The sequence below is a fragment of the Puma concolor genome, chromosome E4 (assembly GCF_028749965.1).
Source record: "Puma concolor isolate L17-30 chromosome E4, mPumCon1.1.hap2, whole genome shotgun sequence".
Taxonomy (NCBI): Eukaryota; Metazoa; Chordata; class Mammalia; order Carnivora; family Felidae; genus Puma; species Puma concolor.
In genome coordinates this window covers 3,389,213-3,458,407 of record NC_141683.1, presented here as the reverse complement: position 1 = coordinate 3,458,407, position 69,195 = coordinate 3,389,213, and the positions used below count along the sequence as shown (strand labels likewise).

The window sequence follows — 69,195 nt, the reverse complement described above, 5'->3', positions numbered from 1 at the left end:
AAAAACTGTAAAAGGAAATACACACTTGATGTTTGGTATGTGTTTGGTACAAGGTAACATGATGCCACAATCACTCTTGGTAACATGGCCACCACCTCACACCCAGATCCTCTCCTTTCTCTTTCTTTCTTTTCTGTTTCTTGTGGCGAGAACACTTTGGATCTACCCTCTCGGAAAACTTCGTGTATAGAATTTCTCTGCCTTCTTGTATGTAGGTGTCATCCTCAGGCTTGCTTCCCTGATGCTGAAAAATGGGTTGAAGTTGTTTCAGGCTTCATGGCCCGACCTTATCATCCAAGATGATAGAGACCATCTCTTTCCTTGCGATCAACCACAAGAATCGGAATGCCTGTGACCCGAGCCACCTGGAGCCAGTGTCTGGCCCCAAACCATGGCACTGGGGAAGGACAAGTGGCTTCTGTCTGGTGATTGGCTGGAACTGGATGGAACCTGTCCATGCTTCATCCCGTCGGATTGTCAAGGATGCTTTCTCCTGAGGGACTCAGGGTGATCAGAGCCCAGGGCTACACACGAGGCTGGAATCAACCAACCCAAACCCACAAGGTGGCCATGAGGTAGACTAGACCCTAGAGAAGTAGCCAATGGGTCTCATCTAGGGGAGAAATTTGGGGAAGTGCCATGATTTGCTCTCTCCCTCCCAATATTTTTCACCTTTGCCACCTCTCCAATCTCAACATTATCTCCCAGAAATATCCACATGTGCAGCAGTGGGAACCTGCATTTGTTCCCTCTGGATGTTCTCCTGCCCTGAGCCTCTCCTCTCTGACCCTGAACAGATTAGAACTAAGTCTCTTTCACCATTGAACACAAAGAGCTTCCTGTACTAAGAAACTATTTAGAAACAACAATTAAAACCTTAAAAAATTGGGGCGCCTGGGTGGCGCAGTCGGTTAAGCGTCCGACTTCAGCCAGGTCACGATCTTGCGGTCCGTGAGTTCGAGCCCCGCGTCAGGCTCTGGGCTGATGGCTCAGAGCCTGGAGCCTGTTTCCGATTCTGTGTCTCCCTCTCTCTCTGCCCCTCCCCCGTTCATGCTCTGTCTCTCTCTGTCCCAAAAATAAATGAACGTTGAAAAAAATAAATAAATAAATAAAACCTTAAAAAATCAAGAAAACAAAATTTTCAAACCCCAAAGGCTATAATAACCTTTTCCTCCCCACTACCTTCCACTCCAAATGTCCCTGCTGCATGGGCAGGGCTTGAGAAAGGTTTATTGAGTAAATTAATGAAATCTACAGTAACTGAAGTCTGTCCATGGATGTTTCCACTGCCTTTGGGGTCATAAGTCACAAAGAGTCCATGTTCATTATTCACGGAGTCTGTCTGTGCAGATTGGTCTTCCTACTGGCACTGATTGGTAACCCCAGACACATGTGCTCATTGATGTTCATGGACACACAGAGTGGCCGACATGTGTCACACACCCCACATGTTCCCCGGTGAGGATGAACCAGGTACCGCTCTGCCTTCCTGTGTGAATTCCCACACTGCAAACACGTGCCCTATTCATGATCCATTTGGTGCCACGCTTTCCTCACTTACATGCTCTTTCTTGGTGATTTTGTATTTAAAATGACCCTGAAGCCAAGGAGCATGGGTGGTCCTAAGCACAGAAGGCGGGATGTGCCTCACAGACAAAAACACCTGTGCGGGTAAGGCTCGCTCAGGCTCACAAGGCAGAGTTGTGGGCCATGAGGTCAGTGGCAATGAATCAACAATGCAATAAATTCAGGGAAAGGAACAGAAAATTTGTGATGGCCATGTGGAGCCACTCTAGAAAGTACTAAAGTCACATCTAGGATGCTATGATGACACCACAGAAAAGGGGAAAGGAAACAATATTCGTGGATTCATGAGATGATGACCATTTCTTGTTTGTTTCTAAAGCATCATGGGCAGCACAGCTTTGGGGCTGAAAGCCGAAGACCCTGGATATCACAGGACCCATGCAGGGGAATATTACAGACTTCTGAGCTGGTATTTCCGTATAGGGAAATAGAGCATGCAATCAATTATTTGGAAACACATATATATATACGAATAAGCTCTATTTAAACACAAACACACAGGAAACAAGGCTGTGTATTCATCAGTGGGCAAGTGTTGCAGGCAGAGGCTCCCATGATCCCAACCCCCTATTAACTCCAGGAGCAACGGCTCACTGTGGCTGATTCCGTGTCCTCAGGGACTGGGACACAGCAGCCACCAAGGTGAGGATGCTCTGTATGCCCTCTCCCTGCCGGACCCGCGTTCATTCCTGAGCACAACACTCTTACTGGCTTTTCTGGACCCACTCATTTCCCTCCAGGGACTTACTCTCACTGCTACCTCTCAGGCACCACATTTATGCACCTGTGAATCCCTGCTGGTTTTGCTAAAATGCAAATTGTGATGCAGTGAACCTCAGCTGAGGCCAAGCCCCTATATTGCCAACAAGCCCCAAGGTGATGTCTCTGCTGCTGTCCTGAGGGCCTCAAACAGCCAGGACCTGTATCTGCCCTCCTCCTTTCATCCACAACAGGTCCACTCCAACAGGTGTCTGTGTTTAAATAATAGAAATATCCACAGACAAAACTGTATTCTCCTCAGAGGCTCAGAGATGTTACCAAGGAACCATAACAGTATCAAGTCTCCAGGCAAAGTGAAAAGACTTTTGACAAGAAGAACATCAAACGTCTCAACTACTACAAACACCACAGGAGGCGAAAGAAGAAAAAACTATGAAATTGGCATCAATTCAACACAGACTTTTATTAGGGACATATTCCATGCAGGCGAGACTCCTTGCCAAGGATACAAATATTAGAAAGACATGGACTTTACTCTCAAGAGGCCTAAGAATTAGGATGGAAAAGGGACCCAACTGGGGACAATAAGGGATGGGAAGTGAGTCATACGTTTGCCAAAGAGAAACTATGGACGTTGGAAATTCTCAGCAGGCAGAGACTGCTTCCCCTTGAAAATCAGGGAGGGCTCCCTGGAGGAAGTGGCATCTGATGCCTGTGACCCAGGGAGGTACTCAGGCTTCATTTTACTTGGAGAAAATGTAGAATTTAACTCCAAGAATCAGGTGAGAACAACAAAGCCCGCTAAATTATTCTTGGCCGATATTGACAACTGATCATCAAGCACAAAGGAAAGACAAAAGTTGCACGCAGAGACTTGCAAATCCGTCATCACTGAGCTGGGTTTAGGTAAGTGCTGGAACCGGGGCTGCTGGGATTTCTCTCCGAAGGGAGGCCAGTGCACTGAGGTCTCCAGTGTGATTTCCTGGGAGGAACAGATTGGAAATGCTCTGCAGCAGGTGGAGGTGAGGACTCCAGGGGGAGGAGCATGGATTTGGAGGAGGGCTGAGGACAGACAGGAAGGTGGGGACACAGTTGGGAAAGAGCAGGAAGGTGGTTCCAGACTTACCAGCGCTTCCAGAGCCAGAACGCAAGACCTGCCAGAAGCACCAGGGGCACCAGCACCACCAGGAAGACCAAGCTCACAGGGCGGTGCTGCTCTGTTCCTTTGGTACACAGAGGGTGTCAATTCCCATCCATCCTGGGTTCAACTGCACCTTCCTGGTCCTTTTTCTCCCGTCACCCTCTGCCTCACCAACCACCCTTCCTCTTTCTCCTCTCCCATCCCTGCTCACAGATGGACCCTTCAACCAACCCTCTGCTTCCTGCTGTATCTACAGGACCCTCACACCCAGCTCTCCATTTCTTAGGTCACTAAATTTTAGTCCTTTATGATCTGGAGTCCCTAGAATCCCAACTTTGTATCTGTCTCTCCTGCACTGCTGGAGGACCACCCTTTCCCTGCCTGGCACCAGCCCTTTCTCACCCCAGTAGAGGACAATATCCTGGCCTCCTAGACTGCTGTGTCTCACTCGGCAAGACAGGCCAGCTGCCTCTCTGGCTTCCACGTCCAAGGACGTCTGAAGATACCATGTCCCGTCAGCATGGGGCAAGACCTCGCCTCGTCGGGTGCCCTGTTGCTCCTGGTCACCCCGCATCCACGTCACCCACACTGGCTTTGGGTAGAAGCCAGAGACGTGGCACATGAGGAGCAGACGGCCAGGCCCTGGACTGGGGCCAGTGGACAGCCAGGCCTCGGGCCTCACTGCAGAGACAGGACAGGAATTCTCAGACTGAGAGGGAAGATCTTCACGTCAGTTGAGATACCTACATCGCTCCACCTCTAGAAACCTGTCAGCATCATCCCCTCTCCCTCTTGGCCCCCTCTTACCCTGAAGCTGAGAAATGGTGCGAATTTATGAATGCACAGAGAGAATGCTTGGAGGTTGGGAGCAGGACTGACCTTGTCGCTTGAGATAAGCCTTTCCTGCATCAAGAAGACCCAAGAGGAACTGAGGGCAGGTATCAATGAAAAGTGTGTGTATAATTTCATTGACCACATAGAACCGATTGAAGAGTGTGCAGACTTCCTCGGTCCTTCCGCCTCCCTTTGGAGATGGCCACCATGACGTGTTCTGGAAGCTCATAAGATCTGATCCTTGATATGCAACCCTCACAAATCCTACTGATGCTTCTCCAAGGTGCAGCTCACAGCCTCCTTCCAGCTGGACCTGAAACGGATCTGGAAAGAGAGGTTGTGAGATACAGGAATAGAGAAGGGAAAGTGTTGACATGAGGTGAGTGGAAGCCATGGACGGAAGAAGGAGAAGTTGAGGGTATTGGAAGGAATCAAGCAAAGTGTGCTTTGAGTGAAGGCTCAGAGAGAGGGGAAGTGGTGGTCACTGGAGGCAGAGGAGGAGGTGAATGCGGAAGAAACAAATGTTGGAGAAGTGACTGGAAGGGTGTGGGCAGAGAACAGGGAAGGCCTCCACTGGAGAGCTTGGATAAAATCATCTAGGGTGAGAAGAGAGAAGTGGATACAAGGAACACATAGACAGAGGTCATTGAGGGGACTGAACAGGGAGAAAAGCACATTTCAAGGATCAGTCACAGAGTGAGGGAGAGGAGGATGTCTGGCTGCAGGCCAGGGAATGGGGTGGTCACTGCAGACATTACTAGAGGCCTCAGAGCACAGCCTGAGGTCAACGAGAGGAGGGGAAGGAGCAGAAGACATAAAGCTTTTCGAGAATCAGGGTCTGGCTTCTGCCCCGTGAACAGAGGGGTGTGATTCAGTTTTACGATGGGGAGTCGAGAGGTTCAGTAGCCAGTGGAGGGTCTACCCAGGAGGAAGAAGGAACTCAAGGTTACACACACACCGACCACCTCCATCCCACCTGCCCTGAGGGACCTGAACTCACATTCAAGCTGCCATTGACTGACATGGTCCTGAAATACCTGAAGAAATCTAATGGAGTATGAATGGAATAACTTTTCCAGTTCCACGAAATGCTCGTTGCTAAAGTTGCCCCTGGACCAAGGCCGCAGGAAAATGAAAGCTCCGGTCTTGCTGTCCCAGCCATGAGTCTGCAGCTGTCCCAGCCAAGCTGAACCCTGATTTTGTGCCCGGGCACGGTTGTAAAAAGATGCGGTCAGGATGATTCGAAAAGTGATTGGCTCCTGGAAGTCTGTGCCAGAAGAACAGACAGACTGAGGAAGAGGAGGGCAGAGGGAAGGAGAGAGAATCAGCAAAAGGGGCCAGGGAGGGGCACCGAAATCTGGAGGACAGGGAGCCATAGTTCCCTCTGGAGACGCGTGCTGCCCCAGAGCCCCGAGCTTGGCACCCATCATTCAGAGGAGCACAAGGCCCTGGGGTCGGGGATGCTCAGGGAGGAACCAGGTGGACATGCCTCACTCCCCAGGGATGTGCTGGGGAACCCACACCATGTGTGCACACGCGCACAGACACCGATGCACACATGTACACACACACTCAGAGTTACACGTGATATGCACGCACATAGACACAGACGCAAACACAGACATACAGACACCCACCCACACACGTGCACACACGGCAGAAACACACAGAGGTACACACACAGGCACCTATACACACATACTCATACACATATACACACACGCACACATGTACACAACAACATATGTGCACACATGACACACATCACACAAATGTAGACAAACACTCTTGCACCGACCAGGCAGGGCCACATCCTCACCATCGTCACTGTCACCACCTGGGAAGAGAACCGTGAGCAAGACCAGTTGCAACAACAGCATCTTTTTGCAGATGTTCTTTCTTTCTCTCGGAAAGTGGGTCTTTGGCTTCTGTTCTCACAAACCTCCCCACACGCAGCCCCTCTCTTCTGACTTCCTTCTCAACACACCCGCCTTCCCTGAGTCTCCGCGACAATGCAAATGGGCTCCGCCCTCAACCCTGGACACCTACTCAGACTCTCACTTCCCCTCTGGGTCTGACCCTCCTCTCTGGCTTCCAGCTTCCCCCTGTCACCAGCCTCCGTCGTGCTCCCTGAGGCCCAGATTCAGGCCCTGTTCAGGCTGGGGAACAAGTCTCGTGTGGCATGGAAAAGGGACCTTACCTCTCATGCCTTTTCTCCTCGTCCAGACAGTAACCCATGAAGACACACGGCTCCCCAGCACCCAGCCCTGGCCCCTGCTGTCACCTTCTCGTGACCTTGGGACACCCCACAAGGGCTTCCGTCCATGTCTCACCCCCACCCCAACCCATTCCCATCTATGCCTTCTCACTGTCTGCATTAAAATTCAAAATCAACCAGATAAATTTGAAGGTCACCTTCTTTTAATTGAGGAAAGGGGTTTAATCATGCAGATGACCTCCTCTCTTGGGGGATGGAGAGGGTCCATGTGAGAGAGGACCTCACTTGTGATGAACAGAGAATTCCTCAATGACGGGGGAAGACTTACATTTCTGGGGGAGGTTGGAATGCACTTAGGTTAGGTTAAACAAGGTTTGGGGAGTTGGCCTGCCCAAGGCCCCATTTTGAGTCCATGGGTTTCTTTTAACACTTACTCTATTTCCAAATTTCGCCATGATTGCCTGTGTAACAGTATCAACAACCACCAGTTCACCATTATTTTTAGGGGAGAATCAGTTGCCATCAGAGAGACCACAGGGTATTGAAACATCTGAAGAATACCCCCTCAGTCGGACTTGCATTAATGTATATTCACTCACCAAACCGTCGCTTAACAGCTTCCTGGATCCAAGCACCTCGCTACACGCATGACAATACAGTGTTCACAATGCAACCAGTATTCAAGGAGCTTTTAGTCTACTTGGGAAGAAAATCACGTCAACCAAGAACTAACCATTTTGGTGTGCTGAGTTTTCTTTTAATGTGCAGACCATAGACTCTAACAAACCTGCCTGAAACAATATTTACTAAAGTGGTGACCTTTACAGGTGTTTGCCCTCTCAGAATCTTGACTCAGTGGTTGGCTCAGGTGTTTCGAATCCCCTGGAACCGGATCCCAAATCCAACAGGGCCTGGCAAGTGGTAGGCGCTCGATGATTAACTCTAAGTGATTGAATAATTCAGTTCAGGCATCAAATTATTCTTAAAGGTTATGGATTTCTTTGGCATAAAAATGTTTTTAGTATCCAAAAGTATTAGTTGTAATCCTACTTGATGAAATCTGAATCTACACAGGTATCTTTTGGAGTCAAGCATATGCTAATAACCATGAAGTTCACACCGAGGGTCCTACGGCAAATCTACAACAAGAAATCATGGGAATTTATAGTGTGTGGACTTAATAGAGTGTTCTGGAATCATGTATCCAGATTCCTTTCCTACTATTCCTGCTAGAATGTTCCATGCTTGTCTTATCATGAGTTGGCCGTGCTGGACATGCTGACCTTCTACTTCCGTGGTGTTCTTAAGTGTTTAAAAGCCCTTAAGTATTTGTGCTTTATGTCATCTGGATAATGTGTTTGGGCTATTTGTCTTGTTATTTCTTGGATGACCAGTAAACTGAAATAAACTCAGGCTGTTGAGAGAAAGATAATATTTTTGGCAAGTTCAGACTGGAACATAGAAAATTGGAAAGAGCTCACTCCCACACATAAGATTTTGAAAAGCTGGATCGCCCAAATCGCTTCTCTGGAATCCATCAAAGTTGAAGGGTGAGAGCAAGTTGTCAACCCAAAAATCTAGGGAAATACAGACTCCTCCAAGGAAATCAGGGATTCAGATGCCAGAGGCTTTATAAACCAGAATGAATAATTCAGCTACAATTGTTAACAAATGACTGAAGGCTCATTGAGGACTGGGAGGCCCTGAGAGTCACAGACTTAGCAAATTTGATATGTCTCTAGGCTTTTGCCCATTGGCTTCCCAGGGTCCTGACAAACTGAAGTCCAGGATTCAGACCAGAGAACTGCTTTCTGGTGGTACAAGCCTGGGGTCTGACAGCAGCTCCCTCCTGAGAAGGGCGGGAAGGCCACCATCCCCCACACAGAAAGGAGCCTTCACTGGGTGTGGGAAGGGCAGGGAGCCCCACTACCTCAGGGCACAGTGAGCCACTCTGCAGCTAGGGTGAGGGGCAGTGGGGGAAGGGACAGGAACACACCTTGTCCCAGACTAAGAGGCTCCATCTTCTGAGCAAAGGGGGAACTCTCGGAAGGCCCAGTCCCCAAACTGAAACACGAAGCACCTGGCTGAGGAGGGGACTGGACCAGAGCAGAGGTAGCGTCCCCCTCTCTATCTGAAGCAGACCAGCCAGCAGGGAACCAAGGGCAGCTCCTGCTGGTGGGGGTTCAAGACGATGAAGATACATGCCCTTGAGCCACATCCTGTTAGAAAAAGAAAATCGCAGACCCAAAATGATGTCATCAGCTGAGTTCCCTCCCTGGGACTTCATACCCAATTGAACAAACTACAACCACCCAGAAATGTAGCCTTACCCAGTCATCACCAGCAAATTTTTCTTTCCACTGAGCAATGAGTCTGTCACCTGGTTTCTCTCCAGCCCCCGAAGACAGATGAGGTCACATGCATGATAAGAGCCCTTTCTCTTCCCCCAAGAAAGAGGCCTGATTCCTGGAACAATCCTTCACATTTGCTGCTATCTCCCCGGCCCCACCCTCCCTCTGTACAAACCTTCCATTTGTACAACTTCTCCAAGTGCCTACCTGAGGGCCACATGGGGTGATGTGTGATTCATGGATCATTTAATAAAGCAATTATTGCTGAAATCTATGAGGTTAAATTTTCTTATTTACCAATTCTAAAGTTTGCTCTGAATGATTAAATGTACATATCAAAAAAAAAAAAAAAGCTTGGAGGACAAGATTATGTGTTATGTCTTAAACACCTGTACACACAGCTGCCTCTCATACATTTTAGAACCAGTCTTAGAGAACATGTTTACCATACAAATAGGAAAAGCTGACTAAGTCATGAATGAATGAATGAATGAATAACAGAATGTACGAATGAATGAATGAATGAATGAGTGAATGAATGAATACATGTGTTGGGAAGAAATCCATGGAAAATTTCTCGCATTTTGAGTATTTAATGCCATTGCCACGACAGCTCCTGGTTCATGAAGGCTGGTGCAGCTTACCCTTCCATCTCTAGGAAAACCCTGGAGAAAATTTTTACCACGTATCCAGCAGCTGAACCAGCACTCGATTCCTGATCAGCGGTTTGTTAGAAACCCACGAAAACACCCAGGATAGGGATTGATCCAGATGTCAGTGTCAATAAGACAGGGTAAGAGTGTGACAGGTGAGGACACGTGAAGAAAAAGGCAAGCAGGCAAGAAAAAGAATAGAGGAATATTTTCAAGAATTGAAGGCAAGGAAGAGAAGAGTGAGGAAGAACACTGCAAGGAAGAGAGATATTATCCCAGCATCCCCAGGGGCCACGTCCACATCCATCAGAGGGAGCACCCAATCACAAAGGACAGAAATCCACCTTTGTGGGCTGAAACCATACAGGAAATGAATGGGCTGATGGAACCGGGGATCCCAGGGTTATTGGGGCTCCAGTCCATTCTGCGGGTTTGTGCGTCTGCCTTCACTTTTGTGATGCTTTGGTTTTGTTGTTGCTACTGTTTTCTGCTTCACGGGAATATGATGACAAATGAAAATTGTACCTTTGTACAGAGTGCAGTTTTCTAGCCCCTGAGGAAGGACGGCTAGGAGGCCCCACGGGCCACATGGGCCTTCGCCAGCTCTGGCTGGTGCAGCAGAGCCTGTGATGTGACATGAACAAAGGTCCTCCTGATGAAAGTCTTCCAACAGCTTCTCCGAGAGGACGGCCTGAAGAACGTCGGGAGCCCAGTGCACACGGCATGCAGGGAGCTGCAGGTGACGCTCAGGTCCTGAGCTGCCGAGCCTCGAGTGGCATGCAGCATTTTGAAGGAAAATGAAGCATTGGTCAAGAAAACCTGAATTCAAGCAAAGCGTGAAAATTAACATTTTATGTAGCTTTCATCCCACATTTGAATACTTTTAATTGCTGGGCAATAAACTCTGTTTTCTCCAAAAAAAAACATAAAACGAAGTACACACTTGATGTACAGGGTGACGTGATGCCCACAACCACACTACCCCACCACCTCACATCTGGGTCCTCTCCTTTCTCTTTCTTTTCTCTTCTTCTCATTCTTGTGGTGAGAACACGTTGGATCCAACCTCTTGGAAAACTTCACATGTACAATTTCTCTGCCTTCTTGAATGCAGGTGTCATCCTCAGGCTTGCTGTTCTGCTGCTGAAAAATGGATTGCAGTTGTTTACGCTTCATACCCTGACCTTATCATCTGGGACAAGAAAGATCATCTCATTCTCTGCCATTGACCACGGGAATCAGAATGCCTGTGACCTGAGCCACCTGGAGCAGGTGCGTGGCCCTGAACCATCACTCTGGGCAAGGACAAGTGGCAGCTGTCTGATGATTGTCATGAACTGGAGGTTACCTGTCCATCCTTTGTCCTGTCACATTGTCAAAGATGCTTTCTCCTGAGGAAGTCAGGCTGATTAGAACCCAGGGCTACACACGAGGGTGGAGTCAACCAACCAAAAACCACAAGGTGGCCATGAGAGCATGACAGGTGGACTGGACCCAACAGAAGCAGGCAAATAGTCCAATGTAGGGGAGAAGTTTGGTGAAGTGCCATGATTTGCTCTCCCCCTCCCAATATTTTTCACCTTTTCCGTCCCTTCTATGTCAACGTTATTTTCCAGAAATGTCCACGTGTACAAACATCTGAACTACTACAAACCTGTCAGGAGGCAAAAGAAAAAGACAAACCTATGAAACTGACATAAATTCAACACAGGTATTTATTGAGGACATATTCCATGCAGTGGGGCTCCTTGCCAAGGATACAAATATTAAAAAGACATGGACCTCATCTCTAAAGTCCTAAGAATTAGAAGGGAAAGGACCCTAACTGTTGGCAACAAGGGCTGGGGGTCAGGAATAGATTTGCCAAGTGCAGGAAAATGTGGTGCTAATTCTCACGAAGCAAAGACTGCTTCCAGTTATGAATAAGGGACGGCTCACTGGAGGAAGTGATGTCTGATGCCTGTGACGCATGGACATTGCTGGGACTTCATTATACTCTGAGATAATTTTGAGATTTAAGTCCCAGAGTCAGGTCAGAACAACAAATCCCCCTAAACTACACTTAACTCATCTTGACAACTGATCACTGACCAGAAAGGAAAGACAACAGTCACACAGAGACTTGCTGGTCCATCACCACTGAGCTGGGTTTAGGGATGTCCTGGTCCTGGGCTGCCGGGATCTCACTCCAAAGGGAGGCCAGTACACTGAGGTGTCTTGTGTGATTTCCTGGGAGGAACAGACTGGAAATTGTTCTGCAGCAGGGGGAGGTGAGGAATGCAGGGGGAACGACACTGGGACGAGGAGGGCTGAGGACAGACAGGAAAGTGGGGAGACACTTCGGAAAGTGCAGAAAGGTGGCTCCAGAGACTTACCGACGCTTCCAGAGCCAGGAGGCAAGACCTGCCAGAAGCACCAGAGGCACGATCACCACCAGGAAGAGCAAGTCCACAGGGCGGTGTTGCTCTGTGGGTTTGGTGCACAGAGGGTGTCAATGCCCATCCACCCCGGGTTGACCTGCACCTACCTGGTCCTTTTTGCTCCCATCACCTTCTGCCTCACCAACCACCCTTCCTCCTTCTCATTTCTATCCCTGCTCAGAGATGGACCGTTCACCCAATCTCTGCTTCCTCCCACATCTACAGGACCCTCACATACAGCTCACCACTTCCTGGGTTACTAAATACATGTACTTTTTAGTCTGGAATCCTAGAATCCCAAGTTTCTCTTCAGGTTCTCTGGCTCTGAGGACCTGCCACCGTCTTTCCCAGAGGGGACCCCACCCTTTCTCACCCCAGTAGAAGACCATATCCTGGCCTTCTAGACTGCTGTGTCTCACTCGGCAAGACAGGCCGGCTGCCTCTCTGGCTTCCACGTCCAAGGACGTCTGAAGATACCATGTCCCATCAGCATGGGGCAAGATGTCACCTCGCCGGGTTCCCTGGTGCTCCTCCTCACCCCGCATCCACGTCACCCATACTGGCTTTGGGTAGAAACCAGAGACGTGGCACACGAGGAGCAGATGGCCAGGCCCCGGACTTGGGCCAGTGGACAGCCAGGCCTCTGGCCTCACTGCAGACACAGGACAGGTATTCTCAGACTGAGAAGGTAAATCTTCACATCGCTTTAGATACACACGTCTTTCCACCTCTAGAAACCGGTCAACATCACCCCTCTCCCTCTTGGCCCCTTTTCACTCTGAATTTGAGGAAATGTTGCAAATTTATGAGTGCAAAATAGAGAAGGCTTGGAGGGAGGGAGCAGGACTGACCTTGCCGCTGAAGATCTGCCTTCCCTGCGTCTAGAAGACCCAAGAGGAAACGGGGGCAGATGTCAATAATATGTGCTCGTATTCTTAAGTTGACCACATGGTACTGATTGAATAGTTTGGAGACCTGCTGAGCCCTCCTTCCTCCTTTCGGAGATGGCCACCATGACATGTTCTGGAAGCTCACGAGATCTGATCCTTCATATGCAATCTTCATGAAGCCTACTGATGGCTCCCCAACATGTAGTCCACAGCCTTTTGCCACCTGTACCTGAAAGGGATCTGGGAACAGAGGCTGTGTGTTATAGGAAAGGGAGAGAGAAAGAAATGAAATGAGGTGAATATAAGTGAAAGGCAAAGAAAGCAGAGGGAGATATTGAGTGTATTGGAAAGAATGGAGCAAAGTTTGGTTTCGGTGGAGGCTCAGAAAATGGGTAGTCCCTGGAGGCAGAGGAAGAGGTGAATGACTGAGGAAGGCACAAATGTGGGAGAAGATACTGGAAGGGTGTGGCAGAGAACAGGGAAGGTCTCCAATGGAGAGCTGGGATAAAATCATCTAGGGTGAGGGGAGAGCAGTGGGTACAGGAAACACATAGATTCACTGAGCGATCTGGATTGGGTGAAAAGCACATTTCAAGGATCAGTCACAGAGTGAGGGAGAGGTGGGTACCTGGCTGGAGGCCAGGAAGTGGGGTGGTCATGGGAGATACCAATAGAGACATGACAACACAGCCTGTGGTCAATGAGAGGATGGGAAGTAGCAGAAGACATGAAGGTTTTCAAGAATCGGGGTCTAGGTTCTGCCCCCTAAACACATGTGGAATTCAGTTTTACGATGGGGAGAGACATGAAGTTCAGAAGCCAGGGGACACTCCTTCCTAGAGGAAGAAGGAACTCAAGGAGATGCACACGCCTGCCACCTCCATCCCATCTGCCCTGATGGATCCAAACTCACATTCAAGTTGCCATTGACGAACATGGTTCTGAAATATCAAAGGAAAAATCATGGAGAATGTCTGTAATGTCCTTTCCTCTTCCCTCAGCTCCTTCTCGCTGAAGTTGCCCTTGGACCAAGGCCGCTTGTACATGAAAATGCCTTTCTCGCTGTCCCAGCCATGAGTCTGCAGCCCATCCAGCCAAGCAGAGCCCAGATTTTGTGTCCAGGAATGGTTGTAAAAGGATGCTGTCATGATGCTTCGAAAAGTGATTGGCTCCTGGAAGTCTGTACGAGAAGAACAGATAGACTGAGGAAGAGGAGGGCATTGGGAAGGAGAGAGAATGAAGAAAAAGGTCTCAGGGAGGGGCATCAAAATCTGGAGGAAAGGGAGCCATAGTTCCCTCTGGAGACATGTGCTGCCCCAGAGCCCAGAGCTTCATACCCATGGTCCAGAAGAGTACAAGGCCCTGGGGTCAAGGATGCTCAGGAAGGAACTAGGCTGACATCCCACACTCCCCAGGTATGTGCTGGGGAACCCACACCCTGCATGCCCATATGCACAGACACAAATGCACGTATGTACACACACAAATACTCAGAATTACGCACACACGCATACAAAAAGACAGATGTACAGACACACACATGTGCACACATGCAAACAGAGAGACGCACACAGGCACTATCCACACATAGTCACATATATTTACACATACAGAACACAAGCACATGCACACCAATGCACACATGTGTGTGCGCACACATACAAGCACACACACAGACACACGCACACACACGTGCCCCCACAGGGCAGGCCCAGAGCCCTCACCGTCGTCACTGTCACCACCTGGGACAAGAACCGTGAGCAAGACCAGTTGCAACAACAGCATCTTATGTGCAGATGTTCTTTCTTTCTCTCAGAAAGTGGGTCTTTGACGTCTGTTCTCACAAACCTCCCCACACGCAGCCCCTCTCTTCTGACTTCCTTCTCAACACACACACCTTCCCTGAGTCTCCGCCCTCAACCCTGGACACCTACTCAGACTTTCACTTCTCCTCCGGGTCTGACCCTCCTCTCGGCTTCCAGCTTCTCCCTGTCACCTGCCTCCATCCTGCTCCCTGAGGCCCTAATTCAAGTGCTGGGGAGCAAGTCTTGCATGGCATGGAAAAGGGACCCTACCACTCGTGCCTTTTCTCGTCATCCAGACAGTAACCCATGAAAACACACAGTTCCCCAGCACCCAGCCCTGGAGTCTGCTGTCACCCTGTCTCTCCAGTCCTTGGGACACTGCCCAAGAACTTCCTTCGTGTCTCACCTCCAACCCAGCTGATTAGTGTTAGTGGTCTTCTGTTTGGTTGGGTTTTTTTTTTTAATTCCAGTATAGTTAACATACAGTGTTATATTAGTTTTAGGTGTACAATAGAGTGATTCAGCACCTCTACACCTTACTCAGTGCTCATCAATATAAGGGTAATCCTAATCTGCTTCACCTACTTCACCCACATGCCACCACATCCTCCTTGGTAACCAGCAGTGTGTTCTCTATAGTTCAGGGTCCAGTTCTTTTTGTTCTTATCTCTTTTTTTGTTGTTTGTTTCTCTTGTTTCTTAAATTCCACGTATAAGTGGAATCATATGCTATTTGTCTTTCTCTTACTGACTTATTTCACTTACAATCATATTTTCTAGATCTATCCATGCGGTTGCAAATGGAAGGATTTCGCTCCTTGTTGCAGCTAGTGATATTCCACTGTATGTGTATACCACATCATATTTGTCCATTCATCTATCCACAGACACTAGGGCTGCTTCCATATCTTGGCTATTGTACGTAATGCTGCAATAAACATAAGGGTGCGTGTATGTTTTCAAATTGCTGTTTTTGTATTACTTGGGTACGTATACAGTAGTAGAATTAATGGATCATATGGTAATTCTGCTTTTAGTTTTTTGAGGAAGCTCAATACTGTTTTCCTTAGTGGCTGTACCAATTTGCACTCCCACCAGCAGGGTGCAACTTCCTTTTTCTCCACATCTTCCCCAACACTTGTTTCTTCTGTGTTTAAATTTAGCCACTCTGTATCAGTAGACTATAGATGCTGGAGAGGATGTGGAGAAAAGGGAACCCTCTTGCACTGTTGGTGGGAATGCAAATTGGTGCAGCCACTCTGGAAAACAGTGTGGAGGTTCCTCAGAAAATTAAAAATAGACCTACCCTATGACCCAGCAATAGCACTGCTAGGAATTTACCCAAAGGATACAGGAGTACTGATGCACAGGGGCACTTGTACCCCAATGTTTATAGCAGCACTCTCAACAATAGCCAAATTATGGAAAGAGCCCAAATGTCCATCAACTGATGAATGGATAAAGAAATTGTGGCTTATATACACAATGGAGTACTACGTGGCAATGAGAAAGAATGAAATACGGCCCTTTTGTAGCAACGTGGATGGAACTGGAGAGTGTGATGCTAAGTGAAATAAGCCATACAGAGAAAGACAGATACCATATGGTTTCACTCTTATGTGGATCCTGAGAAACTTAACAGAAACCCATGGGGGAGGGGAAGGAAAAAAAAAAAAAAGAGGTTAGAGTGGAAGAGAGCCAAAGCATAAGAGACTCTTAAAAACTGAGAACAGGGGCGCCTGGGTGGCGCAGTCGGTTAAGCGTCCGACTTCAGCCAGGTCACGATCTCGCGGTCCGGGAGTTCGAGCCCCGTGTCAGGCTCTGGGCTGATGGCTCAGAGCCTGGAGCCTGTTTCCGATTCTGTGTCTCCCTCTCTCTCTGCCCCTCCCCCGTTCATGCTCTGTCTCTCTCTGTCCCAAAAATAAATAAACGCTGAAAAAAACTGAGAACAAACTGAGGGTTGATGGGGGTTGGGAGGGAGGGAAGGGTGGGTGATGGGTATTGAGGAGGGCACCTTTTGGGATGAGCACTGTGTGTTGTATGGAAACCAATATGACAATAAACTTCATATATTGAAAAAATAAAAATTTTAATAAATAAATAAATAAATAAATAAATAAATAAATTTAGCCACTCTGGTGTGAGGTGATTTCTTGTTGTGGTTTTGCTTTGCATTTCCCTGACGATTAGTGATGTTGAGCATCTTTTCAGGGGTCTGTTGGCCATCTGGATGTCCTCTTGGGAGAAATGTCTATTCATGTCTTCTGCCCATTTTTTAATTGGATGATTTGTCTTTTTGGTGTTTTGTTGTACAAGTTCTTTACATATTTTGGATACTAATCCTTTATCAGATATGTTATTTGGTAATATCTTCTCCCATTCCATAGGCTGCCTTTTAGTTTTGTTAATTGTTTCCTTCACTGTGCAGAAGCTTTTTATCTTGATGCAGTCTCAACAGCTTATCTTTTCCTTTTGTTTCCCTTGCCTCAGGAGACATATCTAGAAAAACGTTGCTGTGGCTGATGTCAGAGACATTACTGGGCATGCTCTTTTCTACGATGTATATGATTTCAGGTCTCACATTTAGGTCCTTAAGCTAGTTTAAGTTCATTTTCATGTATGGTGTAAGAAAGTGGTCTAGTTTCTTTTACATGTAGCTGTCCAGTTTTCCCAACACCGTTTGTTGAAGAGACTTTCTTTTTCCTATTGCAAATTCTTGCCTCCTTTGTCAAAGATTAATTGACCATAAGATCATTGATTTATTTCTGGGCTCCCTACTCTCTTCCATTCATCTATGTGTCTACTTTTGTGCCAATACCATACTGTTTTGATTACCATAGCTTTGTTGTATAACTTGAAATATGGAATTGTGATACCTCCAGCTTTGTTTTTCTTTTTCCAGATTTCTTCGGCCATTTGGAGTCTTTTGTGGTTGCATACAAATTTTACATTGTTGGCTTTAGTTCTGTGAAAAATTCTATTGGGATTTAGAGCGGTATTGCACTAAATCTATAGATTGCTTTGAGTAGTATACACATGTTCACATATTTGTTCTTCCAGTCCATGTGCATGGAATGCCTTTCCATTTCTTTGTGTCTCATTCAAATGTTTTCATCAGTGTGTTATGGTTTTCAGAGCACAGGTCTTTTGCCTCTTTGGTCAAGTGTATGCCTAGATATGTTATTATTTTTGGTGCAACTATAAATGGATGGTTTTCTTAATTTCTCTTTCTGCTGCCTCATTATTAGTGTATATAAATGCAAGGGATTTTTCTAAATTGAATCTGTATACTGTGACCATACTGAATTCATTTATTTTCTCTGGTAGTTTTGGAGGGATCTTCAGGATTTTTATATATAGTATTGTGTCATCTGCAAATACTGAATGTTTTTCTTCTTCTTGGTAAATCTGGATGTACTTTTTCTTGTCTGATTTCTGTGGCTGAGACTTCCAGTACTGTGTTGAATAAAAATGGTGATAGAGGATATCCTTGCCTTCTTCCTGAAATGAAGGGAAATGGTCTCAATTTTCCACTATTAAGTATGATGTTTGCTGTGGGTTTTTTATATATGACCTTTATTGTGTCGAGCTGTGTTATATCTAACTCTATTTTGTTGAGGGACTTTATCATCAATGGATGTTGTACTGTGTCAAACAAGTTTTCTGCACCTATTGAAATGATCATACAGTTTTTATCCTGTCTCTTGTTATGTCATATATAATACTGATTGATTTGTAAATATTGAATGATACTGAATCTTAGGAATAAATTCCACATGATCATTACAAATGAAATTTTTAATGTATTGTTGGATTCAATATGTTACTATGATGTGGATTTTTGTATCTTTATTCATCTGAAGTATTGGACTGCAGTTCTCTCTTTTATAGTGTTTTTATCTGCTTTTGGTATCAGGATAATTCTGGCTTCATAAAATGATTTTGAAGCTCTGCTTTCCACCCAATATTGTGGAATAGTTTGAGAAGAATAGGTATTATTTCTTCTTTAAATATCTGGTAGAATTCTCCTGTGAAGGTTTCTGGTCCTGGACTTTTGTTTGTTAGGAATTTTTTCCTCACTGATTCAATTTCATTGCTGATAAATGGTCTGCTCCAAGTTTCTATTTCACCTGACTTCATTTATGGGAGATTAGGTGTTGTTAGGAATCTATCCATTTCTTGTAGGCTGTCCAATTTGATGGTGTATAATTTTTCATAATAGTCTCTCAAAACCCTTTTTATTTCTGTTGTGTCAGTTGTTATTTTCCTCTTTCATTTCTGATTTTGTTTGAGTTCACTCTATTACTCGCTCCTTTTTTATGTACCTGGCAAAATGTTTATCAATTGTGTTGTTCTATTGAAAGAACCACCTCCTAGTTTCATTGATCTGTTCTTTTGTGTCCTTCTAAAAATTTTTCTATATAATTTAAATTGTTCTAATCTTTATTCTTTCCTTTCTTCTGCTGCTTAAGGGTTTTATTTCTTCTTCTTTTTCGAGCTCCTTTAGTTGTAAGGTTAGGTTGTTTCTAGAGATTTTTCTTGCTACTTTAGGTAGGCCTGTATTGCTATAAACCTTCCTCTTAAAACAGCCTTTGCTATATCCCAGAAATTTTGGACTATTGTGTTTTCATTTTCATTTGTCTCCATGAAATTTTATTTCCTCTTTGATTTCTTGGGCTGATCCATTAATTGCTTAGTGCCATGTTATTTACACTTCATGTATTTTATGCTTTTTCCAGATTTTTTTTTCTTGTGGTTAATTTCTAATTTCATAGTGTTGCTGTCAGAACAAGATGCTTGGTATGATTTTCATCTTCTTGAATTTATTGAGACTTGTTTCATTGTGTAATATATGGTCTGTTCTGGAGGATGTTTCATGTGCACTTGAAGAGAATATGTATTCTGCTGTTTTAGGATGGAATGTTCTGAATATATCATTTAGATCTATCAGATTTGATGTATCATTCAAAGCCATTGTTCCTAGTTCATATTCTCTTTGTGTTTGCTATTAACTGCTTTATGTATTTGGGTGCTTTCATGTAGGGTGCAGAAATATTCACAACTGCTGTATTTCTTGTTCCATTATTTGATTTATTAGTACATAGTGTTCATCTTTGTCTCTTGGTACAGTTTTTCCTTTAAACACTATTTTGGCTTCCATTTCACATTCATTTGCTGGATAAGTGTTTCTCCATCCCTTCCTTTTCAATCTACATGTGTATTTAGGTCTGAAATGAGTCTTTTGTAGCCAGTATAGAGATATGACTTGTTTTTTCATCCATCTCATCACACTATGTCTTTTGATTACAGCATTTAATCTACTTATATTCAATGTATTTATTGTTAGGCATATGCTTACTCCCATTTTGTTACTTGTTTCATTGTTGTTTAGGTATTTTCTGGTCCTTTCTCCTCTTGGTCTCTTTTTTTTGTGATTAGTTGTGTTCTTTAGTAATATACTTGGATTGTTTTCTCTTTATTTTTTGAGTACCTACTATTAATTTTTGATTTGTAGTTATCATTTAGGTTATATATATCATCTTCTGTATATAGCAGTCAATATTAACTTATTGGTCACTTAACTTTGAAATCATTCTTTATTCTCTCTCCCCACATTTTAGGGATATGGTGTCATATTTTACTTCCTTTATTTTGTGAGTCCTTTGACTCATTTTTATGTATATCCTTATTTTTACTACTTTTGTGCTTCCTTTCCTTTTGATCTTTCCTTTCCTTACTACTCACAGTTCCTTTCAGTATTTCTTGTATTGTGGGTTAGTGGTCATGAATTCCCATAACTTTTGTTTGTCTGGGAAACTCATTAATTCTCCTTCAATTCAATTGCTGGGTACAGCATTCTTGTTTAGAGGTCTTTTTCTTTCTGCACTTTGAAGATATCATGGCACTCCCTTCTGGTCTGCAAAGTTTCTGATGAAAAATCAGCTGATAGCTTTATGGATTTCCTTTGTATGCAACTGTCTTCTTTTCTCTTGCTGGTTTTAAAATTCTCCCTTATCATGATTCTTTGTCATTTTCATTACTATGTCTTTTGGTGTGGACATAGTAATTTTGTAAGGTTCTGTCTGTGCTGTCTGATTCTTGATTTCTGTTTCCGTCAACAGATTTGGGAATTCTCCAGCTATTCGTTCTTCAAATACATGTTTTGACCCTTTGCTCTCTTTTCTCCTTCTGTGATCCTGATAATGCAAATGTTACTATGCTTGCCTGGGCCTCTGAGTTCCATAAATCTATTTTCATTCTGTATTATTTTTTCTCTCCCCTGCTCAACTTGATTGCTTTCCATTTACCTTATCCTCATCCATTCTTCTGCTTCGGATGGTCTACTCTTCATTCCATCCATGTATTTTTAATTTCATCTCTTGAGTTTTTTCTCTCTGATTCTTTCTTTTTTTTATCTTCTCTCCCTTTATTGAGGGTCTCACTGATGCCCTCCATTATTTACTCAAATCAGATGGTTTCCTTATGGTTTCCTTACTTTAAATTCCCTATCAGGTGGGAGTTAAGTTGGCAGAGTACTAGAGGAAACTTTGCCTCATTGCTCAAACATAGGTAGATGAATATCAAAACATTTTGAGTACACAGGAAATGATCTGGGTACTGAGAGAGCAAAACTGAACAACAATAGCTCAAAAACAGCCACAATGTGGCAGGTAGGAGCTTTGGGGGAGAAAAGAACTGTGGACACTGCAAAGGGGAGGGAACCCTGATCACAGAGCAAAGAGGAGAGGGAGGGAGAGAGAGAGAGAGAGTTGGAGGGAGAGAAAGGGTGGATGCACACAAAGGGTATTTTACATTAAGAAATTTTCACCAAAACCACTGTGTGGAAAAAGAAGACTGACTACCACATTATTTATAAGCAATGAAACACAAAGACTGAAGTTTTGGAGGTCAGAACAATCACCAGTGTCCTGTTTGGTGGGCTTAAATGTGCTCTGGTGGGGAATAAAGGTAGAGACCCAGAAGCTGGCAGCATGGTCTGAGGATCCCCTGGGTCACATGGGGAGAAACTGTTCCCCTGCTTGGAGTTCATTTGGGAGAGGTGGCATGGCCTGTAGGGGACAAAAGACCTGGAAGATGCCAATGTGCTGCTCTATTCACTGGCATAAAATAGAGATGGCAGCTTAGGGTAGCAAACCTTGGTGCCAGGTTTTGGCTGAGCATTACCATATACTCCAAAACCTTGCATTGTCAGGCAACTGATATCTGGGACGAACTGTCAAGCAGCAAAAAAGCAGCAAAACACTCTCCCAGAGGGTTAGAATGAATCTGAACCATGTGGATCTTTAAAATTTGGAGTTTTGAAACAGCTCTTCATCTGAGATAAAACCTAGGAGTATTGAGCCACCTGGCAGGCAGACAGCTTGGATGCAGGCAGAGTGAAGGCAGGGATCTGGAAGAAGCTCGTGACCCAAGATGGGTGATTATTTGCTCTTCTGTGCGGGCTTGCCGGGGAGCGGCAGGCTTGAGCTTCCCTTTCTGGGGACGAGAGAGCAGGGTAATGCCATTCCCACCCTCCCCCAGCATGATTGACCTCAGTGAGCAAAATAGCACCATCAAGTGGAGGTTGGAGCCTCTTACATCAAGCCCCCTCCACTGCACCCTGCAGGTACATCTCCACTAGGGCAAGTCCTCCAGAAAATCAGCAAAACCGGTCCAATCCCGGAAGACCAGCACAAACTTGTCTCACATACCAAATCTACTGATCATACAATGCTGCAAAGAACCAACTGGAGGAGGAGCCAAGATGGCAGAACAGCATGGAAGTTTTTTTGCATCTCACATCCATGAAATACAGCCAGATCAACACTAAACTATCCTGCACACCTAGAAAACTGATTTGAGGATCAATGCAACAATCTGCACCCTGCACCACAGAACTCATCAGGTTCACGGCGCGGAGAGGTGAACTGGGGGAGAGAGAAGCCGTGGAGGGCAGGGAGCTATTTTTGCTTGAGGAGAGAAGATGGAGATGGAGGGAGAGTTCGGGAAAAGCACCCCACCAAAAGCAGCTGTAGGGAAAGTGGAAAAGTGGAAACAGTCGCAGGGACTGAACTAAAAAGGGTGAAAGGAGAAAGGAGAGGGTTTAAATTCCATTAACACTCTATAAACAGGGAGATCTCAGAGTCTGAAACTCTTCAGCTCAATACGTGGCAGTGCTCTGGTGGGAAGGGCAAATCTCCAGGAGCAGAGTGGGGCCTGGAAGTTTCTTGGGCCACATGGGGAGAAGTGGTTCCACTGCTGAAAGGACATTTGGTAGAGGTTGTGTGGCCACCCAGTCCCAGCAGACCCCAGAGAACAACCACATTCACTGGTGCTGGAACAAGGTCATTAAGGGTGAAGCCTGGTGCCAGATGTGTGTTGTGATTTTCCATAATCTCTGACATGCTGCTGCTGTACGATCGCGTGAACTTTTTCTGGGGTGGGCTGGCGCCCAGCTGCAGTCTCTGGGCATCAACAGCAGCACCGTCCCACAAATGTTCCTGGGCATGGCCGGCACCCAGCCATTGCTTGGTGAGACCCTCCTGCAGACGATCTGAGTGGGTCAAAGCTGCAGTCCCTCAGAAGTGAGGGGTGGGGAAACAGCCACATCTGAGATAAAACTCAGGAGAGAAGTGCCACCTGGTAAACTAATGGCTTGGTCACAGACAGTGTAAAAGCGGGGAGTGGATGGAAACCAGAGACAAAGGACAGGAGCAAGATTGCTAGTAGGGGAGAGCACTGGGTAGCTGGGTGACTCCATTTTCACCCCTTCTGTGCATGCACATACACACCTACAAGCACCACAACAATCCACCCCAGTAAGCTAAGCAGTGCCATCTAGTGAAAAACACAGCTGATACACTAGGTCCCACCCAAGTGGGCCAATGTTGCTCTTCAGGAACACCAGAAACCTCTCTGCTTCCTTAGTGTATGGACTATAAAGTGCTTCATAGTTTGACTTCTAGGGGAAACCGATGTAATTTCAATCATATTTCAGTCTGTTCACTGGTCCATTTATTCAATTTTCTTTCTTTTGTATTCTTTTTCATTACTTTTCTTTTTCTTGAATACAGAAAGAGAAAAATCTATTTTATTTTCAATTTTTATTAAAAATATTTTTCTTTATTTTTTCTACTATATTTTTTACTTTTTTGTAAAATTTTTATATTCCATCTTACTTCCATCATTTCATGTTATTCTGTTTCATTGTATTCATTTTCTCAAATTTTCAAAGGTTTTCCTTTTTTTCCCCTTTTTTCTCTAATCTATCAAACTAGTTTCATTAACCAGACCAAAACACACCTAGAATCTAGCATCATTTATTTGATTTGTGTGTGTGTGTTGTTTTTAATTTTTTAATTTTAATTTTTTTTACTTTATCAATTCCTTTCCTCCCTTCAAAATGATGAAACAAAGGAATTCACTCCAAAAGAAAGAACAGGAAGAAGTGACAGCCAGGGACTTAATCAACACAGATACAAGCAAGATGTCTGAACCTGAATTTAGAATCACGATAATAAGAATACTAGCTGGGGCTAAAAATAAATTAGAATCCCTCACTGTGGAGATAAAAGAAGTAAAAACTAGTCAGAATGAAATAAAAATGCTATAACTGAGCTGCAATCTCAAATGGATGCCACAGATGCAAGGATGGATGAGGCAGAACAGAGAATCAGTGATATAGAGGACAAACTTGTGGAGAATAATGAAGACAAAAAAAGAGGGAGACTAAGACAAAGGAGCATGATTTAATAAAGAAATCAGTGACTCATTAAAAGGAGCAATAGAATCATAGGGGTCCCAGAAGATGAAGAGAGGGAAAAGGGGTTAGAAGGGTTATGTGAGCAAATAAGAGTGGAAAACTTTCCTAACATGGGGAAAGACACAGACATCAAAATCCAGGAAGCACAGAGGACCCCCATTAGATTCAACAAAAACCGACCATCAACAAAGAACATCATAGTCAAATTCACAAAATACTCAAGCAAGGAAAGAATCATGAAAGCAGCAAGGGAAAAAGGTCCTTAACCTACAAGGTAAGACAGATCAGGTTTGCAGCAGACCTATCCACAGAAACTTGGCAGGCCAGAAAGGAGTGGCAGGATATATTCAATGTGCCAAATCAGAAAAATATGCAGCCAAGAATTCTTTGTCCAGAAAGGCTGTCATTCAAAATAGAAGGAGAGATTAAAAGTTTCCCAAGCAAAAATTAAAGGAGTTTGTGACCACTAAACCAGCCCTACAAGATATTTTAAGGGGGACTCTCTGAGAGGAGAAAAGACAGGGGGGAATAAAAGACCAAAAGCAACAAAGACTAGAAAGGACAGAAAACACCACCAGAAACTCGAGCTCTACAAGAAGAAAAATAATGGCAATAAACTCATATCTTTCAGTACTCGCTCTAAACGTCATTGGACTAAATGCTCCAATAAAAAAACATAGAGTGGGGCGCCTGGGTGGCGCAGTCGGTTAAGCGTCCGACTTCAGCCAGGTCACGATCTCGCGGTCCGGGAGTTCGAGCCCCGCGTCAGGCTCTGGGCTGATGGCTCAGAGCCTGGAGCCTGTTTCCGATTCTGTGTCTCCCTCTCTCTCTGCCCCTCCCCTGTTCATGCTCTGTCTCTCTCTGTCCCAAAAATAAATAAATGTTGAAAAAAAAATTAAAAAAAAAAAAAACATAGAGTAACAGAATGGATAAGAAAACATGATCCATCTATATGCTGTTTACAAGAGACCCACTTTAGACCTAAAGACACCTTCAGATTGAAAGTAAGGGGATGGAGAACCATCTATCCTGCTAATGATTGTCAAAAGAAAGCCAGAGTAGCCATACTTATATCAGACAATCTAGACTTCAAAATAAAGACTGTAACAAGAGATGAAGAAGGGCATTATATCATAATTAAGGGGACTATCCTCCAGGAAGACCTAACAATTGTAAACATTTATGTACCAAATGAGTTAGCCCCAAAATATATAAATCAATTAATTATAAACATAAAGAAACTCATTGATAATAATACCATAAAAGTAGGGGACTTCAACACCCCACTTAAAGCAATGGACAGATCATCTAAACAGAAAATCAACAAGGAAACAGTGGCTTTGAATGACACACGGGACCAGATGGACATAACAGATATATTCAGAACATTTCATCCTAAAGCAACAGAATATGCATTCTTCTCCAGTGCACATGGAACATTCTCCAGAGTAGATCACATACTGGGACACAAATCAGCCCTCAACAAGTACAAAGAGATCAAGATTATACCATGCATATTTTCAGACCACAACACTATGAAACTCAAAATCAACCATAAGAAAACATTTGGAAAGATAGCAAATACTTGGAGACTAAAGAACATTCTACTGAAGAATGAATAGGCTAACCAAGAAGTTAAAGAGGAAATTAAAAAGTACATAGAAGCCAATGAAAATGATAACACCACAGCCCAAAACCTCTAGGACACAGCAAAGGCTGCCATAAGATGGAAGTATATAGCAATCCAGGCCTTCATAAAGAAGGAAGAAAGGTCTCAGATACACAATCTAACCTTACACCTTTAAGAGCTGGAAAAAGAACAGCAAATAAAACCCAAAACCAGCAGAAGACAGGAAATAATAAAGATTAGAGCAGAAATCAACACTATCAAAACCAAAAAACAAACAAAAAAACACAAAAAACAAAAACAAAACAACACAACAAGAACAACAACAAAACAGTAGAAGAGATCAATGAAACCAGAAGCTGGTTCTTTGAAAGAATTAACAGAATTGATAAACCACTGACCAGTTTGATCAAAAAGAAAAAGGAAAGGACCCAAATAAATAAAATCAAGAATGAAAGAGGAGAGATCACAACCAACACAGCAGAAATTAAAACAGTAACAAGAGAATATTTTGAGCAACTATATGCCAATAAAATGGGCAATCTGGAAGAAATAGACAAATTCCTAGAAATATATAAACTACCAAAACTGAAATAGGAAGAAATAGAAAATTTGAACAGACCCATAACCAGTAAGGAAATCAAATTAGTAATCCAAAATCTGCCAAAAAACAAGAGTCCAGGGCCAGATGGCTTTCCAGGGGAATTCTACCAAACATTTAAGGAAGAGTTAACACCTATTCTCTTGAAGCTGTTCCAAAAAATAGAAATGTAAGGAAAACTTCCAAACTCTTTCTATGAAGCCAGCATTACCTTACTTCCAAAACCAGACAGAGACCCCACGAAAAAGGAGAAATATACACCAATTTCCCCGATGAACATGGATACAAAAATCCTCAGCAAGATATTAGCCAACGGGATCCAACAATACATTAAAAAAAATTATTCACCACGACCAAGTGGGATTTATACCTGGGATGCAGGGCTGGTTCAATATCCACAAAACAATCAATGTGGTTTATCACATCAGTAAAAAGAAGAACAAGAACTACATAATCCTCTCAATAGATGCAGAGAAAGCATTGGACAAAATACAGCATCCTTTCTTGATAAAAACTCTTAAGAAAGTAGGGATAGAAGGATCATACCTCGAGATCGTAAAAGCCATATATGAAAGACCCATATATCATCCTCAATGGGGAAAAACTGAGAGCTTTCCCCCTAAGGTCAGGAACACGACAGGGATGTTCACTCTCGCCACTGTTATTCAACATAGTATTGGAAGTCTTAGCCTCAGCAATCAGACAATACAAGGAAATAAAAGGCATCAAAATCAGCCAGGAGGAAGTCAAACTTTCACTCTCCACAGATGACATAATACTATACTCTATATGGAAAACCCAAAAGATTCCACCAAAAAACTGCTAGAACTGATCCATGAATTTAGCAAAGTGGCAATATATCAAATCAATGCACAGAAATCGGTTGCATTCTTATACACCAATAATGAAGCAACAGAAAGAGAAATCAAGGAATTGATCCCATTTACAATTGCACCAGAAACCATAAAATACCTAGGAATGAATCTAACCAAAGAGGTGACAAATCTATGCACTGAAAACTATAGACAGCTTATGAAAGAAATTGAAGAAGACACAAAAAAAATGGGAAAAGATTCCATGCTCCTGGATAGGAAGAACAAATATTATAAAAATGTAAATACTATCCAAAACAATCTACATATTCAATGCAATACCTATCAAAATAACACCAGCACTCTTCGCAGCGCTAGAACAAACAATTCTAAAATTCGCATGGAACAAGAAAAGACCCCTAACAGCCAAAGCAATCTTGTAAAAGAAAACCAAAGCAGGAGGCATCACAATCCCAGACTTCAGGCTGTATTATAAAGCTGTAATATCAAGACAGTATGGTACTGACACAAGAACAGACACTCAGATCAATGGAACAGAACCCAGTACCCAGAAATGGACCCACCAACGTATGGCCAATTAATCTTTGACAAAGCAGGAAGGAATATTCAATGGAATAAAGACAGTCTCTTCAGCAAGAGGCTGAAGTGCTGGGAAGACTGTATAGTGACATGCAGAAAAATGAACCTGAACCACTTTCTTACTCCACACAAAAAAATAAACTCAAGATGGATGAAACACCTAAATGTAAAATAGGAAGGCCATCAAAATACTAGAGAAGAAAGCAGGCAAAAACCTCTCTGACCTCGGCTGCAGCAACTTCTTACTCAACACGTCTCCGGAGGCAAGGGAAACAAAAGCAAAAATGAACTACTGGGAGCTCATTTAATTTAATACATTTTACTTTTTTTTAATTAAAAAGTGCTAATGGACCCACCTAGTGACATTGATTTGTGACCCCCAGACCCACCAGCTCACTGCTGTTCATGATGGCAGGGAGAGTGCTCTGACATGTGTCACCCATCGCATGTGTCCTGTGAGGCTGAACAAGTTGCTGCTCTGCATTTCCATGGTAAGTCCCACACTGTAAACACGTGTCCTTTTGAGTGTCTATTTGGTGCCACATTTTCTGCATTTACATGCACTTTCCTGGTGATTTCAGTGTTTCAAAAGGCCCTGAAGCCCAGAGCTGCAGGGCTGCCTGGTGTTCCTAAGCACAAGAAGGTGAGATGAGCCTCACTGACAAAACTCCTGTGCAGGTAGGTCCTGCTGAGGCTCGCGATGCAGAGTCCTGTGCCTTTGAGTTCAGTGGTAATGAATCAACAATGCGGTAAATCCAGGAAAAGGAAATTCTTGATGTCTATGTGGAGCCACCTAAGAAAATGTTAAAGGAACATCTAGGATGTTATGATGATGCCTCGGAGAAGAGGGGGAAAGAGCTCAATATGAGGATTCATGAGATGATGATGATGATTTCTAGCTGTTTCTAAAGGCATCATGGGTAGCACAGTTGTGAAGTTGAAAGCCAAAGACACTGGGGATCAAAGTAACCGGGCCTGGAAATGTCACAGTTCTGAGCTGGTATTTCATGATAGGGAAATGCAACATACAATAAATTATTTGGATGTGTGTGTGTGTGTGTGTGTGTGTGTGTGTGTGTGTGTGTAAAATAAGGTGTCTTTAATCAAAAACACACAGGAAACAAGGCTGTGTATTCATCAGTGGGCAAGTGTTGCAGGCAGAGGCTCCCATGATCCCAACCCCCTATTAACTCCAGGAGCAACGGCTCACTGTGGCTGATTCCGTGTCCTCAGGGACTGGGACACAGCAGCCACCAATGTGAGGATGCTCTGTATGCCCTCTCCCTGCCGGACCCCCGTTCATTCCTGAGCACAACACTCTTACTGGCTTTTCTGGACCCACTCATTTCCCTCCAGGGACTTACTCTCACTGCTACCTCTCAGGCACCACATTTATGCACCTGTGAATCCCTGCTGGTTTTGCTAAAATGCACATCGTGATTCAGTGAACCTCAGCTGAGGCCAAGACCCTATATTGCCAACAAGCCCCAAGGTGATGTCTCTGCTGCTGTCCTGAGGGCCTCAAACAGCCAGGACCTGCATCTGCCCTCCTCCTTTCATCCACAACAGGTCCACTCCAACAGGTGTCTGTGTTTAAATAATAGAAATATCCACAGACAAAACTGTATTCTCCTCAGAGGCTCAGAGATGTTACCAAGGAACCATAACAGTATCAAGTCTCCAGGCAAAGTGAAAAGACTTTTGACAAGAACATCAAACGTCTCAACTACTACAAACACAACAGGAGGCGAAAGAAGAAAAAACTACGAAATTGGCATCAATTCAACACACATTTTTATTAAGAACATATTCCATGCAGGCGAGACTCCTTGTCAAGGATGCAAATATTAAAAAGACATGGGCTTTGCACTCAAGAGACCTAGGAATTGGAAGGAAAAAAGGATGTAAACGTGGGGCAAAAAGGATGGGAAGTGAGACGCAGATTATCCACAGTGCAGGTTAAAGTGGCGGAAATTCACACCAGGCAGAGACCGCTTCCTCTTGTGGATCAGGGAAGGCTCCCTGGAGGAAGTGACACAGATGCCTATGACCCACGGAGGTACTTGGACTTCATTTTACTCTGAGATAAATTACAGATTTAAGCCCCAGCATCACATCAGAACAAGAAATCTTGCTAAATTACACTTAACTCATCTTGACAACCCATCATCGAGCAGAGAGAAAAGACAAAAGTTGTGCACAGAGACTTGCAAATCCATCACCACTGAGCTGGGTTTAAGTATGTCCTGACTCCTGGGCTGCCGGGATCTTGCTCTAAAGGGAGGCCAGTGAACCGATGTCTCCAGTGTGTTTTCCTGGGAAGATCAAATTGGAAATTGCTCTGCAGCGGGTGTAGGTGAGGACAGCAGGGAGAGGGGCACGGGGAGGTGGAGGGCTGAGGACACAGAGGAAGGTAAGGAGACACATGGGAAAGAGCAGGAAGGTGGTTCCAGACTTACTGACGCTTCCAGAGCCAGAACGCAAGACCTGCCAGAAGCACCAGGGGCACGACCACCGCCAGGAAGACCAAGCCCACGGGGCGGTGCTGCTCTGTGGGTTCGGTGCAGACGGTGTCAATTCCCATCCATCTTGGGTTCAACTGCACCTTCCTGGTCCTTTTTGCTCCTGTCACCCTCTGCCTCACCAACCACCCTTCCTCCTTCTCGTTTCCCATCCCTGCTCAGAGATGGACTCTTCACCAAACACTCTGCTTCCTCCCACATCTGTAGGACCCTCACCCTCAGCTCTCCATTTCTTGGGTTCTTACATTTCTGTCCTTTATGGTCTAGAGTCCCTAGAATCCCAAATGTTTCATCTCACTCTCCTGCTCTGCTTCAGGACCACTCACCCCCTTTCCCAGCTGGACCCCTACCCTTTCTCACCCCAGTAGAGGACCATGTCCTGGCCTCCTAGACTGCTGTGTCTCACTCGGCAAGACAGGCCAGCTGCCTCCCTGGCTTCCACGTCCAAGGACGTCTGAAGATACCATGTCCCATCAGCATGGGGCAAGACGTCGCCTCGTCGGGTGCCCTGGTGCTCCTCCTCACCCCGCATCCACGTCACCCACACTGGCTTTGGGTAGAAGCCAGAGACATGGCACACGAGGAGCAGACGGCCAGGCCCCAGACTGGGGCCAGTGGACAGCCAGGCCTCTGGCCTCACTGCAGAGACAGGACAGGCATTCTCAGACTGAGAGGGTAGGTCTTCACATCACATTAGAAATACACATCTTTCCACCTCTAGGAACCTGTCACCATCATCCCCTGACTCTCTTGGCCCCTACTCCACCAAATTTGAGAATATGGTGCAAATTTATGAGTGCACGGAGAGATAATGCTTGGAGAGAGGGAGCAGGACTGACCTTGTCGCTGAAGGTCTGCCTTCCCTGCGTCTAGAAGACCCAAGAGGAAACGGGGGCAGATGTCACTAATATTTGCTTGTATTCGTAAGTTGACCACGTGGTACTGGTTGAATAGATTGGAGACCTGCTGAGCTCTCCTTCCTCCCTTTGGAGATGGCCACCATGACGTGTTCTGGAAGCTCACGAGATCTGATCCTTGATACGCAATCTGCATGAAGCCTGTTGATGCCTCTCCAAAGTGAGAATCGCAGCCTCCTGCCAGCTGTACCTGAAAGGGATCTGGGAAGAGAGAATGTGAGTTACAGGAAAGGGAGAGGGAAAGAGATGAAAGGAGATGAGTGGAAGCAAAGGACGGAGGAAGCAGAGGAGAAGTTGAGGGCATTGGACAGAATGGAACAAATTTGGTTTGAGTGGAGACTCAGAGGGGAAGTGGTGGTCGCTGGAGGCAGAAGAAAGGTAAATTACTGAGAAAGGAACACATGCTGAAGGAGAAACAGGAAGGATGTGGGCAGAGAACAAGGAAGGGCTCCACAGGGGAGCTGTGATAAAATCATCAAGGGTGAGGGAAAGGCAGTGGGCAGAGGGAACACATAGACAAATGTCTGTGATGGGACTGAATGGGGAGAAAAGCACATTTCAAGGATCAGTCACAGAGTGAGGAAGAAGAGAGTCTCTGGCTGGAGGCCAAGGAATGGGGTGGTCATGGGAGACTCTGGTGAGAGACAGGAGAACACAGCCTGATGTCAAGGAGAGGAGGGGAAATAGCAGAAGGCGTGAAGCTTTTCAAGTTCGGGGTCTGGCTTCTGCCTCCTGAGCACACGGGTGTGATTCTGTTTTATGATGGGGAGTTGAGAGGTTCAGCAGCCAGGGGAGGCTCTTTCCTGGAGGAAGAAGGAATTCATGGAGACACACACAGCGGCCACCTCCATCCCACCTGTCCTGAGGGACCCGAGCTCACATTCAAGCTGCCATTGACTGGCATGGTCCTGAAATACCAGAGGAAATCTCGTGAAGAATGTGTGAAATGACTTTTCTTGTTCCATTAGCTCCTCATTGCTGAAATTTCCCCTGGACCATGGCCACAGAAAAATGAAAGCGCCCGTCTTGCTGTCCCAGCCACGAGTCTGCAGTTCATCCAGCCAAGCTGAGCCCTGATTCTGTGTCCACGAAGGGTTGCAAAAGGATGTTGTCAGGATGGTTCGAAAAGAGATTGGCTCTTGGAAGTCTGTGCCAGAAGAACAGATAGACATTGGGAAGGAGAGAGAATGCCAAAGAAAGTTGCCAGGGAGGGGCCCAAAAATCTAGAGGACAGGGAGCCGTACTTGTCTCAGGAGACATGTGCTGCCCCAGAGTCCCAGGTTTCGTACCCAATTGTTCAGAAAAGTAGAGGGTCTTGGGGTCAGGGGTGCTCAGGAAGGAGCCAGGCTGATACCACTCACTCCCCAGATGCTAGGAACCCACACCCTGTGTGCCCACATGCACAGACACAAATGCACATATGTACACACACACAGAGTCGCATATGTATGCACAAACATACACACATATGCAAAAAGATGTATAGACACATGCAGACACACCGAGACACAAACAGGCACCTATATGCACATACTCCTACGTACTTACACACCCATGCAGACACACAAGCACATGTACACGTGCAGACACACATGTGCACCCACAAAAACACACAGGACACATACGAACACACACAGGTATGCGTATGTGCGCATGCACACTTTACACCCACTGAGCAGGACCACCGTCCTCACCGTCGTCACTGTCACCACCTGGGACAAGAACTGTGAGCAACGCCATTTGCAGAAACAACATCTTATTTGCAGATGTGCTTTCTTTCTCTCAGAAAGTGGGTCTTTGGCGTCTGTTCTCACAAACCTCCCCACACGCAGCCCCTCTCTTCTGACTTCCTTCTCAACACACAGGCCTGCCCTGAGTCTCCACCCTCAACCCTGGACACCTACTCAGACTTTCACTTCCCCTCCAGGTCTGACCCTCCTCTCGGCTTCCAGCCTCCATCCTGCTCCCTGAGGCCCTGATTCAGGCCCTGTTCAGGCTGGGGAACAAGTCTCATGTGGCATGGAAAAGGGACCCTACCTCTCGTGCCTTTTCTCCTCATCCAGACAGTAACCCATGAAGACACACGACTCCCCAGCACCCAACCCTGGACACTGCTGTCACCCTGTCCCTCGTGCCCTTGGGTCACTCCCCATGGACTTCCTTGCCTGTCTTACCCCTTCTGCAACCCATTCACATCTCTGACTTCTCACTGTCTGTGTTCAAATACAAAATGAAGCAGCTTGATTTGAAGGTCACCTTCCCTTAACTGGGGGGACAGGAGTCTAATCATGCAAATAATCTCGCCTTCTTGGGGGATAGAGAGGGTCCATGTGAGAGAGGACCTCACTTGTGATGAACAGAGAATTCCTCACTGACGGGGGAAGACTTACATTTCTGGGGGAGGTTGGAACTGCAGTTAGGTTAAGTTAAACAAGGTTTGGGAAATTGGTCTGACCCAAGGCACCATTTTGAGTCCATGGGTTTCTTTTAACACTTACTCTATTTCCAAATTTCGCCATGATTGCCTGTGTAACAGTATCAACAACCACCAATTCACCAATGTTTTTAGGGGAGAATCAGTTGCCATCAGTGAGACCACAGGACACTGAAACATCTATGAATACTGGTGTGAGGTGACATCTCATTGTGGTTTTGATTTGCATTTCCCTGGTGATCAGTGATGTTGAGCATATTTTCAAATGTCTGTTGGCCATCTGGATTCCTTCTTCAGAGAAACTTCTATTTATGTCTTCTGATTATTTGTCCTTTTGCTGTTGAGTTGTACAAGTTCATGATATATTTTGGATACTAATCCTTTATCAAACATGTTATTTGTTAATACCTTCTCCCATTCCATAGGCTGCCTTTTAGTTTTGTTGATTGCTTCCTTTGCTGTGCAGAAGCTTTTTATCTTGATGTAGTTTCCATAGCTTATTTTTCTTTTGGTTTCCCCCGCTTCCAGAGACATAATAAGCTAGAAATAAGTTTCTGTGTATAATGTCAGAGACATTACTGCCTGGATTTTCCTAGGATGTGTATGATTTCAAGTCTTACAGTATGGTATAAGAAAGTGGTCTAGTTTCTATCTTTTACATGTGGCTGTCCCATTTTCCCAACACCATTTGTTAAAGAGACTTTCTTTTTCCCACTGCATATTCTTGTCTCCTTTGTCAAAGATTAATTGACCACAAGATCGTCAGTTTATTTCTGGGCTCTCTAGTCTCTTCCATTGGTCTCTGTGTCTACTTTTGTGCCAATACCATACTGTTTTGATTACAGCTTTGTAGGATAACTTGAAATGTGGAATCGTGATTCCCCCAGCTTTGTTTTTTTCCCCCAAGATTGCTTTGGCCATTCAGAATCTTTGGTGCTTGCATACAAATTTAGGATTGCTTGTTTCAGTTTTGTGAAAAATGCTGTTGGTATTTTGAGAAGCATTACATTAAATCTGTAGGTTGCTTTGCATAGTATAGCCATGTTCCCAATATTTGTTTTTCCATTCCATGAACCTGGAATATCTTTCCCTTTCTTTGTGTTACCTTCAATTGTTTCATCAATGTGTTATAGTTTTCAGAGTACAGGTCTTTCACCTCTTTGGCTAAGTGTATTTCTAGATATGTTATTATTTTTGGTGCAACTATAAATGGGATGGTTTGCTTAATTTCTCTTTCTGCTGCTTCATTATCTTTGTATAGAAATGCAAGGGACTTCCCCATACTGATTTTGTATCCTGTGACCTTACTGAATTCATGTATTGGTTCTGGTTGTTTTGGGGAAGAGTCTTTAGGGTTTCTATATATATAGTATTGTGTCATCTGCAAATCGTGAATATTTTTCTTCTTCTTGGCCAATTTGGATGCCTTTTAGTCTTTCTCTTGAATGATTGCTGTGGCTGATACTTCCACTATTATGTTGAATAAAAGTGGTGACAGTGGAGAGTGGACATCCTTATCTTCTTCCTGACTTTAGGGGAAATGCTCTCAATTTTTCACCATTAAGTATGATGTTAGCTGTGGGTTTGTTATACATGATATTCATTATGTTGAGTTATGTTACATCTACATCTATGTTGTTGAAGGATTTTATCATCAATAGATGTTGTGCTGCGTCAGATGCTTTTTCTGCATTTATTGAAATGATCATACAGTTTTTATCCTTTCTCATGATGTCATATATCGTGTTGATTCATTAGTGAATACTGAATGACACTTGTACAGCAAGAATAAATTTCACGTGATCATGAGGAATGAATTTTTAATATATTGTTGGATTTGGTTTGCTAATATTTTGTGATGGATTTTGGATCTTTGTTCATCAGAAGTGTTGGCCTGTAGTTCTCTCTTTTTGTGGTGTCTTTATCTGCTTTTGGTATCAGGGTAATGCTGGCCTCATGGAATGAATTTGGAAGCTTTCCTTCCTCTCATATTTTGTGGAGTAGTTGAGAAGAATAGATATTATTTCTTTAAATATTTGGTAGAATTATCTTGTGAAGCTGTTAGTCCTGGACTTTTGTTTGTTCAGAATTTTCTCCCTGCTGATTCAATTTCATTGCTGGTAATTGGTCTGCTCAAATTCTTTATTTATTCCCACTTCATTTTGACAATTATATGTTTCTAGGAATCTATCCATTACTTATAGGTTGTCCAGTTGGAGGCCTATAATTTTTCATAACATTCTCTTAAAATCCCCTGTATTTCAGTGGTGTCACTTATTGTTTCCCCTCTTCATTTCTGATTTTGTTTATTTGAGTTTGTTCTATTGCTTGCTCTTTTTTTAATGAATCTGGCTACATTTTTATCAATTTTTGATCTTTTAAAGGACCACCTCCTGGTTTCATTGAACTGTTCTTCTGTGTTTTTTCTTCTATAGCTTTATTTCTGTTCTAATCTTTATCTTTTTCCTTTCTTCCACTGCTTTTTGTTTTTATTTGTCCTTTTCCTAGCTCCTTTAGTTGTATGGTTAGGTTGTTTGTTTAATAATTATCTTGCTTCTGGGGTGCCTGAGGCTCAGTCGGTTGAGCTTCCAACTTCAGCTCAGGTCATGACCTCGTGATCTGTGAGTTCAAGCCCTGTGTCTGGCTCTGTGCTAACAACTCGGAGCCTGGAGCCTGCTTCAGATTCTGTGTCTCCCTCTCTCTCTGCCCCTCCCCGCTCATGCTCTGTCTCTTTCTGTCAAAAATAAATAAAACATTTAAAAAATTTTTTTTAAAATAATTATCTTGCTTCTTTAGAGAGCCATGTATTGCTATAAACGTCCCTCTTAGAACTGCCTTTGCTGCATTTCAAACTTTTGGGCCATTGTGTTTTCATTTTCCTTTGTCTCCATGTATTTTCTTTATTTCCTCTTTGATTTCCTGTTTGACCCATTCATTCTTTAGTAGCATGTTATTTAACCTCCATGTATTTTATGTTTTTTCCAGATTTTTTTCTTGAGTTTCATGTGTAGTTTCATATTGCTTATGTCAGAAAAAGATGCTTGGTATGATTTTGATCTTTTTTAAATTATTGAGACTTGTTTTGTTGCCTAATATATATTCTGGATAATCTTCCAGGTGCACTTAAAGAGTTGTGTATTCTGCTGTTTTAGGATGGAATGTTCTGAATGCATCATTTAGATCTATCAGATCCAAGGTGTCATTGGAAGCCATTGCTTCTTTGTTGAATTTCTGCTTGGATGGTCTGTCCATCAATGTCATTGGGGTGTTAAAGTCTCCTACTATTATTGTATTACTATGGATTACTTCCTTTATTTTTGTTACTAGCTGATTTATGTATTTGGGTGCCTCCATGTAGGGTGCAGAAATATTTACAATTGTTATTTTTCTTGTTGGATTATTCCCTTTAGTGGTATATAGTGTCTCTCTTTGTCTCTTGGTACAGTTTTTATTTTAAAGACTATTCTGCGTGATACAAGTATTGCTAACCTGGCTTTCATTTCACATCCATTTGCTAGATAAATTCTTCTCCATGCCTTCACTTTGAATCTGCATGTGTCTTTAGGTCTGAAATGAGTCTCTTGTAGGCAACATAGAGACAGGATTTGTTTTTTTATCTATCTCATCACACTATGTCTTTGGATTAGGACGTTTAATCCACTTACATTCAATATATCTACTGATTGGTATGTATTTATTGCCATTTTCTTTACTCCTTTTGTGGTTGTTTTGGTATTCTTTGTTTCTTTCTCCTCTTGCTCTTTTCCTGGTGATCAGTCGGGCTCTTTAATGATATGCTTGGATTATTTCCTCTTTATTTTTTGATAGCTATTCCTAATTTTTGATTTATAGTGTTCATTCAGTTTCTACATAATATCTTCTGTATATAGCAGTCAATGTGAACTTATTGGTCACTTCACTTTGAGCCCATTCTTTATTCCTCTCCCTCTCGCAGCCCCCACTTTTTAGGTATGTGGTGTCATACTTTACGTCCTTTTATTTTGTAAATTCTGTGACTGATTTTTATGGATATCCTTATTTTTACGGCTTTTGTGCTTACTTCACTTTTGGTCTTTCCTTTCTACTCACAGTCCCTTTTAATATTTCTTGTACTGATGCTTTGTGGTCATTAATTCCTTTAACTTTTGTTTGTCTGGAAAAATCTTCATCTCTATTTGTATTCTGAATGATAGCCTTGGTGGGTAGAGTACTCTTGTTTGCAGCTCTCATTCCTTCAGCAGTTTGAATACATCATCACACTTCTTCTGGCCTGCAAAGTTTCTGCTGAAAAATCAGCTGATAGCTTATGTGTTTCCGTTGTATCCAACTGTCTTCTTTTCTCTTGCTGGTTTTAAAATTCTCTTTTATCATGATGCTTTGTCATGTTCATTACTACGTGTCTTGATGTGGACCTCCTTGGGTTGATTTTGTGGAGGCTCTCTATGCCTTCTGATTCTTGATTTCTGTCTCCTTCATCAGATTTGGGAAGATTTATGCTATTATTTCTTCAAATGTCCTCCCCCCTTTCTTTCTCTTCTCCTTCTGTGATTTCGATAATTCCGATGTTACTATGCTTAATGGTATCTCTGAGTTCCATAAGTCTGTTTTCATTTTGTTTTTATTTTCTCTCTCCTGTTAAACTTGATTGCTTTTCATTACCCTGTCCTCCAGGTTGCTGATCCATTCCTCTGCTTCCTATAGTCTACCCTTCATTCCATGCGTGTATTTTTAATTTCATGTATTGTGCTCTCTTTCTCTGATTCTTTTTTATGTTTTCTCTCTCTTTGTTGAGGGTCTCATTGAGGTCCTCCTCTATTTTCTCAAGTCAAGAGAGTATCTTTCTGACAATTACTCTAGATTCTCTGTCAAGGAGGAGTTAAGACAACAGACTAATAGGGGAACCCTGAGCTTGCCTCATCCCTGAACACAGTTAGATGAATATCAAATCATCTGAATACCCAAGGAATTGATTTGAGAACGGAGAGAGCAACAATGCAGAAGTGGAGGTAGAAAAGTGACCACATCATAAAAGGTATAAGCTGCAAAGAGTTGATTTGGGGGGGCAAAACATCTGTGGGTGTTGCAAAGGGAGGGAGCCCTGATCATGGAGAGAGGAGAGAGCAGAGAGAGTGTGTGAGGGACAGAGAGAGAGAAAGTTGAAAGTCCCTGCAGGGGATTTCACAGTAAGAACCCTTCCCCAAAACCATTGACTGGGAAAAGAAGAGGGCTTGACCATCACGAGTTTTTATAAGAGCAGAGTGTAGAGTCTAAAGTTTTGAAGGCCCACACCATCTCCAGTGTCTTGCCTGGTGGGTTCCGTGGTGCTCCAGTGAGGAAGGAGGGTAGAGACCAGAAATGGTCAGCATAGTCTGAGTATGTCCTGGAGAGAAACAGCTCCCAAGCATTTGGGAGAAGTGGCACAGCCTTTCTGGGGACAGAAACCTGGTAGGCACCAATGTGCTGCCCTATTCACTGGCATAAGAACATAGACACCAGCGAAGGGTAGCAAACCTTAATGCCAGATTTTGGCTGAGTTTGATCATAAATTCTGAAATGCTACAGAGTCATGCAACCGATATCTGGGGCAAACTGTCAAACAGCAAAAGCACAACAGACTCCCCCACAAGATTAGCACAAGTCCACGCTAATCTCTAAACTTTGGAGTTTTGTAACCCAGCTGTGAGTCTTAGAGAAAACACAGGATGGGACACCTGGGTGGGTCAGTCGGCTAAGCATCTGAGTTTGGCTCAGGTCATGATCTCATGGTTCGTGTGTTCAAGCCTGGCATCAGACTCTCTGCTGTCAGCATGGTGCCTGCTACAGATCCTCTGTCCCCTTCTCTCTGTGACCCTCCTCTGCTCTCAATCTCTCTCTCTCTCTCTCTTATCAAAAAGAAACATTTATGAGGAGGAGGAGGAGGAAGAGGAGGAAGAGGAAGAAGAAGAAGAAGAAGAAGAAGAAGAAGAAGAAGAAGGGCAGAGGAGGAGAAGAAGAAGAATTGTGCTGTGACAGACAGACAGCTCTGACACAGTCAGGGTGAAGGCAGGCATCTAGGAGAAGCCAGGGACATAAGAGTGGTGATTATTTACTCTTCTGTGAGGGCTTCCCAAAGAGTGGCAGGCACCAGGTTCTCACTCTGGGGATGAGAGTGGGGCGATGCCATTCACCCCCATTCAGCACTGTTCAATCTCAGTAAGCAAAACAGTGCCACCCAGGGGAGGCTGGAGCCTCTGATACCAAGCCCCACACTCCTTGACCCAGCAGATGCATTCTCCACTAGGACAAGTCCCCCTGAGAATCAACACAGATTGCCCCTTTCCCAGAAGACAAGCACAAATACCTCTCACATACCAAGTCTACTGATCATAGAGTGCTACAAAGCACTCTGTGAATCCAGCTTCCTTTTTATTGTTTTTTTTTTACTTTTTTATTTTTTTATTTTATTAATTTATTTTTCTCTTATTTTTTGATCAAACTTCTTTTAAAAAGAAGACCAAAACACACATAGAATATAGCTTCCCTTTTTAGTTTTATTAATTATCATCATTATTATTTGGATCTAGCTACTTTAGCAAGCAGACCAAAACACATATAGGATTTAGCTTCCTTTTATTTTTTTATTTTTTGAATTTTTCTTAATGTACTCATTACTCACAGGAACAGAAATAATATAGACTTCATTAACAAAAAAACAAAAAACAAAAAAGCAGTGACCCAGACTAAATGACAAGATGGAGTAATTCACCCCAAAAAGGAACAAGAAGAAGAAACAGCCAAGTATTAAATCAATACAGATACAAGTGAATTGTTGGAACCAGAATTTAAAACAATAATCATAAAAATTCTGTTTGGTCTTAAGGAAAGTATAGAAGACACCAGAGAGTCCCTTACTGTAGAGATAAAAGAACTAAAACCTTCTAGGAAGAAATTTAAAAATGCTATAACTGAGATGCAAAGCTAAGTGGATGCAATGACAATGAGGATAGATGATGCAGAGAAACAAATAAGCAAAATAGAAGATAAAATTATGGAAAATGATGAAACTGAAAGAAAGTGGGAAATAAAGGTATTGGATCATAAATGTATACTTAGAGATCTCAGGAACGTCTTAAAGCATAATAACATTCATATCATAGGAGTCCCAGAAGATGAGAAGAAAAATGAGCAGAAGTTTATTTGAACAAAGTATAGCTGAAAACTTCCTTAATCTGGGAAAGGAAACAGACATCAAAATTCAAGAAGTGCAGAGAACTCCTATTAAATTCAACCAACCTGGCCATCACTAAGACATAGTCAGACTCACAGAAAACACAGACAAGGAAAGAATCCTGAAAGCAACAAGGGGGGAAAAAATCCCTTAATCTATAAAGAAAACAGAGCAGGTTTGCAACAGCTCTGTACATAGTAATGCAGCAGGCCAGAAGGGAGTGGCAAGATAAATTCAATGTGCTAATTCAGACAAATGTGCAGCCAAGAATACTTTATCCAGCAAGGCTGTCATTCAGAATAGAAGGAGATATAAAGTGTCTCCCAGACAGACAAACAAAGACTCAAAGATTCATGGTCACTAAATCAGCCTTGCAAGAAATATTAAAGGGGACTCTTAGAGTGGGGGAAAGGACCAAGCAACAAAGACTAGAAAGGAACAGAGAATACCAGCAGAAACACCAATTTTACAGGCAACACAACGGCACCAAATTCATCTCTATCAATAATCACGTTGAATATAAAGAGAATAATGTTCCAATCAAAAGACATAGGTTATCAGAATGCTTAAAAACAAGACCCATTTATATGCTGCCTACAAGAGACTCATTTAATACCTAAAGACATCTGCAGATTGCAAGTGAGGGAACGGAAAATGATCTGTCATGCAAATGGATGTCAAAAGAAAGCCAGAGAAGCCATACTTATACAAGACAAACTAGATTGTAAACCAAAGACTGGAACAAGAGATGAGGAAGTGCATTGTATCATATATAAGGGGGTCTATCCATCAAGAAGATCTAATTTAACTACTTATGCCCCACTGTGAGAGCACCCAAATATATAAAACAATTAATGACAAACGTAAAGAAACTCACTGATAATAATACCATAATAGTAGGAGATATTAACACTCCACTTACAACAATGGACAGATCATATCTAAGTAGAAAATCAACAAGGAAACAATGACTTTGAATGACATGCTGGACCATAAGGACTTAACAGATAATTCAGAACATTCCATCCTACAACAGCAGAACACACATTCTTTTCAAGGGCAAAGAGTACATTCTCCAAAAGAGATCACATGCTGAGTCACAAATCAGCCTTCAACAGGTATGAAATATTGAAACCATAGCATGCATATTTTTAGATCCCAACACTATGACACTTGAAGTCAACCACAAGAAAAATTTTGTTAAGATCACAAATACATGGAGAATAAACAACATTCCACTAAATTTCCCAGGAAATTAAAGATGAAATAAGAAAAATACACGGGAGCAAATAAAAATGAAAAGATGACAGTCCAAAACCTCAGGGATTCAGTAGTAGCAGTCCTAGAGGGTAGTATATTGCAATACAGGCTTATGTCAAAAGTAATAAAACACTCAAATACACAGCTCAATCTTACACCTAAAGGAGCTAGAAAAGGAATAGCAAATAAAGCTTAAAGCCAGCAGAAAGGGGGAAATAAAATATATTAGAGCAGAACCGAACAATATAGAAACAAAGAAAAACACGGGTAGAACAGATCAAAAAAACTATGAGCTGGCCCTATAAAGAATTAATAAAATTGATAAACTCTAGCCAAACTTAGCAAAAAGAAAATAGAAAGGACCCAAATAAATAAAATCGCGAATGCAAGAGGAGAGATCACAACCAACATCACAGAAATACAAATAATTATGAGACTACTATGAAAAATGATATGCCAACAAGCTGGACAATCTGGAAGGAATGGAAAGTTCCTAGAAACAAAACAGGAAGAAATAGAAAATTTGAACAGACCCATATCCAACAACAAAAAAAAATTGAACCACTAATAAAAAATCTTTCACCAGACCAAGGGACAGATCCAGATGGCTTCCCAGGGGATTTCTACCAGACAATTAAAGAGTTAATACCTATTACCACAAACTGTTCCAAAAATTAGAAATGGAAAGAAAACTTCCAAACTCATTCTAACAAACCAGCATTACCTTGATTCCAAAATCACACAAAGACTCTACTGAAAAAAGAGAATTGTAGGTCAATATCCCTGATGAACATGGATTCAAAAATTCTCAACACGATAATAGCACATCAAATACAATAACACATTGAAAGAATTATTAACCACAATCAAGTGGGATTTATTCCTGGGTTGCAAGGCTGGTTCAATATTCGCAAATCAATCAGTGTGATACAGCACCTTAATGGAAAAAAGGATAAGAACCATACGATCATCTCAATAGATGCAGAAAAAGCATCTGACAAAATACAACATCCATTCATGGTAACAACCTTCAAAACAGTAGTGATAGAGGGAACATACCACATATCATAAAGGCCACATATGAAAGACTCATAGCTCATATCATCCACAATGGGAAAAACTAAGAGCTTTTCCTCTACAGTCAGGTACAAGACAGGGATATCCACCCTCACCATTATTACTTAACCTACTAGTGGAAGTCTTGGCCTCAACAATCAGATAACACAAAGAAATAAATGGTATCCATATGGGCAAGGAAGAAGTCAAATATTCACCATTTGCAGACAACATGATACTCTATGTAGAAAACCAAAGACTCCACCAAAAGTTTGCTAGCACTGAATTCAGCAAAGTTTCAGGATATAAAGTCAATGTAAGAAACATGATGCATTTCTATACTCCAATAACAAAGCACAGAAATAGAAATCAAGGAATTGATCCCATTTACAATTGCACCAAAACCCATAAGATACCTAAGAATAAACCTAACAAAAGAGGTAAACAATCTGTTCTCTAAAAACAATAGAACACTTATAAAAGATATTGAACGGGGCACAAATAAACAGGAAAATATTTCATACCCATGCATTGGAATAACAAACACTTTTAAAATATCTATACCACCCAAAGCAATCTACATATTTCATGCAATCCTTATCAAAATACCACCAGCATTCTTGACAGAGCTAGAACAATCAATCTTAACATGTGTGTGGAACCATAAAAGACCCTGAATAGCCAAAATGCTTTTGAAAAAGAAAAGCAAACTGGAGGCATCATGACACTGAACTTCACACTATATTACAAAGCTATAGTCATCAACACAGGAAGCTACTGGCACGAAAACAGACACATACATGAATGGAACAGATTAGAAAACCCACAACTATACAGTCAACTAAAGGTCAACAGAGCAAGAAGGAATATCCAATGGAAAAAAGTCTCTTCAACAAACATTGTTGGGAAAACTGGACAGCAACATGCCGAACAATGATACTGAGCAACTTTCTTACACCATACATAAAAATAAATTCGAAATGGATGAAACACACAAATGTAGGACAGGAAACCATCAAATCCTAGAGGAGAACACAAGCAGCAACCTCCTCTTTGACATTGGTTATAGCAACTTCTTACTAGACAGGTTGCTGGAGCAAGGGAAAGAAAAGCTAAAATAAATTATCGGGACTTCACCAAAATAAAAAGTTTCTGTACACTCAAGGAAACTATCAACTAAAACTGAGAGCAGCCTAAGGAATGGGAGAGGATATTTGCAAATGACATATCTGATAAAGGGTTAGCATCCAAAATCTATAAAGAACTTATAAAACTGAACACCCATGAAACAAATAATTCAGTTAAGAAATGGAAAGAAGGCATGAATAGTCATTTTCCAAAGAAGACATCCAGATATCTAACAGATATATGAAAAGGTGCTCAAAGTCACTCATCAGGGAAATACAAATCAAAATACCTCACAGCTATCAGAATGACTAAAATTAATAAAACACAGGAAACAACAGATGTTGGCAAGGATGCAGAGAAAGGGGAGCCCTCTGACACTGTTGATAGGAATGCAAACTGGCACAGTCACTATGGAAAACAGTGTGGAGGTTTCTCAAAAAGTTAACAATAGAACTACACCATAATCCAGCAATTGTACAACTACGTATTTGCCTAAAGGATACAAAAATACAGATTCAAAGGGGGTATTTATAGCATCATTATCAACAATAGCCAAATTATGGAAAGAGCCCAAAAATGATGAATGGATAAAGAAGATGTGGTGTGTGTGTGTGTGTGTGTGTGTGTGTGTGTGTGTGTGTGTGATGGAATATTACTCAGTAATAAAAAAAATGAAATCTTGCCATTGACAATGACATGGATGGAGCTACAGTGTATTATGCTAAGTGAATAAGTCAGTCATACAAAGACAGATACCATCTGATTTCACTTGTGGACAAAACAGACATACATATGGGAAGGAAGAAAAAAGAAAAAACAGGGAAACAAACCATAAGACACTCTTTATGAAAAAGAACAAACTGAGGATTGATGGAGGAAGATGGGTGGGAGATGGGCTAGATGGGTAATAGGCATTGAATAGGGCATTTGTGATGAGCGCTGGTTGTTGTGTGTAAGCGATGAATCACTGAATTCTACACTGACTCACCAAGTGTGCTGTTGCTCCTGCTGACCCCTATCCATGTCACCCACAATGGCTTTGGGTAGAAGTTGGAGATGTGGCACACCAGAAGCAGATGGCCAGGGCCAGAACTGTGGCTACTGGGCATCTAGGCCTCTGGCCCCACTGGAGAGACAGGACAGGTGTTCGCAGACTGAGAGGGAAGATGTTCACATCAGTTAAGATACACATCTTTCCACCTCTCGAAACCTGGCACCATCATCTCTCCTTCCTGGCCTCTTCTCTTCTGAAGTTGAGAAAATGTTGCAAATTTATGAGCAGGGAGAGAAAATGCTAGGAGGGAGGGAGCAGGACCGACCTTGTTGCTGGAGATATGCCTTCTCTGTGTCAAGAAGACCCAAGAGGAGACAGGGGCAGATGTCATTGATGTGTGCTTGTATTCTTAAGTGTAGCACATGGAACTGATTGAATACTTTGCAGACCTCCTGAGCCCTCCTTCCTCCCTTTGGAGATGGCCACCATGACGTGTTCTGGAAGCTCATGAGATTTGATCCTTGAAACACAATCCACATGAAGCCTAGTGATGCTTCTCCAAAGTGCAACTCACAGCCTCCTGGCAGCTATACCTTAAGGGGATCTGGGGAAGAGAGGTTGTGAGTTACAGGAAAGAGGAGGGAAAGAGATGAAATGAGATGAGTGGAAGCCAAGGATGGCTGAAGCAGAGGGAGAAGTTGAGGGTATTGGACGGAATGGAGCCAAGTTTGGTTTGAATGGAGGATCATACAGAGGGGAAGAAGTCAATAATTCAGGAAGGAACAACTGTTGGAGGAGAGATAGGAGAGGTGTGGACAGAGAACAGGGAAGGGTTCCACAGGAGAGCTGGGATAAAACCACCCAAAGTTAAGGGAGGGCCGTGGGTACAGGGAACACATAGACAGAGGCCACTGAGGGGATTAAATGGGAAAAATGCAAATTTCAAGGATCAGTTACAGAGGGAAGGACTAGAAGGTATCTGAATGGAGGCCATGGAAAGGGGTGGTTACAGGGGACACAAGTTGGAGACATGAGAGCACAGCCTAAGTTCAATGAGAGGAAGGGAAGTAGCAGAAAACATGAAGCTTTTCAAGATCAAGCTCTGGCTTCTGCTCCTACCCAGGCTGGTGTGATTCAGGTTTATGATGGGGAGACATGAGAGTCAGAAGCCAGTGGAGGTTTTTTCCTGGAGGAAGAAGAAACTGAAGGGAACACACACATCTGCCACTTTCACCCACCTGCCCTGAGGGATCACAACACATATTCAAGCTGCCGTTAACTGACACAGTCCTGAAATATCAGAGGAAATCTAATTTAGCATGTATGAAATTTCCTTTCATGTTCCATCGGATTCTTGTTACTGAAGTTGCCATTGGACCAGGACCGCAGGAAAATGACAGTGCCAGTCTTGCTGTCCCAGCCATGAGTCTGCAGCTCTTCCAGCCAAGCAGAGCCCAGAATTTTGTGTTCGGGAATGGTTAGAAAAAGATGTTGTCAACATGGTTCAAAAAGAGATGGGCTCGTGGAAGCCTGTGCCAGAAGAGCAGATAGACCAAGAAAAGGAGGGCATTTGGAAGGAGAGAGAATGCAGAAGAAAGGTGCCGGGGAGGGGCACTGAAATCTGGAGGACAGGGAGCCATAGTTCCCTCTGGAGACATTTGCTGCCCCAGAGCCCCGAACTTGCCACCCATTATTCAAAAGACACAGGGCCCTGTGGTCAGGGATTCTCAGGAAGGAAGGAAGCTGACATCCCGCACTCCCCGGGTATGTGCTGGGGAACTGCACCACGAGTGTCCATACACACGGGCACAAGTGCACAAATGTGCACACACACTGAGAGTCACACACAAATGCATACACGTAGACATACATATAAACATGGAAATGCAGACTCACAGAGACGCACACACAGGCACCTACACACACATACTCATACATACTTACACACACATGCAGACACATCACACACACATACACTCTCTGAGCAGGGCCACCGTCCTCACCATCATCACTGTCACCACCTGGGACAAGAATCTTAAGCAACACCAGTTGCAACAACAGCATCTTATGTGCAGATGTTCTTTCTTTCTCTCAGAAAGTGGGTCTTTGGCGTCTGTTCTCACAAACCTCCCCACACACAGCCCCTCTCTTCTGACTTCCTTCTCAACACACACGCCTGCCCTGTGTCTCCGCGACAATGCAAATGGGCTCCGCCCTCAACCCTGCACACCTACTCAGACTCTCACTTGCCCTCTGGGTCTGACCCTCCTCTCCGGGTTCCAGCTTCTCCCTGTCACCTGCCTCCGTCCTGCTCCCTGAGGCCCTAGTTCAGGTGCTGCAGAACAAGTCTTGTGTGGCATGGAAAAGGGACCCTACCTCTCGTGCCTTTTCTCCTCATCCAGACAGTAACCCATGAAGACACACAGTTCCCCAGCACCCAGCCCTGGAGTCTGCTGTCACCCTGTCCCTCGTGCCCTTGGAACACCCCCATGGACTTCCTTCCCTGTCTCACCCCCGCCCCAGCCCATCCACATCTCTGACGTGTCACCGCTTGTGTTAAAAAAAAAACCAACCAGGTTAATGTGAAGATCGAATTGGTGGTATTGAGTGAGTCATTACTCAGGCAGCATCTCATCTGGAAGAAAGAGGGAAGCTCCCAGAAGTTGTACAAATGTTCTCTTATTAGCAAAAGAAGAGAGAGGAATGGTTGAGGGAATGTCGCCGTCCCTTAATTGTGAAGATGAACTATACTTTTTGGTGTGCTGACTTTTAACGTGCAGACTCTAGACTAAAACAAATCTGCTGGAAACAATATTTACTCAAGTGGTGACCCTTGCTGGTGTTTGCCCTCTCACAATCTGGACTCAGTGTTTCTACCCGGATCTCAACATCCAACGGGGCCTGGCAAGTGGTAGGTGCCCAACGATTATCTCTGAATGATTGAATAATTCACTTCAGGCATCAAATCACTCTTAAGATTATGGACTTCTTCGACATAAAGATCTGTGAAGAATCAAAAAGTAGTGACTGTAATCTGACCTGATGAAATGAGAATCTTGCACATTTTCTTTTGGATGCAAGCCTATGCTAATAACCATGAAGTTCACACAGAGGGTCCTACGGCAAATCTACAATAAGAATCATGGGAATTTATAGTATGCGGAGTTCATAGAGTGTTCTGGAATCATGTATCCAGATTTCCTTCCTAATGTTCCTGCTAGAATGTTCCATGCTTGTCTTATCATGAGTTGGCCGTGCTGGACACGCTGACCTTCTACCTCCTTGGTGTTCTTAAGTGTTTAAAGGCTCTTAAGTATTTGTTTGTGCTTTATATCTTCCAGATAATGTGTTTGGGCTATTGGTCTTGTTATTTTTTGGTTGACCGGTAAGCAGAAATAACCTCGGGCTAATGAGAGACAGATAATATTGTTTGGAATGTTCAGATTGGAATACAGAAAGAAGAGCTCACTCCCACACTTAAGATTTTGAAAGGCTGGATAATCAAAATGGCTTCTCCTGAGTCCATCAGAGCAGAAGGATCAGAGCAACTTGTTAACGTAAATACCAGAGAAATACAGACTCATCAAAAAAATAGGGCATGCAAACCCTTGCTTACCTGGGACAGATGCCAGAGGTTCTGTAAGCCGGAAGGAATAATTCAGCTACAATTGCTAACAATTGACTGAAAGCAAGCAGAGTCCTGGGAGGTCCTGAGAGCCACAGACTCAGGAAATTCACTATACCTCCAGGATTTTGCCCACCAACCTCCCAGGGGTTCCAGATGGAATGGAGACCAGGATACGGACCAGAGAGCTGCTTTCTGGTGGTACAAGCCTGAGGTCTGACAGCAGCTCCCTCCTGAAAAAGGCTGGAAGGCTACTATTCCCCACACAGAAAGGAGCCTTCACTGGGTGTGGGAAGGGCAGGGAGCCCCACTACCTCAGGGCACAGTGAGCCACTCTGCAGCTGGGGGAGGGGCAGTGGGGGAAGGGACAGGAACACACCTTGTCCCAGACTAAGAGGCTCCATCTGCTGAGGCAAAGGGGGAACTCTCGGAAGGCCCAGTCCCCAAACTGAAACACAAAGCACCTGGCTGAGGATGGGACTGGACCAGAGCAGAGGTAGCGTCCCCCTCTCTGTGCCAAGCAGACCGGCCAGCAGGGAACCAAGGGCAGCTCCTGCTGCCTTGGTTGGGGAAACAAGACGATGAAGATACATGCCCTTGAGCCACATCCTATTTGAAAAAGAAAATCTCAGACCCAAAAGAATGTCATAAACCGAGTTCCCACCCTGGGACTTCATACCCAATCGAACAAATTTCACAACCCCGGAAATGTAGTCTTACCCAGGCAGGCAGGAAAGTTTTCTTTCCATAGAGCAATGGGTCTGTCTCCTGGGTCCTCTCCAGCCCCCGATGATAAGACACGCACACTGTTCTTCACCCAAGAAAGCAGGTCTGACTCCTGGAAGGCTTCTCATTTGCTGCTAATTCCCTGGCCCCATGCTCCCTCTATAAAAGCCTTCATTTGTACAACCTCTCTGAGTGTCCACGTCTGTGCCAGATGGGGTGATGTGCGATTCATGGAACATTTAATAAAGCAATTATTGGTCAAGTTTATAAGGTGAAATTTTCTTATTTTAAGAGTTCTCAAGTTTACCTCTGGATGATTAAATATAGACATCAAAAAATAAATAAAATAAAAGCTTGGAGGACAATATTATTCATTATGTCTTAAATATCTGGGCACAAGCTGCTTCTCATGTTTTGAAATGAGTCTCAGAGAATATGTTTACCATACAAACAGGAAAAGCTGCGGAAGTCATGAAGGAAGGAAGGAAGGAAGGAAGGAAGGAAGGAAGGAAGGAAGGAAGGAAGGGAGGGAGGAAGAGAGAGAGGGAGGAAGGGAGACAGGAAGGAAGGGAGGGAGGAAGGAAGGGAGGATCAGAGGGAGGGAGAAAAGGAAAGAGGGAGGAAGGGAGGAAGAAGGGAAGGAAGGAAAAAATGAAAATATTGTGTGTGCAGGAAATCCATGGAAAATTTCCTGCACTTTGAGGATTTCACTGCCATTGTCACATTTCCTGGTTCATGGAGGTTGTGCAGCCTGTCTGTCATCTGTAGGAAAACCGTAGAGTGAATTTTTACCAGTCACTTACTCAGCAGCAGAACCAGCAATGCATTCCTGACCAGTGGTTTGTTAGAAAGCCATGACAACACCCAGGATGGGGCCTCACCCAGATGTCAGGATTACCAAGCAAGACAGGGTAAGAGTATGACAAATATGGACACATGAAGAAAAAGATAAGCAGGCAAGAAAAGGAATATTTATAAGAACTCAGGGAGAGGAAGAGAGAAGTGAGGAAAAACATTGCAAGAAAAAGAGACATTAGCCCAACCTCCCCATGGACCACATCCACATCCATCAGAGAAGAGTGTCCAGTCACAAAAGACAGAAATCCACCCTGTAGAGCTGAAGACATACTGGGAATATATCAGCTGATGAAACTGAGAAGCCCAGGGTTGTTGGGGCTCCAGTCCCTTCTGTGGGTCTGTGTGTCTACCTTCAGTTTCCTGATGTTTTGGTTTCATTGTGGCTGCTCTTTCTGGCTTCAATGAAGTATGATCACAAACGAAAATTGGGGGGGGGGGGGTGGCGCTTGGGAGGCTCAGTTTGTTAAGTGCCTGATCTCAGCTCAGGTCATGATCTCACCATCCATGAGTTTGAGCCTTGTGTCCGACTCTGTACTGACACCTCAGAGCCTGTACTCTATCTCGGATTCTATCTCCCTCTCTCTCTGGTCCTCCCCACTCAAACTCTGTCTCTCTCTCTCGCGCTCTCAAAAATAAATGAAAAATATTAAAAAACGTTTTAAATGAAAATTGTACCTTTGTACAGCACGCGGCTTCCTGACCAGCCAGGGAGGAAACCTGGGAGGCACGATGGGCCGCGTGGACCACCGCCGGCACTAACAGGAGCAGCAGAGACTACGATGTAACATGAACAAAGGTCCTCCTGATGAACGTCTTCCAACAACTTCTCAGAGACGAGGCCTGAAGAACTTCGGGAGCCCAGTGCACACGGGGCGTGTCGGGAGCTGGATACGAATGCCTCCGTGCTTAGCTGCAGAGCCTCCGGTGTGCCATGCAGCATTTGTTAGGAAAATGAAGAATTGGTCAAGAAAGCTTGCATTCAAGCAAACCATGAAAATCGATATTTTATGTAGCATTCCTCCCACATTTGAATACTTTTCATTGTTGAGCAATAAACTCTGTTCTCTCTAAAGAGCATAAAATGAAGTACACGCTTGATGTGTGGTGTGTGTGTCCGTGGTGACACGAAGCCCACAAGCACAGTAGGCAACACAGCCACCAGCTCCCATCTGGATGCTCTCCTTTCTCTTTCTTTTCTTTTCTTCTCATTCTTGCCATGAGAACGCTTCGGATCCACTCTCTTGGAAAAGGTCACGTGCACAACTTCTCCCCCTTCTTGCATGAAGGTGTCATCCTCAGCCTTGCCTCCCTGATGCTGAAAAACGGGTTGTAGTTGTTTCAGGCTTCAGACCCCAGCCTTATTATCCAGGACAAGAGACACCGTCTCTTTCCCTGCCATTGACCACAAGAGTCATAATGCCTGTGACCTGAGCCACCTGGAGCAGGCGTCTAGCCCTGAACCATCACTCTGACCAAGGACAAGTAGCTTCTGTCTTGGCCTGAACTTGATGTAACCTGCCCATCCGTCATCCTGTCACATTGTCAAGGATACTTTCTCCTGAGAGACTCAAGGTGATCGGAGCCCAGGGCTACACCTGGGGGTGGACTCAACCAACCAAACACCGCATGGTGGCCATGCAAGGGTGACAAGGTGGACTGGACCCTAGAGAACCAGTCAACAAGTCTAATTTAGGAGAGAAGTTTGGGGAAGTCCCATAATTTGCTCTCCCTTTCCCAATAATTTTCACCTTTGCCACCTCTCCCATCCTCAATGTTATTTTCCGTGAACGTCCACATGTGCAAATGTCTCAACTACTACAAACATGTCACGATGCAAAAGAAAAAGAAAAACCTATGATATTGACAAAACCGCAACACAGATTTTATTGAGGACATATTCCATTCAGGGGAGATTCCTTGCCAAGGTTACAAATATTAAAAAGACATGGACCTCATCTCTAAAGTCCTAAGAATTAGAAGGGAAAGGACCCTAACTGTTGGTAACAAGGGCTGGGAGTCAGGAATAGATTTGCAAGTGCAGGAAAACGTAGGGCTAATTCCCGCCAAGCAAAAACTTCTTTGACTTGTGAAGAAGGGACGGCTCACTGCAGGAAGTGACGCCTGATGCCAGTGGCTCATGGAGGTTTGTGGGACTTCATTTTACTCTAAGATACTTTTGATGTTTAAGCCCCAGAATCAGGTCAGAGCAACAAATTCTGCTAAATTACACTTAACTCGTCTTGACAACTGATCACTGAGCAGAAAGAAAAGACAAAAGCTGCACACAGAGACTTGCAAGTCCATCATCTGAGCTGGGTTTAGGGACGTCCTGGTCCTGGGCTGCTGGGATCTCTCTCCAAAGGGAGGCCAGTGCACTGAGGTCTCCAGTGTGATTTCCTGGGAGGAACAGATTGGAAATGCTCTGCAGCAGGTGGAGGTGAGGACTCCAGGGGAAAGGGCATGGTGAGGAGGAGGGCTGAGGACAGACAGAAAGGTGGGGACACAGTTGGGAAAGAGCAGAAACATGGTTCCAGACTTACCAGCACTTCCAGAGCCAGAATGCAAGACCTGCCAGAAGCACCAGGGGCACGACCACCGCCAGGAAGACCAAGCCCACGGGGCGGTGCTGCTCTGTGGGTTCGGTGCACAGAGGGTGTCAATTCCCATCCACCCCGGGTTGACCTGCACCTTCCTGGTCCCTTTTGCTCCCGTCACCCTCTGTCTCACCAACCACCCTTCCTCTTTCTCTTTTCCCATCCCTGTTCAGTGATGGACTTCACCCAACCCTTTACTTCCTCCCACATCCATAGGACCCTCACCCTCAGCTCTCCATTTCTTGGGTTCTTACATTTCTGTCCTTTATGGTCTGGAGTCCCTAGAATCCCAAAAGTTTCTTCTCACTCTCCTGCTCTGCTTCAGGACCACCCACCCCTTTTCCCAGCTAGACCCCTACCCTTTCTCACCCCGGTAGAGGACCATGTCCTGGCCTCCTAGACTGCTGTGTCTCACTCGGCAAGACAGGCCAGATGCCTCTCTGGCTTCCACGTCCAAGGACGTCTGAAGATACCATGTCCCGTCAGCATGGGGCAAGACGTCGCCTCGTCGGGTGCCCTGGTGGTCCTGGTCACCCCGCATCCACGTCACCCACACTGGCTTTGGGTAGAAACCAGAGACGTGGCACACGAGGAGCAGACGACCAGGACTGGGACTGGGGCCAGTGGACAGCCAGGCTTCTGGCCTCACTGCAGAGACAGGACAGGAATTCTCAGACTGAGAAGGTAGATTTCACATCGCTTTAGATACACACATCTTTCCACCTCTAGAAACCTATCACCATCATCACCTCTCTCCCCTGCCTCCTTCTCCCCTGAATTTGAGGAAATGGTGCAAATTTATGAGTGCAGATTGAGAATTCTTGGAAAGAGGAAGCAGGACTGACCTTGTCGCTGAAGATCTTCCTTTCCTGCATCAAGAAGACCCAAGAGGAAACGGGGGCAGACCTCATTAATACATGCTTGTAGCTGTAAGTTGTCCACATGTTCCTGATTGAATAGTTTGGAGACCTGCTGAGCCCTCCTTCCTCCCTTTGGAGATGGCCACCATGACATGTTCTGGAAGCTCACGAGATCTGATCCTTCATATGCAATCTGCATGAAGCCTACTGACTGTTCCCCAACATGTAGCCCACAGCCTACTGCCACCTGTACCTGAAAGGGATCTGGGAAGAGAGGCTGTGTGTTACAGGAAAGGGAGAGAGAAATAAATGAAATGACATGAGTAGAAACAATGATGGGTGAATGAGAGGGAGAAGTTGAGCATATTGGAGGGAATGGAACAAAGTTTGGTTTGAGTGGAAGTTCGGACAGATGGGAAGTGGTGGTCACTGGAGACAGAGGTAGAGGTAAATTACTGGAGATGGAACAAATGTTTTAGGGGAAACAGGAAGGATGTGGGCAGAGAACAGGGGAGAGCTCTGTGAGAGAGCTGGGATAAAATCATCTAGGGTGAAGGGAGAGCACTGGGTATAGGGAACACATAGACAAAGTTTGCTGACAGGATTGAATGGGGAGAAAAGCACATTTCAAGGATCTGTCACACAGTGAAGGAGAGGGATGTGCCTGGCTAGTCCAGGGAATGGGGTAATCACAGGAGAAACTAGTGGAGAAACTCAAGCACAGCCTGAGGTCAATGAGACGAGGGGAAGTAGCAGAGAACATGCAGCTTTTCAAGATCAGGTCCTAGTTTCTGCCCCCTGAACACACGGTTTGATTCCATTTTATGATAGGAATACATGAGGTTCAGAAGCCAGTGGGGGCTCTTTCCTGGAGGAAAAAGAAACTCAAGAGACACACACACCGGCCACCTCTATCCTACCTGCCCTGAGGGAACTGAACTCACATTCAAGCTGCCATTCACTGACATGGTCCTGAAAGATCAGAGGAAGTCTGATGGAGAATGTATAAAATGACTTTTCTTCTTCCATTAGCTCCTCATTGCTGAAGTTGCTCCTGGACCAGGGCCGCAGAAAACTGAAAGCGCCCGTCTTGCTGTCCCAGCCATGAGTCTGCAGTTCATCCAGCCAAGATGAGCCCTGATTCTGTGTCCAGGAATGGTTGTAAAAGGATGTTGTCAAGATGGTTCGAAAAGAGACTGGCTCCTGGAAATCTGTGCCACAGGAACAGATAGACTGAGGAAGAGAATGGCATTGGGAAGGACAGAGAATGCAAAATTGAGGTGCCAGGGAGGCCACCAAAATCCGGAGGACAGGGAGCCATAGTTCTCTCTGGAGACATGTGCTGCCCAGGAGTCCCAAGCTTCATACCCTTCATTTAGAAGGGCAGAGGGACCTGGCGTCAGAGACGCTCAGGAAGGAACCAGGCTGACATCCCTCACTCCCCAGGTGTGTGGCGGGGAACCTACACCACAAGTACACACACAGGTATGTGCACAAACCCACTGACACACCCACACACTCAGATTTATACATGTATGCACACACATAGATAAATATGCAAACAGACGTACATACATACATACATGCGGACACAGAGACTCACACACAGGTACCTATATGCACACACTTACACACACATGCAGACACACAAGCACACACATGCACACATGTGTACACACTTGCACAGGACGCACAGACTTGCACACGTGTGCACATGACACACATGCGCACACGCACACACACACACACACACGCTCCCACCGGAGTCCTCACCGTCATCAGTGTCAGTGTCAGTGTCACCACTTGGGACAAGAACCGTGAGCAACACCAATCGTAACAACAGCATCTTATGTGCAGATGTTCTTTCTTTCTCTCAGAAAGTGGGTCTTTGGCGTCTGTTCTCACAAACCTCCCCACACACAGCCCCTCTCTTCTGACTTCCTTCTCAACACACACGCCTGCCCTGAGTCTCCGCGACAATGCAAATGGGCTCCGCCCTCAACCCTGGACACCTACTCAGACTCTCACTTCCCCTCCGGGTCTGACCCTCCTCTCGGCTTCCAGCTTCTCCCTGTCACCAGCCTCCATTGTGCTCCCTGTGGCCCTAATTCAAGTGCTGGGGAGCATGTCTTGCATGGCATGGAAAAGGGACCCTACCTCTCGTGCCTTTTCTCCTCATCCAGACAGTAACCCATGAAGACACACAGTTCCCCAGCACCCAGCCCTGGAGTCTGCTGTCACCCTGTCCCTCGTGCCCTTGGAACACCCCCATGGACTTCCTTCCCTGTCTCACCCCCGCCCCAGCCCATCCACATCTCTGACGTGTCACCGCTTGTGTTAAAAAACAAAACCAACCAGGAATTTGAAGATCGAATTTGTTGTTGAGTGAGTCATTAGTCAGGCAGCATCTCATCTAGCAGAAAGAGGGAAGCTCCCAGAAGTTGTACAAATGTTCTCTTATTAGCAAAAGAAGAGAGAGCAATGGCTGAGGGAATGTCGCCGTCCCTTAATTGTGAAGATGAACTATACTTTTTGGTGTGCTGACTTTTAACGTGCAGACTCTAGACTAAAACAAATCTGCTGGAAACAATATTTACTCAAGTGGTGACCCTTGCTGGTGTTTGCCCTCTCACAATCTGGACTCAGTGTTTCTACCCGGATCTCAACATCCAACGGGGCCTGGCAAGTGGTAGGTGCCCAACGATTATCTCTGAATGATTGAATAATTCACTTCAGGCATCAAATCACTCTTAAGATTATGGACTTCTTCGACATAAAGATCTGTGAAGAATCAAAAAGTAGTGACTGTAATCTGACCTGATGAAATGAGAATCTTGCACATTTTCTTTTGGATGCAAGCCTATGCTAATAACCATGAAGTTCACACAGAGGGTCCTACGGCAAATCTACAATAAGAATCATGGGAATTTATAGTATGCGGAGTTCATAGAGTGTTCTGGAATCATGTATCCAGATTTCCTTCCTAATGTTCCTGCTAGAATGTTCCATACTTGTCTTATCATGAGTTGGCCATGCTGGACACGCTGACCTTCTTCCTCCTTGGTGTTCTTAAGTGTTTAAAGGCTCTTAAGTATTTGTTTGTGCTTTATATCTTCCAGATAATGTGTTTGGGCTATTGGTCTTGTTATTTTTTGGTTGACCGGTAAGCAGAAATAACCTCGGGCTAATGAGAGACAGATAATATTGTTTGGAATGTTCAGATTGGAATACAGAAAGAAGAGCTCACTCCCACACTTAAGATTTTGAAAGGCTGGATAATCAAAATGGCTTCTCCTGAGTCCATCAGAGCAGAAGGATCAGAGCAACTTGTTAACGTAAATACCAGAGAAATACAGACTCATCAAAAAAATAGGGCATGCAAACCCTTGCTTACCTGGGACAGATGCCAGAGGTTCTGTAAGCCGGAAGGAATAATTCAGCTACAATTGCTAACAATTGACTGAAAGCAAGCAGAGTCCTGGGAGGTCCTGAGAGCCACAGACTCAGGAAATTCACTATACCTCCAGGATTTTGCCCACCAACCTCCCAGGGGTTCCAGATGGAATGGAGACCAGGATACGGACCAGAGAGCTGCTTTCTGGTGGTACAAGCCTGAGGTCTGACAGCAGCTCCCTCCTGAAAAAGGCTGGAAGGCTACTATTCCCCACACAGAAAGGAGCCTTCACTGGGTGTGGGAAGGGCAGGGAGCCCCACTACCTCAGGGCACAGTGAGCCACTCTGCAGCTGGGGGAGGGGCAGTGGGGGAAGGGACAGGAACACACCTTGTCCCAGACTAAGAGGCTCCATCTGCTGAGGCAAAGGGGGAACTCTCGGAAGGCCCAGTCCCCAAACTGAAACACAAAGCACCTGGCTGAGGATGGGACTGGACCAGAGCAGAGGTAGCGTCCCCCTCTCTGTGCCAAGCAGACCGGCCAGCAGGGAACCAAGGGCAGCTCCTGCTGCCTTGGTTGGGGAAACAAGACGATGAAGATACATGCCCTTGAGCCACATCCTATTTGAAAAAGAAAATCTCAGACCCAAAAGAATGTCATAAACCGAGTTCCCACCCTGGGACTTCATACCCAATCGAACAAATTTCACAACCCCGGAAATGTAGTCTTACCCAGGCAGGCAGGAAAGTTTTCTTTCCATAGAGCAATGGGTCTGTCTCCTGGGTCCTCTCCAGCCCCCGATGATAAGACACGCACACTGTTCTTCACCCAAGAAAGCAGGTCTGACTCCTGGAAGGCTTCTCATTTGCTGCTAATTCCCTGGCCCCATGCTCCCTCTATAAAAGCCTTCATTTGTACAACCTCTCTGAGTGTCCACGTCTGTGCCAGATGGGGTGATGTGCGATTCATGGAACATTTAATAAAGCAATTATTGGTCAAGTTTATAAGGTGAAATTTTCTTATTTTAAGAGTTCTCAAGTTTACCTCTGGATGATTAAATATAGACATCAAAAAATAAATAAAATAAAAGCTTGGAGGACAATATTATTCATTATGTCTTAAATATCTGGGCACAAGCTGCTTCTCATGTTTTGAAATGAGTCTCAGAGAATATGTTTACCATACAAACAGGAAAAGCTGCGGAAGTCATGAAGGAAGGAAGGAAGGAAGGAAGGAAGGAAGGAAGGAAGGAAGGAAGGAAGGGAGGGAGGAAGAGAGAGAGGGAGGAAGGGAGACAGGAAGGAAGGGAGGGAGGAAGGAAGGGAGGATCAGAGGGAGGGAGAAAAGGAAAGAGGGAGGAAGGGAGGAAGAAGGGAAGGAAGGAAAAAATGAAAATATTGTGTGTGCAGGAAATCCATGGAAAATTTCCTGCACTTTGAGGATTTCACTGCCATTGTCACATTTCCTGGTTCATGGAGGCTGTGCAGCCTGTCTGTCATCTGTAGGAAAACCGTAGAGTGAATTTTTACCAGTCACTTACTCAGCAGCAGAACCAGCAATGCATTCCTGACCAGTGGTTTGTTAGAAAGCCATGACAACACCCAGGATGGGGCCTCACCCAGATGTCAGGATTACCAAGCAAGACAGGGTAAGAGTATGACAAATATGGACACATGAAGAAAAAGATAAGCAGGCAAGAAAAGGAATATTTATAAGAACTCAGGGAGAGGAAGAGAGAAGTGAGGAAAAACATTGCAAGAAAAAGAGACATTAGCCCAACCTCCCCATGGACCACATCCACATCCATCAGAGAAGAGTGTCCAGTCACAAAAGACAGAAATCCACCCTGTAGAGCTGAAGACATACTGGGAATATATCAGCTGATGAAACTGAGAAGCCCAGGGTTGTTGGGGCTCCAGTCCCTTCTGTGGGTCTGTGTGTCTACCTTCAGTTTCCTGATGTTTTGGTTTCATTGTGGCTGCTCTTTCTGGCTTCAATGAAGTATGATCACAAACGAAAATTGGGGGGGGGGGGGGTGGCGCTTGGGAGGCTCAGTTTGTTAAGTGCCTGATCTCAGCTCAGGTCATGATCTCACCATCCATGAGTTTGAGCCTTGTGTCCGACTCTGTACTGACACCTCAGAGCCTGTACTCTATCTCGGATTCTATCTCCCTCTCTCTCTGGTCCTCCCCACTCAAACTCTGTCTCTCTCTCTCTCGCTCTCAAAAATAAATGAAAAATATTAAAAAACGTTTTAAATGAAAATTGTACCTTTGTACAGCATGCGGCTTCCTGACCAGCCAGGGAGGAAACCTGGGAGGCACGATGGGCCGCGTGGACCCCCGCAGGCACTAACAGGAGCAGCAGAGACTACGATGTAACATGAACACCGGTCCTCCTGATGAACGTCTTCCAACAACTTCTCAGAGACGAGGCCTGAAGAACTTCGGGAGCCCAGTGCACACGGGGCGTGTCGGGAGCTGGATACGAATGCCTCCGTGCTTAGCTGCAGAGCCTCCGGTGTGCCATGCAGCATTTGTTAGGAAAATGAAGAATTGGTCAAGAAAGCTTGCATTCAAGCAAACCATGAAAATCGATATTTTATGTAGCATTCCTCCCACATTTGAATACTTTTCATTGTTGAGCAATAAACTCTGTTCTCTCTAAAGAGCATAAAATGAAGTACACGCTTGATGTGTGGTGTGTGTGTCCGTGGTGACACGAAGCCCACAAGCACAGTAGGCAACACAGCCACCAGCTCCCATCTGGATGCTCTCCTTTCTCTTTCTTTTCTTTTCTTCTCATTCTTGCCATGAGAACACTTCGGATCCACTCTCTTGGAAAAGGTCACGTGCACAACTTCTCCCCCTTCTTGCATGAAGGTGTCATCCTCAGCCTTGCCTCCCTGATGCTGAAAAACGGGTTGTAGTTGTTTCAGGCTTCAGACCCCAGCCTTATTATCCAGGACAAGAGACACCGTCTCTTTCCCTGCCATTGACCACAAGAGTCATAATGCCTGTGACCTGAGCCACCTGGAGCAGGCGTCTAGCCCTGAACCATCACTCTGACCAAGGACAAGTAGCTTCTGTCTTGGCCTGAACTTGATGTAACCTGCCCATCCGTCATCCTGTCACATTGTCAAGGATACTTTCTCCTGAGAGACTCAAGGTGATCGGAGCCCAGGGCTACACCTGGGGGTGGACTCAACCAACCAAACACCGCATGGTGGCCATGCAAGGGTGACAAGGTGGACTGGACCCTAGAGAACCAGTCAACAAGTCTAATTTAGGAGAGAAGTTTGGGGAAGTCCCATAATTTGCTCTCCCTTTCCCAATAATTTTCACCTTTGCCACCTCTCCCATCCTCAACGTTATTTTCCGTGAACGTCCACATGTGCAAATGTCTCAACTACTACAAACATGTCACGATGCAAAAGAAAAAGAAAAACCTATGATATTGACAAAACCGCAACACAGATTTTATTGAGGACATATTCCATTCAGGGGAGATTCCTTGCCAAGGTTACAAATATTAAAAAGACATGGACCTCATCTCTAAAGTCCTAAGAATTAGAAGGGAAAGGACCCTAACTGTTGGTAACAAGGGCTGGGAGTCAGGAATAGATTTGCAAGTGCAGGAAAACGTAGGGCTAATTCCCGCCAAGCAAAAACTTCTTTGACTTGTGAAGAAGGGACGGCTCACTGCAGGAAGTGACGCCTGATGCCAGTGGCTCATGGAGGTTTGTGGGACTTCATTTTACTCTAAGATACTTTTGATGTTTAAGCCCCAGAATCAGGTCAGAGCAACAAATTCTGCTAAATTACACTTAACTCGTCTTGACAACTGATCACTGAGCAGAAAGAAAAGACAAAAGCTGCACACAGAGACTTGCAAGTCCATCATCTGAGCTGGGTTTAGGGACGTCCTGGTCCTGGGCTGCTGGGATCTCTCTCCAAAGGGAGGCCAGTGCACTGAGGTCTCCAGTGTGATTTCCTGGGAGGAACAGATTGGAAATGCTCTGCAGCAGGTGGAGGTGAGGACTCCAGGGGAAAGGGCATGGTGAGGAGGAGGGCTGAGGACAGACAGAAAGGTGGGGACACAGTTGGGAAAGAGCAGAAACATGGTTCCAGACTTACCAGCACTTCCAGAGCCAGAATGCAAGACCTGCCAGAAGCACCAGGGGCACGACCACCGCCAGGAAGACCAAGCCCACGGGGCGGTGCTGCTCTGTGGGTTCGGTGCACAGAGGGTGTCAATTCCCATCCACCCCGGGTTGACCTGCACCTTCCTGGTCCCTTTTGCTCCCGTCACCCTCTGTCTCACCAACCACCCTTCCTCTTTCTCTTTTCCCATCCCTGTTCAGTGATGGACTTCACCCAACCCTTTACTTCCTCCCACATCCATAGGACCCTCACCCTCAGCTCTCCATTTCTTGGGTTCTTACATTTCTGTCCTTTATGGTCTGGAGTCCCTAGAATCCCAAATGTTTCATCTCACTCTCCTGCTCTGCTTCAGGACCACCCACCCCTTTTCCCAGCTAGACCCCTACCCTTTCTCACCCCGGTAGAGGACCATGTCCTGGCCTCCTAGACTGCTGTGTCTCACTCGGCAAGACAGGCCAGCTGCCTCTCTGGCTTCCACGTCCAAGGACGTCTGAAGATACCATGTCCCGTCAGCATGGGGCAAGACGTCGCCTCGTCGGGTTCCCTGGTGCTCCTCCTCACCCCGCATCCACGTCACCCATACTGGCTTTGGGTAGAAACCAGAGACGTGGCACACGAGGAGCAGACGACCAGGACTGGGACTGGGGCCAGTGGACAGCCAGGCTTCTGGCCTCACTGCAGAGACAGGACAGGAATTCTCAGACTGAGAAGGTAGATTTCACATCGCTTTAGATACACACATCTTTCCACCTCTAGAAACCTATCACCATCATCACCTCTCTCCCCTGCCTCCTTCTCCCCTGAATTTGAGGAAATGGTGCAAATTTATGAGTGCATATTGAGAATTCTTGGAAAGAGGAAGCAGGACTGACCTTGTCGCTGAAGATCTTCCTTCCCTGCGTCTAGAAGACCCAAGAGGAAACGGGGGCAGGCGTCATTAATACTTGCTTGTATTCGTAAGTTGACCACATGGTACTGATTGAATAGTTTGGAGACCTGCTGAGCCCTCCTTCCTCCCTTTGGAGATGGCCACCATGACATGTTCTGGAAGCTCACGAGATCTGATCCTTCATATGCAATCTGCATGAAGCCTACTGACTGTTCCCCAACATGTAGCCCACAGCCTTTTGCCACCTGTACCTGAAAGGGATCTGAAAAGTGAGGCTCTGGGTTTCAAGAAGGGGGAGGGAAAGAGATGAAATGAAGTGAGTAGAAGCCAACGATGGGTGAATCAGAGGGAGAAGTTGAGCATATTGGAGGGAATGGAACAAAGTTTGGTTTGAGTGGAAGTTCGGACAGATGGGAAGTGGTGGTCACTGGAGACAGAGGTAGAGGTAAATTACTGGAGATGGAACAAATGTTTTAGGGGAAACAGGAAGGATGTGGGCAGAGAACAGGGGAGAGCTCCGTGAGAGAGCTGGGATAAAATCATCTAGGGTGAAGGGAGAGCACTGGGTATAGGGAACACATAGACAAAGTTTGCTGACGGGATTGAATGGGGATAAAAGCACATTTCAAGGATCTGTCACACAGTGAAAGAGAGGGATGTGCCTGGCTAGAGGCCAGGGAATGGGGTAATCACAGGAGAAACTAGTGGAGAAACGCGAGCACAGCCTGAGGTCAATGAGACGAGGGGAAGTAGCAGAGAACATGCAGCTTTTCAAGATCAGGTCCTAGTTTCTGCCCCCTGAACATTTTATGATGGGAATACATGAGGTTCAGAAGCCAGTGGGGGCTCTTTCCTGGAGGAAAAAGAAACTCAAGAGACACACACCGGCCACCTCTATCCCACCTGCCCTGAGGGAACTGAACTCACATTCAAGCTGCCATTCACTGACATGGTCCTGAAAGATCAGAGGAAGTCTGATGGAGAATGTGTAAAATGACTTTTCTTGTTCCATTAGCTCCTCATTGCTGAAGTTGCTCCTGGACCAGGGCCGCAGAAAACTGAAAGCGCCCGTCTTGCTGTCCCAGCCATGAGTCTGCAGCCCATCCAGCCAAACTGAGCCCAGATTTTGTGTCCAGGAATGGTTGTAAAAGGATGTTGTCAAGATGGTTCGAAAAGAGACTGGTTCCTGGAAATCTGTGCCACAGGAACAGATAGACTGAGGAAGAGAATGGCATTGGGAAGGACAGAGAATGCAAAATTGAGGTGCCAGGGAGGCCACCAAAATCCGGAGGACAGGGAGCCATAGTTCTCTCTGGAGACATGTGCTGCCCAGGAGGCCCGAGCTTCATACCCTTCATTTAGAAGGGCAGAGGGACCTGGCGTCAGAGACGCTCAGGAAGGAACCAGGCTGACATCCCTCACTCCCCAGGTGTGTGGCAGGGAACCTACACCACAAGTGCACACACAGGTATGTGCACAAACCCACTGACACACCCACACACTCAGATTTATACATGTATGCACACACATAGGTAAATATGCAAACAGACATACATACACACATGCGGACACAGAGACTCACACACAGGGACCTATATGCACACACTTACACACACATGCAGACACACAAGCACACACATGCACACATGTGTACACACTTGCACAGGACGCACAGACTTGCACACGTGTGCACATATGACACACATGCGCGCGCACACACACACACACACACACACACGTTCCCACCGGGAGTCCTCACCGTCGTCAGTGTCACCACCTGGGACAAGAACCGTGAGCAACACCAGTTGCAACAACAGCATCTTATGTGCAGATGTTCTTTCTTTCTCTTAGAAAGTGGGTCTTTGGAGTCTGTTCTCACAAACCTCCCCACACGCAGCCCCTCTCTTCTGACTTCCTTCTCAACACACACGCCTGCCCTGAGTCTCTGCGACAATGCAAATGGGCTCCGCCCTCAACCCTGGACACCTACTCAGACTCTCACTTCCCCTCCGGGTCTGACCCTCCTCTCGGCTTCCAGCTTCTCACTGTCACCAGCCTCCATTGTGCTCCCTGAGGCCCTAATTCGAGGGCTGGGGAGCAAGTCTTGCATGGCATGGAAAAGGGACCCTACCTCTCGTGCCTTTTCTCCTCATCCAGACAGTAACCCATGAAGACACATGGCTCCCCAGCACCCAGCCCTGGAGCCTGCTGTCACCCTGTCCCTCGTGCCCTTGGGTCACTCCCTATGGACTTCCTTCCCTGTGTCACCCCCACCCCAGCCCATTCACATCTCTGACTTCTCACTGCCTGTGTTCAAATACAATATCAAGCAGATTGATTTGAAGGTCACCTTCCCTTAATTGGGAAGATAGGGGTCTAATCATGCAGATGACCTCCCCTCCTTGTGGGATGGAGAGGGAGAGGGTCCATGTGACAGAGGACCTTATTGGCACTCACCAGAGGATTCCTCACTGACAGGGGAAGACTTACATTTCTGGGCAAGGTTGGAACTGCACTTAGGTTAGCTGTTCAACAAGGTTTGGGGAGTTGGCCTGGCCCAAGCCGCCATTTTGTGCCCATGGTTTCCTTTTTAACTCTTGCTCTATTTGCTTTTCCAGATTCCCCCATGATTGCCTGTGTAACAGTGTCAGCACCCACCAATTCGCCATTATTCTGAGGGAGGAACCAGTTGCCACCACAGAGACTGTAGGACATTGAAACATCTGAAGAATTCCCTGTCTGTGTGACTTGCATTAATATACTCACGCACCAGGGGTGCCTGAGGGACTCAGTCAGTTAAGCGTCCGACTTTGGCTCAGGTCATGATCTCGAGGTCTGTGAGTTCGAGCCCTGTGTCCAGGTCTGTGCTGACAGCTCGGAGCCTGGCACCTGCTTCAGATTCTGTGTCTCCCTCTCTCTCTGCCCCTCCCCTGCTCACACCCTCACTCTCTCTCAAAATAATAAATATTTTTTTAAAAATTTTAAATTAGGGGCGCCTGGGTGGCGCAGTCGGTTAAGCGTCCGACTTCAGCCAGGTCACGATCTCGCGGTCCGTGAGTTCGAGCCCCGCGTCAGGCTCTGGGCTGATGGCTCAGAGCCTGGAGCCTGTTTCCGATTCTGTGTCTCCCTCTCTCTCTGCCCCTCCCCCATTCATGCTCTGTCTCTCTCTGTCCCAAAAATAAATAAATGTTGAAAAAAAATTAAAAAAAAAAATAAAAATTTTAAATTAAAAAATGTATTCACTCACCCGTCACTTAGCACCAGCCTGGATCCAAGAACCTTGCTGCACTCATGAAAATACAGTGTTCACAATGCAATCATTTTATTCCAGGAGCTTTTAGTCTACACTGGAGGAAAAAACACATAAACTGAGAACTATACATTTTGGTGCGCTGAGTTGGTGTTTTCTTTCCCTTTGGTTGGTTTTTCAAAATTCCATTGAACGTACAGTGTTATATTAGTTCCAGGTGTACAATATAGCGATTGAAAAATTCTATGCATTACTCAGTGCTCATCAATATAAGGATAATCCTACTCCTCTTCACCCATTTCCCCTGTCCCCCACCCACCTCCCTTCTGGTAACCAGCAGTGTGTTCTCTATTGTTAAAAGTCTGAGGGGAGCCTGGGTGGCTCAGTTGGTTAAAAGTCTTCGACTTGGGCTCAGGTCATGATCTCGGCAGTTCATGAGTTCGAGCCCTGTGTCAGGCTCTGTGCTGACAGCTTGGAGCCCGGAGCCTGCTTCAGATTCTGTGTCTTCCTCTCTCTCTGCCCCTCCCCTGCTTGCACTTTGTCTCTCTCAAAAATAAAATAAACATTAAAAAAGTCTGTCTTTTCATTAGTCCCTTTTTTCTTGTTTCATTTGTTTTGTTTCTTAAATTCCACCAATGTGTGAAATCATAGGATATTTGTCTTTCTCTACCTTATTTCATTTACCATAATATTCTCTAGCTCCATCCATGTTGTGGCAAATGGTGAGATTTCTGTCCTTTTTGTGGCTTAGTAATACTTCCTTGTGTGTATATATATTTCCTTGTACATATATATATACACCACATCTTCTTTTATTCATCTATCCATGGCCCCTTGTGCTGCTTCCGTATCTTGGCTAGTATAAATAATGCTGCAGTAAACTTCAGGCTGGATGCATCTGTTCATTATAGCGTAGTGTTTTCACATTTTTTAGTAAATTTTCAGTAGTAGAATTGCTGGATCATATGCTAATTCTGTTTTTAGCTTTGGAAGAACCTCTATACTGTTTCCATAGTGGTCCCATCAATTTGCACTCCCACCAAGAGTGTACCAGGGTTCCTTTTTCTCCACAATCTCACCAACACTTGTTATTTCTTATGTTTTTTTTTTTTTTTTAATTTTAGCCATTCCAACAGATGTGAGGTGATATCTCCTTACGGTTTTGATTTGTATTTCCCTGATGATGAGTGATAGTGACCAACTCTTCATGTGTCTGTTGGCTATCTGGATGTCTTCTTTGGAGAAATATCTGTTCATATATTCTGCCCATTTTTTTAAATTTTTTTTAACGTTTATTTATTTTTGAGACAGAGAGAGACAGAGCATGAACGGGGGAAGGGCAGAGAGAGAGAGGGAGACACAGAATCGGAAGCAGGCTCCAGGCTCTGAGCCATCAGCCCAGAGCCTGACGCGGGGCTCAAACTCACGGACCGTGAGATCGTGACCTGGCTGAAGTCGGACGCTTAACCGACTGAGCCACCCAGGCGCCCCTCTTCTGCCCATTTTTTAATTGGATTATTTGCTTTTTGGGGTGTTGAGTTGTACAAGTTCTTTATGTATTTTGGATACTAACCCTAGATCACACATATCACTAGCAAATATCTACTCACATTCAATAGATTTTCTTTTAGTTTTGTGAATAGATTTTTTTACCTGTGCAGGTTTTTTTTTTTTACATTGGTGTAACCCCAATAGTTTGTTTTTCTTTTGTTTCCTCAGGAGACATATCTAGAAAAATATTGCTGTGTTTCTCTGCCTGGCTTATTTCACTTACCATAATACCCTCCAGTTCCATCCATGTTGCTGCAAATGGCCAGAGTTCATTCTTTCTCATTGCCAAGTATTGCCCCATTGTATATATAAACCACATCTTCTTTATCCAGTCATCAGTTGATGAGCATTTAGGCTCTTTCCATAATTTGGTTATTGTTGAAAGCACTGCTATAAACATGGAAGTACATGTGCGCCTATGCATCAGCACTTCTGTATCCCTTGGATAAATCCCTAGTAGTGCTATTGCTGGGTCACAGGGTAATCCTAGGTTTTAATTTTTTGAGTAACCTCCACACTGTTTTCCAGAGCAGCTGCACCAGTTTGCATTCCCCTACCAACATTGCAAGAGGGTTCCCATTTCTCCACATCCTGGCCAGCATCTGTAGTTTCCCGAGTTGTTCATTTTAGCCACTCTGTGTGAGGTGGTATCTCAATGTGGTTTTGATTTGTATTTCCCTGATGATAAGTGATGTTGAGCATTTCTTCATGTGTTTGTTGGCCATCTGGATGTATTCTTTGGAAAAGTGTCTATTCATGCCTTCTGCCTATGTTTTCACTGGATTATTTGTTTTATGAGTGTTGAGTTTGGTAAGTTCTTTATAGATTTTGGATACTAACCCTTTATCAGATATGTCATTTGCAAATATCTTTTCCCATTCTGTTAGTTGCCTATTGGTTTTGTTGATTGTTTTCTTTGCAGTGCAGAAACTTTTTATCTTGATGAGGTCCCAATAGTTCATTTTTGCTTTTAATTCCCTTGCCTTTGGAGATGTGTCGAGCAAGAGATTGCTGCAGCTGAGGTCAAAGAGGTTGTTGCCAGCTCTCTCCTCTAGGGTTCTGATTCTTTCCTGTCTCACATTTAGGTCTTTCATCCATTTTGAGTTTAGTTTTGTGTATGGTGTAAGAAAGTTGTCCAGTTTCATTCTTATGCATGTTGCTGTCCAGTTCTCCCAGCACCATTTGATAAAGAGACTGTCTTTTTTTCCATTGGATACTCTTCCTGCTTTGTCAAAGACTAGTTGGCCATACATGTGTCTGTCCAATTCTTGGTTCTCTATTCTATTCCATTGGTCTATGTGTCTGTTTTTGTGTCAATACCATACTGTCTTGATGCTTACAGCTTTGTAGTAGAGGCTAAAGTCTGGATTGTGATGCCTCCCACTTTGGTTTTCTTTTTCAATATTACTTGGGCTATTCAGGGTCTTTTTGTGGTTCCATGCAAATTTTAGGATTCTTTGTTCTAGCTTTGAGAAGGATGCCAGTGCAATTTTGATTGGTATTGCATTGAATGTGTAGATTGCTCTGGGAAGTATTGACATTTTAACAATATTAATTCTTCCAATCCATGAGCATGGAATATTTTTCCATTTCTTTGTGTCTTCTTCAATTTCCTTCATAAGTTTTCTATAGTTTTCAGCATACGTGTCTTTTACATCTTTGGTTAGGTTTATTCCTAGGTATTTTATGGTTTTTGGTGCAATTATGAATGGGATAAGTTTCTTTATTTCTCTTTCTGTTGCTTCATT

The 69,195-nt window shown here is 44.7% G+C and overlaps 5 protein-coding genes and 1 long non-coding RNA gene across 13 annotated transcripts; 1 reads left to right on the top strand and 5 right to left on the bottom strand.

The window, feature by feature from the left end:
• Positions 1-2,751: 2,751 nt before the first annotated feature.
• On the bottom strand, positions 2,752-11,080 carry LOC147572246 (T-cell surface glycoprotein CD1a-like). Of its 4 annotated transcripts, none has more exons than XM_086693828.1 (6): positions 10,030-11,080; positions 5,283-5,549; positions 4,328-4,606; positions 3,851-4,129; positions 3,434-3,524; positions 2,752-3,289 (listed from the first exon to the last, which is right to left on the bottom strand). In XM_086693828.1, exons 1-6 carry the CDS (start codon positions 10,352-10,354, stop codon positions 3,196-3,198), a joined length of 1,335 nt encoding a protein of 444 aa, XP_086549954.1. In that variant the 5' UTR covers positions 10,355-11,080; the 3' UTR covers positions 2,752-3,195. The 4 variants fall into 4 exon arrangements, with proteins under 4 accessions (XP_086549954.1, XP_086549955.1, XP_086549956.1 ...); XM_086693829.1 differs by having other exon boundaries at positions 3,434-3,461; XM_086693830.1 differs by lacking the exon at positions 10,030-11,080 and adding an exon at positions 6,081-6,591.
• Positions 11,081-11,201: 121 nt separating this feature from the next.
• On the bottom strand, positions 11,202-14,868 carry LOC112851737 (T-cell surface glycoprotein CD1a-like). 2 transcript variants are annotated; one of them, XM_025915210.2, is made up of 6 exons: positions 14,539-14,868; positions 13,728-13,994; positions 12,776-13,054; positions 12,298-12,576; positions 11,880-11,970; positions 11,202-11,733 (listed from the first exon to the last, which is right to left on the bottom strand). In XM_025915210.2, exons 1-6 carry the CDS (start codon positions 14,597-14,599, stop codon positions 11,688-11,690), a joined length of 1,023 nt encoding a protein of 340 aa, XP_025770995.1. In that variant the 5' UTR covers positions 14,600-14,868; the 3' UTR covers positions 11,202-11,687. The 2 variants fall into 2 exon arrangements, with proteins under 2 accessions (XP_025770995.1, XP_086549966.1); XM_086693840.1 differs by lacking the exon at positions 14,539-14,868 and adding an exon at positions 14,152-14,379.
• Positions 14,869-29,792: 14,924 nt separating this feature from the next.
• On the bottom strand, positions 29,793-59,985 carry LOC112851669 (T-cell surface glycoprotein CD1a-like). Of its 4 annotated transcripts, none has more exons than XM_086693835.1 (6): positions 59,866-59,985; positions 32,341-32,607; positions 31,383-31,661; positions 30,904-31,182; positions 30,481-30,571; positions 29,793-30,336 (listed from the first exon to the last, which is right to left on the bottom strand). In XM_086693835.1, exons 1-6 carry the CDS (start codon positions 59,876-59,878, stop codon positions 30,240-30,242), a joined length of 1,026 nt encoding a protein of 341 aa, XP_086549961.1. In that variant the 5' UTR covers positions 59,879-59,985; the 3' UTR covers positions 29,793-30,239. The 4 variants fall into 4 exon arrangements, with proteins under 4 accessions (XP_086549961.1, XP_086549958.1, XP_086549960.1 ...); XM_086693832.1 differs by lacking the exon at positions 59,866-59,985 and adding an exon at positions 51,424-52,503; XM_086693834.1 differs by lacking the exon at positions 59,866-59,985 and adding an exon at positions 47,543-47,795.
• On the bottom strand, positions 52,609-56,382 carry LOC112851733 (T-cell surface glycoprotein CD1a-like). Its single transcript, XM_086693843.1, has 6 exons — positions 55,976-56,382; positions 55,147-55,413; positions 54,188-54,466; positions 53,712-53,990; positions 53,289-53,379; positions 52,609-53,145 (listed from the first exon to the last, which is right to left on the bottom strand). Exons 1-6 carry the CDS (start codon positions 56,046-56,048, stop codon positions 53,067-53,069), a joined length of 1,068 nt encoding a protein of 355 aa, XP_086549969.1. The 5' UTR covers positions 56,049-56,382; the 3' UTR covers positions 52,609-53,066.
• LOC147572245 (uncharacterized) lies at positions 58,977-60,276 on the top strand. The gene is made up of 2 exons (XR_015246028.1): positions 58,977-59,242; positions 59,876-60,276. It is a non-coding gene; the product is annotated as an uncharacterized LOC147572245 (long non-coding RNA).
• Positions 60,277-61,050: 774 nt separating this feature from the next.
• Positions 61,051-64,715, bottom strand: LOC147572244 (T-cell surface glycoprotein CD1a-like). The gene is made up of 6 exons (XM_086693838.1): positions 64,406-64,715; positions 63,574-63,840; positions 62,630-62,908; positions 62,154-62,432; positions 61,731-61,821; positions 61,051-61,587 (listed from the first exon to the last, which is right to left on the bottom strand). Exons 1-6 carry the CDS (start codon positions 64,464-64,466, stop codon positions 61,509-61,511), a joined length of 1,056 nt encoding a protein of 351 aa, XP_086549964.1. The 5' UTR covers positions 64,467-64,715; the 3' UTR covers positions 61,051-61,508.
• Positions 64,716-69,195: the final 4,480 nt, after the last annotated feature.

What these genes read in the sequence shown, in the direction of transcription:
- LOC112851733 (XM_086693843.1), bottom strand. Translation starts at nt 56,048, where the DNA reads ATGCTGTTGTTACGATTGGTGTTGCTCACGGTTCTTGTCCCAAGTGGT. An exon ending in GGAAGATCTTCAGCGACAAG is followed by an intron (nt 53,991 to 54,187) that starts GTCAGTCCTGCT and finishes CTGTCTCTGCAG; the next exon opens with TGAGGCCAGAAGCCTGGCTG. An exon ending in TTCTGGCTCTGGAAGTGCTG is followed by an intron (nt 53,146 to 53,288) that starts GTAAGTCTGGAA and finishes TGTTCCTCCCAG; the next exon opens with GAAATCACACTGGAGACCTC.
- LOC112851669 (XM_086693832.1), bottom strand. Translation starts at nt 51,688, where the DNA reads ATGCTGCATGGCACACCGGAGGCTCTGCAGCTAAGCACGGAGGCATTC. An exon ending in AAGCCGCGTGCTGTACAAAG is followed by an intron (nt 32,608 to 51,423) that starts GTACAATTTTCA and finishes CTTCTGGCACAG; the next exon opens with ACTTCCAAGAGCCAATCTCT. An exon ending in GGCAGACCTTCAGCGACAAG is followed by an intron (nt 31,183 to 31,382) that starts GTCAGTCCTGCT and finishes CTGTCTCTGCAG; the next exon opens with TGAGGCCAGAGGCCTGGCTG.
- LOC147572244 (XM_086693838.1), bottom strand. Translation starts at nt 64,466, where the DNA reads ATGCTGTTGTTGCAACTGGTGTTGCTCACGGTTCTTGTCCCAGGTGGT. An exon ending in AGGTGGTGACACTGACGACG is followed by an intron (nt 63,841 to 64,405) that starts GTGAGGACTCCC and finishes CCTGTGGCACAG; the next exon opens with ATTTCCAGGAACCAGTCTCT. An exon ending in GGAAGATCTTCAGCGACAAG is followed by an intron (nt 62,433 to 62,629) that starts GTCAGTCCTGCT and finishes CTGTCTCTGCAG; the next exon opens with TGAGGCCAGAAGCCTGGCTG.
- LOC147572246 (XM_086693828.1), bottom strand. Translation starts at nt 10,354, where the DNA reads ATGTTAATTTTCACGCTTTGCTTGAATTCAGGTTTTCTTGACCAATGC. An exon ending in AAACTGCACTCTGTACAAAG is followed by an intron (nt 5,550 to 10,029) that starts GTACAATTTTCA and finishes CTTCTGGCACAG; the next exon opens with ACTTCCAGGAGCCAATCACT. An exon ending in CAGTCAATGGCAGCTTGAAT is followed by an intron (nt 4,607 to 5,282) that starts GTGAGTTCAGGT and finishes CTCTCTTTCCAG; the next exon opens with ATCCGTTTCAGGTCCAGCTG.
- LOC112851737 (XM_025915210.2), bottom strand. Translation starts at nt 14,599, where the DNA reads ATGCTGTTGTTGCAACTGGTCTTGCTCACGGTTCTTGTCCCAGGTGGT. An exon ending in TCGTCAATGGCAACTTGAAT is followed by an intron (nt 13,055 to 13,727) that starts GTGAGTTTGGAT and finishes CTCTGTTCCCAG; the next exon opens with ATCCCTTTCAGGTACAGGTG. An exon ending in GGCAGATCTTCAGCGGCAAG is followed by an intron (nt 12,577 to 12,775) that starts GTCAGTCCTGCT and finishes CTGTGTCTGCAG; the next exon opens with TGAGGCCAGAGGCCTGGCTG.